At 50.2% G+C, this 70107-nt stretch overlaps 3 protein-coding genes across 5 annotated transcripts; all 3 read right to left on the bottom strand.

Annotated features, from left to right (window-relative positions):
- Positions 1 to 26293: 26293 nt before the first annotated feature.
- On the bottom strand, positions 26294 to 32711 carry CNGA2 (cyclic nucleotide gated channel subunit alpha 2). The gene is made up of 6 exons (XM_019711228.3): positions 32602 to 32711; positions 32294 to 32386; positions 31506 to 31676; positions 30272 to 30379; positions 28493 to 28599; positions 26294 to 28166 (listed from the first exon to the last, which is right to left on the bottom strand). The coding sequence occupies exons 1-6, from the start codon at positions 32709 to 32711 to the stop codon at positions 26761 to 26763; spliced, it is 1995 nt and encodes a 664-aa protein (XP_019566787.3). The 3' UTR covers positions 26294 to 26760.
- Positions 32712 to 41977: 9266 nt separating this feature from the next.
- On the bottom strand, positions 41978 to 47062 carry FATE1 (fetal and adult testis expressed 1). The gene is made up of 4 exons (XM_088794767.1): positions 46669 to 47062; positions 45554 to 45794; positions 43332 to 43410; positions 41978 to 42533 (listed from the first exon to the last, which is right to left on the bottom strand). The coding sequence occupies exons 1-4, from the start codon at positions 46859 to 46861 to the stop codon at positions 42402 to 42404; spliced, it is 645 nt and encodes a 214-aa protein (XP_088650893.1). The 5' UTR covers positions 46862 to 47062; the 3' UTR covers positions 41978 to 42401.
- An 11961-nt stretch (positions 47063 to 59023) lies between these two features.
- On the bottom strand, positions 59024 to 69523 carry PRRG3 (proline rich and Gla domain 3). Of its 3 annotated transcripts, none has more exons than XM_019711231.3 (4): positions 69400 to 69523; positions 65899 to 65936; positions 65073 to 65233; positions 59024 to 64688 (listed from the first exon to the last, which is right to left on the bottom strand). In XM_019711231.3, exons 2-4 carry the CDS (start codon positions 65903 to 65905, stop codon positions 64161 to 64163), a joined length of 696 nt encoding a protein of 231 aa, XP_019566790.1. In that variant the 5' UTR covers positions 65906 to 65936; positions 69400 to 69523; the 3' UTR covers positions 59024 to 64160. The 3 variants fall into 3 exon arrangements, with proteins under 3 accessions (XP_019566790.1, XP_074179553.1, XP_019566789.1); XM_074323452.2 differs by lacking the exon at positions 69400 to 69523 and adding an exon at positions 68856 to 69283; XM_019711230.3 differs by lacking the exon at positions 69400 to 69523 and adding an exon at positions 68588 to 68703.
- Between the last annotated feature and the right edge of the window lie 584 nt (positions 69524 to 70107).

Raw genomic sequence — 70107 nt, 5'->3', positions numbered from 1 at the left:
GCATAGAGATTCCTGCTTTCCCCACTCGTGTGTGTATGTGTGTGCGTGTGTGCGTGTGTGTGTGTGTGTGTGTGTGTGTGTGTATTGTTTTTTATTAGTTTCAGGTGCACAAAACAATGTAATACTTAGACATTTATCATTTATATTCCTCACACTGTGTCAACCCCTCCCCCATCCACTATCCCTCTGACATCACACAGAGACATTATATTTCCACCGTCTCTATTCCTAATGCTGTACTCCACTTCTTGTAAGTATATACATATATATTATATATATACACATATATATATACACATACAATACATATACACACACACATATATATACACACACACATGTACACATACAAACTTATAGCTGACATTCATTATTGTTCAGCTTCAGCTTCAGGTGTACAGTGCAGTGATCAGGCAACTACACCATCCCTGAGGTTGTCTCTCTAATGAGACGAGTGTCCATTGGATACTCTACAAAATCTTGACTACATTATTGATTACATTCCCCAAATTGACTTTTGTATCCCCGTGGCAATCTTGTCCCCACTCTTTTTGATTGCCTGGCATGGAGTCCAATCACATGAGGAAAGTCAGTTTGCTCTAGGGCAATTCTAACAGCACATGAAATCAGGTAGCAGCCACTCTCCCTCCAGCTGCACTTCCTGGTTGCCTGGACATGCTGTCCCGGCAGTCTTACTTTCCAACACTCCTGTTCTGGAAAGAATATGTATACATCTTCACCCACCTAGCCATGAGCATCCAAGTGGCCCAGGGACATGGGCAGGGAATGGCAGTTTTGAAGACCTGCTATGCCTTGGCTTTCAGAAGCAGAATGTGGGCCCTTCCGCACTCCTTGCCAGACTGCTAAAGGGCTTCCCTCCTGGGGGATGAGGAGGGAGGTGGCAGGGCTATAAGGGCCTCTCTGGCAGCAAAAAGAGAGAGGAAGGGAGGAAAGCCACAGTGAGAAGGCAGCTTTGTGACAGTCACGCCCATATGAGCAGAGAGCTGGAGGTGGAGTGGGCACACTGGGAGAGAAGGAGACAAAACCAAGAGCTAGAGCAGGGCAAAGAGCCCCTGTACTGGGACCCATCATGCTGCTGAAGGCCACTCAGCTTGTTTGGTTGGGCTTTACACATGGAAGTTGTTCACAGAACCCCACCCTGATCCAGACATGGGCCCTCTTCTCCCCAGCGATGGAAAAGGGGCTATATGTCTGTAAGGGCTCACCCTGGCCACGCCAAGCTCAGCAAGTGGGAGCCGAGCCTATTCCAACAGTTATGAAAGCAGCTGCTGCGATGCTGTCCCATGAAGACATCTGGGTTTCAAGGGCGAGCTTGACATCATCCCCCAGGCATCTGGGGTGGGATCGCAGCGCTCCCTCCATCCTGCGTTTGCCTTATGTGTGTACACATCTGTCTCGTTCACTGAACTGAGAGCTGTTGAAGCGAGCAATGGCATCTGATTCCTGTTTGCATCACACTCTCCTTACAGCCCACCCCCTAGGACCTGACTCTGAATAGATGACGGCTCAGTGTTTGCGAGGGAGCCCAGTAACCCAAGAAACCTTTGAAGATGAAGTGTGAAGTCACCACTGCAGATGTGGGTCAGGAGGTCAATAATTCTGGGACAGGCAGCCTCTCCCCTTGGGACACAGATGGACATGGGGTTGGGGCCGGGGCTGATGTGAGAGTTATATGCTTCTTAGTCTAAAGGACAGCTGGCTGGCTTCCTCCCTCCACGGGGATATGCGGGACCGGCTAAGGAAGCCCTGGGCTCTCCAAAATGCCATTTCCTTTCCTTCGCCCTCCTCCTCTTCTTCCTCCTCCGCCATCGTGGCATATGTATTGACTTTCTCCATTTACCGGCAATATATGCTCATTAAAGTACATTTGAAACATTTCAAATACAAGAAGTAGAAAATGCTATCCACATTCCACCTGCCCCCAAATTGTCACAGTTAATATTTTGAAGGATTTTCTTCCAATATTTACTCTAGTCTTTATGAGAAGTGAGAATTTATGTGTGTTTGCTTTCTCTCTACTGCTTAGTGACAACTGACAACCAGGTGAGGAGGAGAGAGCAGAATGAGGCCATGTAAATGTCAGGAGAATGGCATTTGAGTCCCCACTGTGCTACTTGTGTGCCCTGTGGTTTTGGGCATGCCCTGGCCCTCTCTGTAGGCATCAGAAACCTAGACTTCCTTCTGTCGAAGGTCCTGTGGGGCCAAAATGGGTCCCACGCATAGGGCGTCGATGAGCCTGTAGAGAGTGGTTGCCAGGAGATGAGCAGGGGACAAAGCCAGCTATTACCCACCCAAGTATGAGATCTCAGGGTGGGACTAGCCTTGCTAGCCACGCTGAGATGGAGGACCGTGGAATGGACAGTCACAGCCAGGAGCCTAAGGACTCCATCAGTTGCAAACCCAGCACAGATCTGAGGGTTAGAAACTCAAAGAAGCTGGAAGGAGAAATGAGCAGAAGCCCCAGGAAGAAAACGAACTCAAAGAAGGGGAAAAAGACATAGAAAGAATGAAACAATGACCTAGACATTGATTATCCTGCCATCTCTACCAGCCTTATCCTCATGTGAGTCCCACATAAGCTGGCAGATGGGAGTGAAGATGTTGCGACAAAGAGTCAAACTTTCTAAGAAAGAAGATGGTGTCAAATAAGGGTCTGGGCATTCATTCACTTATTTATTTAACAAGGATCTCCAAGGGCCTGCTGAGTGGTCAGCCCCGTGAAAGAGTGCCAAGCTCTTGACCTTCCCTGTCATGATGTACACGTACAAGATGAGCATATCAGGCACAGTTGAGCGTTGCCCAGTACTTTGTCCCAATTTAAATAAACTTTGAGCGAATTGGTGCGTAGGTTACTGACTCATGGTTTCCGAACAGTGTGGTTTCTCACAAACATCATTAACTGGATCAAAGAAAATATAGCTTGTGTTTTCATTTAGCCATAATACTTTATTATAACAATATAATAAGAGACTTTCAGAGTTGAGCTGGAATTAGAATGTCACTTATTGCAGAACCATTATTACTGATGTAAACAGGTAAGTATAAATATTTATTAGACTCGATGTTTCTAAAAAACACACACAGGTTTCTAAATGCAAGTGGGCAAAGAAAGCTAGGTCCCTAATCACCAATCTCCTACTGTTATCCACCAAGCAAATGATATAGCCAGGACTGAGGAGAATGTCCCATGGGGTTGCCTCGGGTAGGCTCCAGGCCTTCCAGAAGTTTTTCATCCAGTTATATTCCCAAGCAACCAGCCAACATTTGGTCTCAGTTCCACGGGACAGTCCTTGGGCAGCTGAGTGAATAACTTCAGGGATACCTGTGTTTGGCATCTCCGAGAGCCCTTTTCAGGTAAGAGGTATTTGCCATAGCTCCTTGCTCTCTTGCCTAATGGCAATCAGTGCAGGAGGAAGAAAAAGAAATATTGGGGCTTACCGTAAATGTCCTGGGGTCGTTCTTTTCTAAAGGCAGTCACCTCTCTCGGCTAACTTCCAAACTTTAAACATATGCCCTATATAAGGAGGACTCTGGTTTTCTAGAAGCAGCTGTGTGACTATTTCCCATATAGCTGCTGTGAAAGGCAGAACCTGATGGGCCCATGAGCCATCCCTCACCCAGTTTGTTTTGATTCAACTAATTCCAAGAAAAGCCAGTTGCATCTTCTGAATCTTTATCAGGGGCCATTCTCTCTTCCTTCCTCAACAGGAGATTTGGAATCTTTGGGGAAGACTCTGCAAACCCCAGCATGCTCCGCTGAACATAGGGAGCCCAGGAACGCCCTAGTGTTGGTGGTGGCACCAACAGCAGTAGGAAGAATGGAGGGCTGGATGTGGCCCTGCTTTCTACGTTCGGTAGGGGAACCTCTGTTTGTCCCAGAAGGTTCTCGGCCCTGTCCCTAGCCTGACACCCTGCCAGCCCCTTTGCCTGCTTGTTTGCTGTCTGCCTCCTTTTTAAATGCACACAGCTTGCTACAGAACCATAGAGCAGCATGAGCTTCTCATGGTGATTATAAAGGCATCTTTGTTATCACCTCCCTTTACTACCTATTTGGCCCTGATAAAGCCAGCCCCATCAGCGTGGACTGAGTCTCCCCTTGCCTCTATCTATAACTATCACTGTGCTTATGGCTTGGGCTGCAGATTACATATCTATCATGCTGATAAATGGCCTTTGCTGCAGGGGCAGAAACACAAAGTCACCTTAGAGCAGCCAGTGGCAGTTGATCCAACCATGGCAACCCAATACAGGCAGCTCAGCTCCTGGAGCAATCAGTTTTGCATCTTTGGCATTGTGCCCAAGTTCACCTGTGGCTCATCAGTCCCACAGGTAAGCTCGGATGGAAGGATGCCAGGGAAGCTTGCTGATGCCCCAGCTTGCCAGTGACTCCAGGAGAGCAAACATCTCAATTCTTTTCTTGTTATGCCCAGGCTAAATTGGAGCCTCCAACCCAAAGAGAGACAAGACTAGGCTTGCCAGGCAGTGGATTATGGATGCAAAGTCGAAGGTAAGGGGCTGTGGCTGCATCTATCCCAGACCAGTGAATGGAAGCAGTGGGAGCGCTATGGGGATGATGACCGAGAACAGGCTCCACATTCGCACATTCCTATAAGCATCCAAACCAAGGTAGATGAATTTGCCAGTTCAATTCTGAGGAGTGCTGAGGCTTACACTGTGGTTCCACAGCTCTGTCCCCAAAGACTCATCTGCTTCATGAGGGGCTTCAGGCTGCCTCCAAAATTCTTTCTGCTCTGAAAGAGAAGAGACAGATTCAGAGTTCTGAAGCCTCTGGGACTTCCTTCTTTTCTATACTAATTGGCATGTTCATCTCCAAGGCTTTTGTGTCATTGCAATCTGGCCATTCTCACCCTTGGTGAGTGACACTTCCTTGAGGGAGGGTTCCCTGGCGTCTCTGCTGCCTGTGGTGCCACCAAATGCCACTGCAGTTCTTATGACAGGCAAGTGGGAGATGCTGCAAACACTGCAGTGCGATGCTGCTAAGGTCACAGCTCAGTCCCAGGCACGGTGTGGAGCATGGCTCCTGTGTTGCTCCGCGCCCCATCCCAGGCTGGGCCAGCTCTCCTGCCGACACACGGCCCCCATCTCCAGTACAGTGGGCTGACAGCACAGGAACAGCACTTTCTGCCTTAGACCTCCCAATAGAGGTCTCACTGATGGATGGCTCATGGGTCATCTTGCTGCCACACAAAGTCCTCTGGCCCAGAAGCTCCTCGTTGACAGGGTTTCAGTCTTCTTTGGTTCTCAGGAAACGGTTATTGAATAAATGAATGATGAACAAATGAATGGCCAGGAGTGTAAGAGAAAGACTTGTCAGTCTCTGAGGGCTACAGCTCTCTTATCTAGCCTCCCACACTGGCCAGTGGACCCACTGCAGGATACCTTACACTTAGTCCTGAAGTCACCAAGGACAACTTCCTCAGATTTATAGGTAGAATGTCTTCATGAAGCAGCCCAATCTGTTACTGGGATCAGGGATCATACGTAGAAGACACTTGTTATTCTATGTTGACAAAACACAGCCTTCCATCAGCCAACTGTTTCCTTGATCTTGCAGTCAGATGGCTTATCTTTGGATTTCCTTCTGAGGCCCACAGGCAGGCAAGCCTGCTCTCTCTTCCTCACGACAGAGTGTTAGAGACCTCAAGAGGATGGCCATGTTCCCTCTGGTATCTACTCCTTTCTGTTCTGAACAGTCCTTTCACTTATTTCTCCTCTTTGCCCATCCTGGTAGTTTTCTTTTTTAAATAACAGATCGTACCCAACCCTATTCAAATTTGGGGCCCAGAACTAAGCTGAAGACTCTGGGCATGGTTTGCTCAGCAGGGATTCACTACTTCCCCTTCCCTGGACAGGGCAGCCAACAACTATGGCAGCTTGTTCGCTACCCACATCATACTCTGTACTCCTTTTGAGCTTTGTGGTGAACCAAACTGCGTAGTTTTCTTCTGAGCTTCTTCACAGCCAGAGATCTTTAATCAGGGCCATAAATTTTATTTTTAAAAACATGATGGCTTTCTAGGTGGCCCTCTAAAAATCATCTAGTTGAGTTTGCCCGGGGTGCTACAACTAGCAATAGCTATATCCTTCTCTCCAAGCCTCGTGTTATTGGTAAATTTGGCAAATCCTTCTCTCTTCAAATTTGGGACTGATCAAGATCAAGAACAGAGTTCTAAGATGTGTCACATCTGGTCTCTGTATTCCGTGTGGAACCCCAGCTCTGAATGTACACCCTTTTAATGTAGTTGCTCAAGTAGTTGTGAGTCCAACCAGTGGTATGAACATTCAACTTACATTTCTGAGAAAGTCTTAAGAGTCTTGCTTGGGTGGCTTAAAACCCTGAGATGCCTACATTGTCACAAGTGGAAGGCCACTTAGTGATCACCTGTCCCTTCTCTTTGTTGGACAGGTAAGACAGAAGCCCGCAGAGAAGAAGAGGTTGCCCAAAGCCACCACTGAGGAAGAACAGAATGAAGCTTTGTTCCGATGCAATCCACATCTTGTCCTCCTTACCCTGCTGCGGTTCCTCTTCACAAGGGGACAACGGACAGTCATATTGTTTCTATCACCAGAATGTGTGAAGCTTCCTTCTAATTGACATTGAAAATAAAAGCAGAGGCATGCCATCCCACAGTCCCTTCTCTAGTACAGCAGTGGAAAGCCAGAAAGCATCATTCTTTCTTTTCATTTGGCATTGAATGTCACCCAGCTCTCACATACCCTGTGTCAAGGCAAATCCCTGGGTGCTACAGCCGTGACTCTTCTCTCCTGCCCTGGAGACACAGGCTAGGGTGGGGTACACAATGATCATGGCTAAGTGGAGTCTACAAGTAGCTCCAGATGCCGAGACTGAGGCTAGACCATGAGGCAGGTGGGGGACAAATCTTTCTGCATAGTGCCCAGACTGCTACTAGTTATTTCAATCTCCTCTATGAGGGTGAGAAGCCTGTGTACGTACCTTCATGCATCCTTTTCCCAGATTGGGCTTGAAAAGAAGAAAAGCAATGGATATAAAAATGTTGCCAGTAAACTTCTTAACCAACTGACAAGTTGATTTTTCACTTGGCTTCCCTTGGTATTTTAGTTTAGGTTTTTTGTTTTTGTTTTTGTTTTCCCACTTAACTTCAAACTCCAGAGCTCATACATCCCCTTTCCCTGGAAGGAAGAAGTCATTTATCACAAACTGAGTAACCCGGCCCACTAGTTACACATATTTGTGCTTCTGACTGGGCTTCTGAGCCTTTCTCACTGGTATCTCTTCCTGGCTCCTCGGCTTTCATGGTCATGGACTGTGTCTCTTTAGCTCTCTGTGTCTTTTCTCGTCATCTTTGTTGTCTCTTTCTCTCTGTCTTGCTCTCAGATTGTATCTCTTTGCCTCTTTCTCTGTCTCTCTCTCATCTGCTCTGTCTTCACTCTGGCCTTAGGCACATATCCAAGGCCCTGAAATCTGGAGGTTATAGAGACTCTAATCTCCCCAGGAGTACCAATAGTTTACCTCCAAACTTAGAGCTGTGGCCGTTGCCCTCAGTTGTCTAACTTTGTACAGTGACTGTTAATGGAATAGCTGGTGTTGAAGATTTAGCACATGCTTTTATCAAAGTGAAAAAAAAGTGCTCTTAAGCTTTGGGAAATTTAGGGCAAGAAAGAAAGGGAACCATTGGGACTCCCTGGGACTTAGACTGGCTTGTGAAAATTCACCCTGAACACTTGGAAGTAGCTTATAATGAAAGATGCCTGGGTCCAGATGAGGGAGGCAGAGAATTCATTTGGGGCCATCCTTCCACGCATCTCACCACTTTCATAGCTTCCCACTGCCCAGCAGACAAAAACGAAGCTCTTTAGCCTAGAGCACAAGGTCTGATGTGCCATGCCCCTGCTGTCATCTTCATCTTCACCTCCCAAAATGCTTTGCATACACCTTCTTCTTCAGCCATTCCAAGATCTCCATCTTTCTCTCAAACCACCCTTCATTTCCATGGCTTCATGCCTTTGCTCATTTCATTTTCTCACCTATAATCCCTTTTCCTATACCACCCAACCCAACTATACCACCCAACTGACAATTTCCTGTAAATTTTTTTTAAAAAAAGCATGCTCATTTCCAAGCCCAAATCAAAATTTGCCTCAGTAATTCAGCCATTTAACAACTATTTATTGAGCATCTACTATGTGCTAGATACTCTTCTAACTACTGGAAGCATAGTTTTGAACAAGACGAATAAAGTCTCTGCCCTTATGAAGCTTAGTGAAAGAGACAGATATTAATCAGATAAGTGCACCAATGAAGGTATAATGACATCTGGATGAAGAGCTATGAAGGAAGGGCCCAGGATGCAATGAAAACCATGTAATGGAAAATTTTATCTAATATAGAAGGTTTGGAAAGACTTCCTTGCAGAGGTAGTATATAAACTGAAGCATAAATAGGAGGAATTAACTAGGTTTTAGCCAAAGAGATCAATATGTTCAAAGACCTTGAAGTAAGATGCTCATCTGTGTTTGAGGAAGAGTCAGGGAATCAGTGTAGCCCAAAAATAGTGGAGGATGAGGGGAGAGGCAGCAGATGAGGTGAGAGAGGTGAGCAGGGGCCAGATTAGGCAGGGCTTGGAGACTAGGGGGAAGAATTTGGATTTTATTCTTCATGATATGAAAAGCCAGTGGGATCTAGTCAAGATGAAGAAGTAGATAAACACTGTGTTTACCTCCTCCCATGAACATATCAAATCACAACTACTGATCAACCATCATTGAGAATCACCTGGAGTCTAGCTGAACTGAAGCCCTACAACTATGGACATACAGAAAAAGTCACCTTGAGATTGGTAGAAGGGGCAGAGACGCGAAATGGGCTGGTCCCACATCTGCATGTGACCATTAAAAATTGGGAGGGAAAAAAAAAATTGGGAGGGATATCTCAGCTGCGGAGAACTTGATCTGTTACAACCCGTTCAATGCTTCCATATCCATCCCTTCAATGTCTCCCCATCTGACTCCAGAACTACTTCCACTGTCTCCCAAACCCTCCTCTGTTTTGACTGTATGCTCCCAATTATGTTTGATGACCTCCCTTGAAATGCCTAGTGGTCTTAAATTTTTGCCTCTTCAAAGTAGTTCTGGTCATGCTGTCCCTTTACCTGTTCATCTGGGTGGAGAATGGCAGTGACAAGTGTTTGTGCTTGGGAGCACGAGTTGTCTGTTTTCTTTGAACACTGTGTGTTAGCCTATTATGGTGACAAGAGCCAAAGACAGAGACTCAGAAGGCATGGGTTCAAGTCCCACCACTCTGATAAACGTGTTGTGCATCTCTGGGAATCCCTACCTCTCTCTGAGCTTTGGTGTCCTCATCTATAACATGGGATTGCCTTCCTCAGGAGCTTCCTGTGAGTCCTGAAAGAAAACAAGGGACTCGAAATAAATTTGCAATGTTTGAAACACTAGCTCCTGTGAAGGAGTAGTTCTGCTCAGGATCCGAAAAGAAAGAGGGCTTCCCATTCTGCTGCCAACTCAGTGCTAATGCCATGAGCTTGTTTATATGGGAAATAAGAAAAGAAGACATTGAAAGAATAAAGGCTTTGAAATAGGTAAATCAATTTGCATAGAAGAAGAGTGAAGAGGAAGACTTGTCCTACCAGCTAGTAAGATAAATACAAAGTTATAGCAATTTAAAAAATAACAATAGGTACTGGTGCAGGAAGAACTGGCTAAATTCATACCTCACACCAAATATAAAATTGATCAAATATATGGTGATGGAAGGAGAACTGACTCTGGGTGGTGAACACACAATGGGATTTATAGATGATGTAATACAGAATTGTACACCTGAAATCTATGTAATTTTACTAACAATTGTCACCCCAATAAATTTAATATAAAAATTGGAAATATAAAATTGATTTCTGATGGAATAAAACCTAAATATAAAAGGTAAGAAAATAAAATTATTGAAAGAAAGTGTAGGAGAATACCTTTTGGTCTTAGAGCAGGCAAGGATCAGACCTAAAATACAACCTTCCAGCCATGCAAATTGCTAGATTTGATTAAACAAAATTAATAATCTCTGTTTAGAAATTCTAACATGGCGGGGGGGAGATAAGTAACTGAGAGGGGGGATGCATTTGTGATCATCTAAAAACCAAACCAACAAGATGAATGGATCTTGAGATTATCATGCTAAGTGAAATAAGTCAGATGGAAAAAGTCCAGAACCATATGATTTCACTCATGTGTGGGATATAAAACGGAAAGCAACAAATGAACAAACAAAAACTCATAGATACAGACAATAATTTAGTGGTTACCAGAGGGAAACGGAGATAGAGGGAGGTGGAAAAGGGTAAAAGGGGTCAAAAATATGGTGATAGAAGGAGAACTGACTCTGGGTGGTAAGCACACAATGCAATATACAGATGATGTGTTATAGATTTGTATACTTGAAATCTGTATAATTTTACTAACCAATATCACACCAATAAATTTAACAAAAAATTTTAAAAGACAAATCATTCAGCAAGAAGGCAGAAATCCAAATTTTAAAAACAGAGAAATAATTTGAATAGGCAATTTACATAATGGTCAATAAACATGTGAAAAGATGCCCAGGCTCACTAATAAAAATAATTAAGGATATGCAAATTGAAACAACAATAAGATTCACTCGGCCCCTCTGTAGTTTGGCATGCATTAGAAAGTTGGAAAACACTAAATGTCAACAGGATTAGGTGACACTGGAGGCTTCATGTCCCCCTGGTGGGAGTGTAAAGTACCCTACTGTTTGGAGAGCAAACCAGCAGTGCATGTGTACTCTCTGATCCACTTAGGTCATGTCTGGGGGCCTATCCCAATGCAGGCCCATTGGGACATGTCCAAGCAGGTCCACTGTGACACTGCATGGAAGTGGGCATAGGCCATTTTTCCAACCCCAGGAAAATGGATAGTGAAAACAGAAAACTAAGCAGAAGTTTGAAGTAACTTGACGTACGTGCAACATGGACTGCTCTCAATATTATAGTGCTGATTTTTTTAAAATAAGAAACAGAACAAGATTTATAGCACAATAACATTTATGCAAATTAAGAACACATACACAAAACAACACTATATTTTACAGGAACGCATACATATTCAGAGACTCATCTCAAATGCATTAGAGTGGGTGCCCATGGAATGCGGAAAGGATGTGGGCATCTGGAATAAAGGGGAGGAACGAAAATGAGAAAGGGGCCTTGCACAGCCCATTGGTGATTCTATAGCCAGCCCTGAAATCAGGGGTGAATTTAATTCAACTCTCTGCACTTGAGGTCTGCAAATACGCTTCAATCGTTTTTTAGAGGGAAATGATGGGGATTGACTGGTTGATGGGTATGAGGTTTCCTTGTAGGGTGATGAAAACGTTCTGAAACTAGATAAGGTGATGGTTGTACAACATTGTGAATGTACCAAGTGCTATTGAACTGTACACTTTAAAATGGTCAAAAAGGTGAATTTTATGTTATGTGAATTTTACCTCAATACAAACCAAAAAAAAAAAAAAAAAAAAAAAAAAGAAGAAGAAGGAAAAGAGGAACTGGCTCCTCAGAACGCAGCCTGGTCCCCTCACCTGTCCTCATAGCGCTGTCTCCTGCCCGCTGGCCCTTGAGGCCAGGTTCCCCACGGCAGCACAAGGTCCTCTTGAGCCTAGGCCCGGGCCTAGGCAGAGTAGGGGGTTCTGGTCCTGTTTACCTCACAGGCCCATTGGCAAGAGCCAGTGGGCTGATGTACAAGGAAGAGCTCAGCCCCCGACCAAGCGCCACACTGGTGTGAAGGATTATTGGCGATATTTATGATCAAGCCAAATTACTCCCTAGGCAATTTGCTCTCCCTTATTCCTTCCTGACATGGCAGCCTATTTGCATTTCTGTGACTTGAGACTTTAAGGAGGCACTATCACAACCCTTCCCCTCTTTCCCAAGGCTTGCCAAAAATGTTGTCATCCCTCCTGATGTCAAATTAAAACACCTGAGAGGTGTGCTGTGCAGGGGCGGGGAGGTAGGGCAGAGTTCAGAGCTCTGCACTCAGACACAGAATGGCTCCTCAAACAGGTTGCTTCATGCCAGAGCCCCAGGCGTACAGTGCGTGTGTGTGTGTGCACGCGCGTGTGCGTGCGCATGCAGGTTTGGGTCTATACACCACACTGTGTGCTCAGGGACCTTAATCCTCACCCTGCATGGAGATGTCCTCAGAGGACCCATCTCTGGCAAGGGTGGGACACTTCTAAGCTGCAGGACAAGCTAATAGGAGGCATCAAGACATTTCCTTTCCTTAAAGGGGATCCTGGAAGCTGTTTCTTTGCTTGGAGGCCCCTGTAATTATCTCGTCGGTGCCACTGGGTCTCAGGATGCTTAGGAAGGCACCACTCCCCAAGGCCTTGGTGTTCAAGTCCAGCACCTTTGCTCAGGGAAATCCAAGGCTGGGACTGGTAATGCTAACATTCTAACACATGTACCTTTTGTTCCTTTACAAGCCGGCTCACCACACACAGCCCACGTGTACCTTCCTGTGTGACAGAGAGTTTGGAATGGGTTTTTCTTGCAGCAGTGACAGCTTCCCTCCTCTCTGCCCATGTTGCTGCCAGCAGACACAGCATTAAAACGAAGGTCTGAATATACGTCTCCTCTGCTTTCAAATATTGTAAATAGACAACCTAACAGAGTTCAAATGCCTCCCCGTGGCTTTCAGGGGTCTCAGTGATCAGGCCTCTGCCTGTCTTTCCTGCTTTATCTATTGCTTCTCCCACACCCAGCCCTCCAGCTAAAGCATTTCCCCATTCTTCCGAACACACCAGGCCTTTCCTACCTTCGATTTTGTGCACATTGTTTCCCTTACTAGAAATGTCCGACCTTGCTTCTCTGCTTGGAAAACTCCTACTCATCTTTCAATACCTTCCCTAATGCTCCCAGACAGGGTTGATCACTGCTTCCCTTGGGCTTTACAGCAAATACTCATTGAGCCCCTGCTGGGTGCCAAGCACAGTGCCAGGCCTTGAGGGTACAAAAGGGATTAAGACAGAGGAGGTATTATACTCAGAGGGCTGCCAGTCTAGTGAGAGGAGAGAGACAGAGACAGAGATCGAGAGAGACAGAGAGAAAGAGAGAGAGAGAGAGAGAGAGAGAGAGAGAGAGAGAGAGAGAGAGAGAGAGAGATTGAGAGACTGAAGAAAGAAAGCAATAAAGGAGAACAATATGAGGGAGGCATGCTAGCCAGGAAACTAAGACGGGGTGATATGGGGTGGCTGAATGGCCCCTTTAGCGTGGGTGGCCAAGCATGATAACATTCAAGCTGAGAACTGAATGTCAAGAAGGAGCCAGTAATATAGAGATCAGGAGACAGAGGACACAGGCAGTGGGAACAGCAAGTGATTAAGCAAACATTAAAGCCTCTGCCATCAGTGAAACAATGATTAAATGCACACCACCTTGGGGGAAGTGCCCTGCTGCCCAGCTTGTAGCGGGGACCAAAGGAAAACAGCTGGCTGAAGGCAACCATCTCCCTTGAGCAGTTTTGAGGTTTATTTCCCCATCACATTGGCCTTTCCACACATCAAGTTGCTGCTGCTGGGCAAGAGCTCAGAGTGCCAGGTCCCTGGACCAACTCCATCAGGAAGTACCTCGATACAGCAGGCCAACAAGGTGTGGAGCCAACTGACCCGTTTTCCAGTCTCAGCTCTTCCACTTTTTCGCTGTTCATCTGTGGCCAATCACTTAAGCTTCCTGTGCTTTGGTTATTGCGTGTGCAAAATGGGGAACCCCAGCTTGTCGAGTTAATGAGAGACTTGAATGAAACCACGTATGAACAGTGCCTGGAGCAAAATGGGCTTTGATAAGCCAATATCACGACAGCTGAAAGGTCGATTAGTCCAGTCTCCTGTTTAATATGAGGACCCTGTGGCCCATGCTTGCCCAATGTCACCCTTGCTGGCCCCCAGTGTCCCCTGTACAAGAGACTTGAGACCATGTTTGTGCAGCCATCACCACTCCCGGTCCCTTGGGTACTCTGCAAGTCCCCAGAATGCTGTTGCCACTATCCTCTGGCGGGCCTTGGTGTAATGACAGAAACGCACCCAGTGGGTGAGCTGTATGCAGCATCTCCAAGAGCTGCCCGGGGCCTGGTGGGCTGTCTCTGTAAAGGTCAGAGTCCTCATTTGGAACGTAACTAGGGAGGATTGATGGCGTTTCCTGCTCTGATGCAGGACTCATGATAGGGTTGTGCTGATGTCCCTGCAATCTTCAGGAATTGCCACCCCTCACAACACCCCCACCCACCTCCTTTATGATGGGTAAACCCAATGGCTTCCCAAGGAGTCTTCCCCTGCTGCCCCACAGTCAGCTGGGAGCAGAGGGACAGGGTAGCAAACCGAGCAGAGGCAGAGAACAAGACAAGATGGCAATGAAGGGCCAAGACATGGGCCTTGGGGCTGAGAGACACAGGCCAGGGCAATGAGCAACTAAGGGTGCGGGTGATGGGCGTGGATGGCCAAGCCCTATGGGAAGAGGCTAGATGGAGGGTCATCCAGCGAAGGGAGGTTCGAAGAGGAAGACAAAAGTGTCATTCTACACAAGATCTGCTTGGAACTCAGCTCATGACCTTGCTCGCTCGTAGATGGCTCATCGTGGGAGGTGCCCAAAAGAAGCAACTGCCAAGGATGGCACACTGACTAGGAACCCACTGGTGCCTAAGAATATTCACAGATTCCCTTCCTCATTTTCCAGGCTGGTGTCAGCAGCCCACCGGGCATGCTAGCTCAGAGCTAGGACTCTACCTCAGCACGCCTGACTCCCAGGGCTTCTCACTGACTCTCCCAAATCCTTGCCTCCAGAGGCAGGGCTTAGGACAGCTGGGGATGTAAGGCTAGGGCTAGGGGGTGGGGTCCAGGCCCTTGGGCTCAGTAAAAAGTCTGTCATGGCAAAATCCTCACCAGCTCCAGAGACTGCTGCCAGGATTCTGCTGCTTGGGATGCTAAGAGGGATGTAGGGGAAAGGGCAGGCTAGGAGTTTGAGAAATGGAAAGAAGAAAGACTGAGAAGGAACTGGGAAGGAGAAGGGGTTGGGGGACAGCTTGAGGGAGAGAAGGGAGGTAAAGGGAGCTTGATGGTGAAGGGAAGAGCTGCAAGAAGGGAAAGAGGGATGGTGAGGGCAGAGAGAGAGAGGGAGGGAGGGGCGGGGGGGAGAGAGAGAGAGAGAGACAGAGAGAGAGAGACTCCAAAGCAGGTGCAAGGGCCAGATAGAGAATACAGAGCTGTGGAGAAGAGAGAGACGGGGGCGGAGGGGAGAGAATGGGAAAGGAGGGTGAAGACCTACTGAAAGAGTGACCAAAGGACAGCAAATGAGGGAAATGAGTCTTTGGAGAGGGAAGAGGGAGAGAGAAGGAAGGAAAGAGGGAAAACAATGAGGAGAGGAAAACAGTGAGGGGAAAAGAGTGACAAGTAATGAGTAGGGGAGCCTTTGGGGGAAATAAGGGGTGGGGAAAAGGGAGGGAAAGGGGGAGAGAGGGGAGGTGAAAAAGGAAAAGAACAGGAAAAAGGCAAAGAAAGGGCCAGAGGAGTGAAGACAGGTGAGAGAGCTACTGAGAGAGCGAGAGGAGGGGAAAGAGGAGGGGTCAGGAGAAACAGGAGAAAGTGGGGGGGGTGAGTGAGGAAGAGGAGCAACAGGGAAGAAGAGAAGAAACTATGAGAGGAAGGAAGGAGGAAGAGAGAAGAAAGAACAGCAAAGAAAGGAAGAACCAGAGAAAGGAAACCAAAAAGGGTTAAAGGCAGGCAGGGCCACTTCACAAGACCTCTGTGACCTGGGTACCATGAGGGATGACTAACCAAGCCTGTGAAGATCCATTTCAGGGAGGACATGACAAGGGCCTGCTGGCCAGGCTGCCACGAGACACGGAGACATTTCCCCGACAGAGTAAAGCCAGTACATCTGCATGACCTGCCAACATTGCTTCCACTCCGTGAGTGACATTTGCGCCAGCCTCCTCTGGGAGAGCCTTGCCACCCCGCAGAGCTGAGCACGAAGTGCAGGGTGTTGGGTGTTGGATGCTGGCCTGGTTTGAGAGACGGCTGAGCTTTTTCATCACTCTGTGGCCATGAGTTACCAGGAGAGTGGCCCAGAAGGCTCCCTGCTTGCCTCTGGCCCTCTCCTTTTCCTCCCTCCCTCCCTCCCTCCCTCCCTCCCTCCCTCCCTCCCTTCCTTCCTCCTTCCTTTCCTTCCTTCCTCCTTCCTTCCTTTCCTTCCTCCCTCCTTCCTTACTTCTTTATTTCTCCACTCAAATCTGGTCACAGCCTCACCTATCCTGTCCTTCATGGCCCTCAATGCCTCAGTGAGGCAGGTGGAGGTGTGGACCCAGCCCCAGGTCTAGTTTGAAGCCCCACAGTGGAAGCCAGGCAGAACCCAGATGTGTGTGTGGCAGCAACTCACAACTAGGCACTCGCTACAGACGCCACTTCTTTGTATAGCAGGGGGCGAGCTGCCTCCAGCTCAAAGTTGTGGTTTTGTGAGACTGCTAGTCCAAAGTACTAGGTCTCCCCGATTGTAAGGAGGACATGACAGATGTAGTTAGGGTCACTGGTTATGAAAAATATGCTCTTAAAATAACAGACAAATGTAAATCGGGTAGTGGATAGAATTTGTGTGTCATTCAAAAAATGATTCAATACACAGCAAGATTTGAAAATAAACTAAAATGAAGTTCCAGCCGTCTCCAACTCAAAGCCCTCAAATATCACCAATCAGCACTTGCTTCACCTGGCTGAGATGTTATCTCTGCATTTCAGTAAACAATCCACCAGAGACCTGAGTTTTAGTCCCAGGGTGGCCCAGGTAGTGACTGCTGTCACTTCGGGGCTCAGGAGCATCTTCTGGGTGGCCATCCCCATGGCAGCCAGTGCTTTGAACCACCCACCCCGCGGTCCTTTCTGCAGAGAGCATCTATCTGGACATACAATTAGCTCTCCACACATCAGTAGCCACAATCCCTGCCTTGCTTACTTTGTCTTTGGGCCAAAGAAAACTGTTTTCTGTTCTACATGGTCAGAACAGAAAAGGTAGAGCAAGACAGTGCCTGCAAAACAAGCTGCATTCCCAGGGCTCTTTTCAGCCAGAATTCTTTCCCAGACTATTTCCCCACCTATCCCTCAGTCTGTACCTCACACAGAACTGGTTTAGCTCCTGAAACACCTGCTGTGCTATGGCCACACTGGGCACACAGTTGTTTCCTAAAGGGCTATACTTTTATTTCATAGGTACAGTACACACAGACTCCAAGCATGTTTTTTACAAATGGAGAAATACACTGGTTTCCTCATTCTTTCAACACATATTTATTGGCATGTACTCCGGGCCAGGCAGTGAATGTGGACAAGGAGATTGAACCACAAGAGGTGACGTAATCAAATGGTGCTAGGGGGAATCTCTGGAGACCCTCAAATCAGGATGGCTTTGGAGAAGGTCAGTTTTAACTTTAAACCTGGGGAACTGGTCCCAGCCCCTGCAAAAGAGGGGCCAAGGAGGAGAGGACAAAAAGGCCATAGCTTCTGGACCTGGCATGAGGAGGCAGTGCTCCTGGGCCACTGTCGGGCACCCCAAATTATTCCATAGTTTTGAGGGGGGCTCCAACCCAGCCTCTCTTTCTAAGCACACTGCATATCCAAGTGTGCAGGGATGAAATCGATCTGCAGAGGTGACTCACAGGCAGACAGCCACCGCAGTCATGGGGCCCTGTCTGCATTCCCAATTTGCCTGCTCAGGTTGTCGCCTCCTTAATGTTATTTACCAAGCCCCATGCCCTGAATGCCTGTCTTTAGCCCCTGCTAGAGCCCTCCAGCCACTGTCCCTGTGTCTGTCACATCTTGTCACTACATCCCTGAATTCAACAGGTCTGGACAGCCTGTCTATGGACTTGCCAGCTCACTCTTGCAGCTCCAGGAACCCAGAAGGTGGCTTAGTGGTCCCAGCCCCACCCTCCCTCAGAGCAGGTTCCAGGGGGGAATGGTCCACAGCTATAACGTTCTTGCCCTTCCTCGGACAAGAAAGGAAAGGAGTTGAAACAGTAACTCTGTAGCGTGGCACTTTGCTGCCAGCAGTTGTGGTCAGGTCCTGGGCAGTGAGAAGAGGGGGTGAAGGGTGAGACTTGGGGCAGGCGCCTGGAGAGCTTCCTCCTGCCATGCCCTGTGGCTGCGGCTGCACTTCTCACTGCCCCCAAATCCCTTGTCGCCCGGAGGTCTAGCGGTGCTCCAGATTCCTGGAGTCCAGGTCCCGCAAAATGTCTCCCGAGACGTCAAGGGTGAACAGGGGCTAGGAAAGTGCGGCAGCTAGCTCTACTCGCGGCGCGAGAGCGCCCCCACCCTTTTCTGCGGCCAGAGATGGAACAGCAATTGGGAGAGAGGTCTTGAAACCTGAGACAGCTGTCCAGGCGGTGCCTCCCAGACCCCAGCCCAGGCCGTTGCTCACCTCCACCCCAGCCGCCTGCCCAGCCCACCTCGATCGGCCTCCAAAACCTGGGTCCCAAAGGCTGCATCGCCCCCTCCAGCACTGGACAGACCAGCTGTATCCTGGTGGGGATGGGCCAGTTCTCACCTCCCCGGAGCCCGAGTGCCCCAAAAGGCCAGAATGGAAGGGTCTCCAGAGACCTTACCTATTATACAAATAGGAAAACAGAGGCTGAGAATTCAAAGCAGACCCTTGTTCATGGGCAACGCTAAGAACTTCTGATCATCATCACCCTACACTGTCCCCATCCAACACTAGTCCTGAAGCCCCTGTAACCATCCGCCTTGCCCCCTAGACCTGCAAAGAGAGTCGTGGCTGTGCCCCAGGGATTCAGACCTTCAAGAACCAGAGGATCAATCCACACACCCCAGGGATACTCAGTCCTCCAACTGGCCTCTGATTCCACCACTCCAGGAGGAAGTTGGAAGGACCCGGATGTGGCAAAAGACCAGATTATGAAACTGAGTTGGCATTTAAATGACCTAACAAGAAATTGCCCGGTTTAATTTGCTTACTCGGTCCGATAAAGGAGAAAGAAGAAAACCTATCTCATTAAATACATGGATCTATAGAAACTGGTAACATGGAAATTCTGCCTGAAGTTAGTGGTTCGACAAACTTGAGTGACACAAGGGTTCAAGTTGAGGTAAAACAAACTCATTCTCCTCCTGCCCCCAGGAGGGCTACAAAGGGACCTGAGAAACTCTTTCTTTAAAATGAGTGGGAAACTGAGCCCAAAAGTGAAAGAAACTCAGATAAGTTCAACCAATGAGGCCAAGCTAATTCCAGAGTCTGTGGAGCCCAAGAAAGCATTGGGTTCATGCTCCACTCTAGCCACACACTGGAGCCCTTGGCCTTGTTCGTCAACATCCTGGCCCAATTGGCTCCTTGGACCTGGCACCCCAGCCCCTGCTTTCCCAGACAGCACCTCTGAATCTTTCAAGACCCCTGGCAAACATCAGGTTCTCGGAGACAAATCTGTCCATAAGGACAAATGAGCAACTTGCTCCCATCCCCTTAGAGCACTGCCCAGTTTTAGTCATGTGAGTACAACTAGGTGGAAAGTACTGGAAAAGAGCAGACCTCACTAATCCTGGAGGAGCCAAAAAAGGATGGTTTATGGAAATAAAGATAATGTCTTCTTTCCCAACTCCCCCACTGTGTTATGACCCAGGTTTTCAAGGGCAGAAATTTCCAAGTTCTCAGAAAACAGGGGTGAAACAGAAGCCAGCTTATGTTCCTAGGTTCCCAGGCCAGTATCCCTGTCAGACCTTCCACTGGTATGGCCCTGGTCCCAGCCACAGCACTGAGCCCCTTTGGAGTTGTGCTTAGCAAACCTTTTAGCTACAAATGCATCTCTATCACCTTCCCATTTGGAGCTAGCTGTAGTTGACTTGGTGTCAGGCTCTAAATCAGGGCCAGACTATCCTTCCAGGGAAATATCTGCCTTAGAGAGAAGCAAAATCACTTAGTATTTGGCAGCTCAGTCCACGCCAGGGAGAAAGTGACCTGCAACTGAACCCACAGCCAGGATGGCAAGCCATTCCTCCCACTGGGACCAGATGGCACCCCATGCATGCCTACTCTAGCTCCCTGTTGAGCTTGTGGAGCTCCGCCTTCAGCAGGGCCCTCTAGGGACTAAGTTCCCACCTACACACCCAGCCCCAAGTAGCCTTGGCTATGGGGAAGGCAGCGTGACTCCCACACAGACCTCTCCCCAAGGAGCAAGGAGACAAAAGACACAGATGAATCGTGGGAACAGGAACGATACACCTCCTTGTAAGAGATCAAAGAAAGTTTCCAGGAGGAAGTGGTATTAGGGCTGACTTTGAAAGATGACAAAGATATTGTAGGAAGAAATTTGAGGGAAGAAGTAGATACCAGCTACTCAGCTACTGCCTGTAGGACAGTTCAGGGTGGGTTATGAAATGCCAAGGCATCTTTTGAGGCCACAGCACTCTCAGGGCATATGAGGAGGGGCAGAGAGAGATGCGGCAGGGGACATGTGATCTAATCCATTAGAGAGAGGGGAGGGAGCCAGTCACTCAAAGAGTTCCAAGCGTTTGGCATTTCAATTTAAAAAATTGACATATAATGGGGAATGAGCAATAATGTCTACCTCCAGGTGTTGACGGTCAAATGGGGGAAACAGACAATAAATAAGGAAACAAACAAGATGATTACAAAGAGTGATAATACTATAAAGATAGTCAAAGAGGGTGATGAGATGTGGGTGATGGAGGAGAGGGAGGCTATTTTCGATGTAGATTTCTGTGAGGGCCCCTTCAGAGCTCTGAAGACCAGGCACCAGCCATGGCAAGGTCCAGAGGAAGAGGGATTAAGGCAGAGGGACAGTCAGTGCCAAGCCACCAAGACAGGAAGAAGATTGGTGGGTATGTGCAAGGAATGAAACCAAGACTGATAGGACCTGAGGTGGAGAGAAAGCAAGGGGAGAGAAAGAACGAGCGAGGTTAGAGACGCAGGCAGGGGCCGTAACAGACAGGACCTGGAGACCACGGTCAAAATTTGGGTTATATTGTAAGAATAATGGGAAACCACTGGGAGGTTTCAAGCAGGGAAGTGATGTGACAAGATTTTCAGTTTTCGAAAACCCGGATGGCTGGGTGGAGAGGATTGTAGAGAAGTGGGGTGGAAGCAAGGACATCTGTCTAGAAGGGACTGCAGTTGTCCAGAAGAGAGGTGGTCATAGCCCGGATGAACATGGGGTCAGTGGAGGTGGGAGGGGTGCATAGATTCTGATTTTACTTTGAAAGTTAAGCAGAGATTATTTCCTGGCTGATTGGATATGGTGGATAAAGGAGAGAGAGGAGCCAGGATTACTTCACAGATTTTGCCTGAGCAACTGGAAACACAGATATGCCATTACTGACATGGGAGAGATAGGAGGGAGCTGGGTTTGGGAGAAAATCAAAAGGGGAGTTACGATGGTGTTAATTCTGAAGTACCATGACGGTGTCATGAAGGCATTTGGATATTCACCATCATCTATGCACTACCTTCATGTGCCATTGGAACCGTTATTTACGAAATTATTTCCTTTACATCAGCTTATATCAGGTCACTTTTTTCTTACGCTCCATGCTAAGCAATAATATCCATAACACCAAGGGTTTTGTGGACTACTAGTATTTTTCTTTGGATACACATTAAAATAATGGCAACCACAGCTCCCAGGTCTCCTTGCAGTTCAGTTCTTACGATTCCTCCCTCCCCAACCTCCTGCAGAGTCTGGGCACCTGACACACACACTTCAACTGGGCTATTGGCTTTGATACCCAAAAACTTCTGAGGGCATTCAAAGGGATCATGGCGGGGCATTCAGGGAGAGAGACCTGGTCCTGCAGCTTGGTGAGGCCTTGGGGGCCGCCACCTAACTGCCTCAGTGGGCCCTGCTCAGCCCTCTGCTTGGTGGGGTAGGGGGTTCACAGAGCTGAGCCCACCACCCTTTCCTTAGGCTCCTGCGCCCTCTGGTGGCTGGGTTGCTTGTCTCTGTGCATTGGGGGCTTCAGCGTTCCTGTTTACAAGCTCCAGAGAAGAGGGGGATCCTCGCCTTGGCCTCCCCCCAAGGTGGGGGTGTGTCATGCAGGGTGTATTGTGGGGTCTCAGCTCCCGCTTCCTGCATAAGGATGCAGGATATGGTGAGGCCAAAAAGGAACACCCACGGAGCCCATAGGTAGGGGAGTCATACCACTATAGTCTTGCTGGCGGCTGGATTGGAGACACAGGAAGCAGGAGCCGCACGATCCACAACCTGCCGTCTGCTTTTCTGCCAACCAACCTCACTTGCCAACTGCAATCTGCCGTGCTAACTGCAATCCCTGCTTGCCAGGCACCATCCGCTACTAGCGTAGCCACGGCAGTTATATTAGTGGCCAATGGCTCACTGGTTACAGCTGACGGCCAACTAGCCACAGCTGATGGCCATCCAATCAGAGTTGATGGCCATTTACTACCTGAGCCAGCACCTTTCTATGTGAGGCTGAGAGCCTGGGAACTGCACTTCTGGCTCTGTCCCCACAGGAGACAAGAGGTCAGACTAACTTTAAGATCCAAACTGAGGGACACATAGATGCTGCTGAGGCTGGGACTCAGGCTGGGCCGAGGGAGGGGCAGCAGTCTGCACGCCAGGCAAGGGCCACCAAGGGTCAGATCCAAAAGGAAAGGAGAGTGGTGGGCGGGAGCAGGGGTTTTTGTTTTCTATAGAAGGTTACCAATGCAAAGAAAAGGAAATTGATGGCCATATACAAATAGGGCAATTTACCTTCGGTGGATATTTTCAAAGGAAAATGGAAAACACTCCAATTTCAACATTTTAAAATTAAGAGCAGGGAACATCAGATTGCGCTGAATAAATACAACACATGATGGAAAATGGACTTCAGTTCTTACATTACAGCCAGTCATGGGAGAGAAGCGGGGGTGGAGGCCAGCAACAGGCAGGAGAGAGTCACGCTCTGGCAGAAAGAGCAATCGAGCAGGGGGCTGGCAGGGGAGCAGCTGAGATAGGCACTGTCTGCCTAGGCTGATATCCAGGTGCTCAGACAAGCATCCACACCACGTCCACACAGGCGTCTACACGGGCACGTGCACACGTCATGCACACACACAGACAAATTCTGTCTCCTACACACACACCCCAAGCTACATGGATAGTCTTTCTGTCCCTCTTTCATCCTTTCTCAATAAGAAACTCTGTTTAGATGAGACGAGACCAATTGCTAAACAGACACTTGCAGTCCAGTGTGCGAGGGAGTGTTATATAGAAGGCTGTGGGGCGGCTCAGAGAAAGGGCCTGTGAACTGAGTCTCAGAGGAAGAGAATACAGGAAAGGGTGATCCAGGCAGAGCGAACAGCATGAGAAAAGGTCTCAAAGCTTAAAAGAACATAGACCTGTGAGGCACCGCAAAAAGTCATGGGTGATTGGACCCAAGGATGTCTGGGGAAAGGGAAGCTGGGGGGACTGGGAGAACTGAGCTTTGCAATCTGCATAGCAAAACCAGTGGGCTCTCTATGGACCCAGATGAGCTACCTGCTTTGCCCTGGGGAAAACCAGACCCAAGATGCAATGTCCACCCACTTGATGTGGGTTGGAACTCGGGTACCCCTTGGGGCTGGACTGAGGGTGAACCAGGCTCCAGGGAGAAACACTGCATATTTCTTACTGAAACCAAGGCAACTGTTTTTCAGTGCAGTCATCCCTCTGCCTCTGGGCCCAGTGCCATCCTCGGGCTGCAAAACTAACAGTCTACTCCAGGTTCCAGCACATGGTGAAAACTGAGTTCCTTAGCACAGTGTTAGCAAGGAGCATGTGGGCAAGCAGCTGGCTGGGTCTTCCGGGACTCCACCTCCTTTGGGCTTTGCCTCTCCTTCAGTGAAGGGGTTTAGAGCCTTTTCTTCCAACCCTACACCCAAAAGGAGAACATACACAGAACACTGTTCCATTCTGACTGCTGCCTTCCTACTGCTGCCACTCTCAGGGACCAGGGCCTGGGCATGGGTAATTACACATCCCTTCAAGTGAGTCTACCCTTGGCTAAGGTTTATTACTGTAAGCTAGGGAAGGGGCCAAGAAAATACATTAAATTTAAAAGAAGTCTAGAAGAATGAATTCCAGTAAAAATGAATGGTGACACCAAAACCCAGTAAAGAAAAGTAAAGATAGATAAATTGGACAACACCAACATCAAAAAGTTTTGTACATCAAAGGACACAATCAACAGAGTGACAAGGCAACCTATGGAATGGGGAAAAATTGCAAATCATGTGTCTGATAAGGGGTTAATATCCAGACTATATAAAGAACTCCTACAACTTAACAACAGCAACTAAAACAACCCAATTAAAAAGCGAGCAAAAGACGAAGTAAACACTTTCCAAAGCAGACATACAAATGGCCTGAACAAGCATATGAAGAGATGCGCAACATCACTAATCATCAGGGAAATGAACATCAAAACTGCAATGAAATACCATCTCACACCCATACGGATGGCTACTGTTTAAAAAAAAAGAAAGAAAACACGTGTTGATGAGGATGTGGGGAAATTGGAACCCTGTGCACTATACGTGAATGTAAGCAGTTTCTATGGAAAGCAGTATGGTGGTTCCTCAAAAAATTAAAAATAGAATTACGATATGATACAGCAATTCCGCTTCTGGATATATACTCAAAACAAGAAAGAGCAGAAAATTGAACAGATATTTGTATAGTCATGTGCGTAGCAGTATTATTGACAGTAGCCAAAAGGTGGAAACAACCCAAGTGTCCAATGATGGGTAAATGAATGAACAAAATGCAGTTAATACAATGGAATATTATTCAGCCCTAAAATGGAAGGCACATGCTACAACATGGATGAATTTTGAGAACGATACACTAAGTGAAATAAGCCAGCCACAAAATGATAAATAGTGTATGATACCACTTATATGAGACATTTAGAGTAGTCAAATTCATAGAGACAGAAAGTAGATTGGTGGGTACCAGGGGCTGAGGGGAGGGGAAATAGAGAGTTATTTGATGGGTACAAAATTTTAGTTGGGGACGATGAAAAACTTCTGGAGACTTGTTTCACAACAATGTGTATGTACTTTATATGACCAAACTGTACACTTAAAAATAGTCAAGATGGTCAATTTTATGTGTATTGTACCACAATTAATGGAGGTGGAGAACTGGTATGCACAAAGGCACCTGAGTCTGCACCTAGATCTTCTTGCCCACTAATCAGCTCCTGTCCTTCGAGTTCCTGATCATCCAGTGGTGCCCACTCAAATACTGCTCCTCCAGGAAATCCTCCCCAACTCCTCAGATGTAGCTAGTGTTTCTGTCAAGACACGGCTGCTGGCGAATGGAAGCATAGGGGTTTTGGAGTGTTTGCTTGCTTCCCCAGTGAATAAACATTCTCCTCTGTGCCAGACATGTTGCCAAGGCTACAGACAGAGCAGTGAGGGAGATTGTCTTGGCCCTGCCCTCAGAGCCTACAGTCTTGGAGGGAAAACCAGATCCATCAAAACCAACCACATAGTGTGATATGAGCCACCGAACACTGTGAATGCCTAGAGAGGGGGTGATTGACTGCCTCATGAGGGAATGGGTGCAGTCAAGGAGGCCCTGTCCAAAAAGATGGTGCCTGAGCTGAGTCCTGAAGGACCAATAGGGCTTAGGCAGGCAGCGGAAGACAGCAGAGGGTATTCCAGGCAGCTGAGTCCTGGATAAAGGGAAAGGAGAAGTATGGGGGAAAGAGAGGGGTTGAGGGAGGAAGGGAGAGAATGTGATAGCAGAGTTGAGCAATAACCACTAACAGTTCAAAGGAATTTATTAACTTGTAAGTGCCTCTACAGATATTAACTTGAAGAGTCTCCCACCCACCACCAGCCTTCAGGGCCTCTTCAGAAATGTGCTGCAGTCAAGAGCTCCTGACCACCTCCTTCTCCCAGTGGCACTGCCGGTTACCTTTCTCCTCACCCCCTGCCCTGCGGTGGACCAAAAGCCAGGTTCATCATCATATCCCTGGTCCAGAGACGACTGCAGAGATTTCACCTCTGGTTGGCAGAAAGACAGCTCAACAGAGTAGGAGTTGTGGTGCCTGGCAGTGAGAGGCCTCCCTGAGTGAGCACCCTCTTTCTTGCCCCCCTCCCCACCCTTTCCCTGCCTTGGGAAACAGACACTGGGTACCTGTGCCAAGTGTCTGCAGCCAATGTTTGAATTACATACATGTGCATGGAAATGGGGATATTTAGAACATATACTAGAAAAGCAAGGGTCAGAACCAAACGGGAAGTTGCTAAGTGCAAAGACGCCTGGAGAGAGAAGAGTAATGAGGCAGAACGCACGCCATCCCATCTGCAGATGGGCTTCTTCAGAGTAGACTGTTGTCTAGGCTCCCAGTTCCAGGACAGACCCCTTGAAGACAATTCAGCTGCTCCTCTCTTCCTTCCTCAGACTTGCACAGGCTAAAGCTCCTGAAAGCCCATCCAACACGGTCTGCGCTCTGCACAAGCTTAGCTATTAGCTGCATTAGAAGAGGGCTCCTGGGTGATTGAGCCAGACCCTGGGGACAGAGAGGCTTTGGGGAGAATTCAAGGTGACAAGGGGATAATGTATTCAAATGTGAAGACATACTCAGCTCTTCTAGCTCCTGGGATCAAGGCCAAGGTTGGAGAGGCAGTTGGGCCCAAGCCCTTATGGCTTCTCGGCAACAACTGGCTCAGGGCTGTTCATCTCATCGGAAAGGTAATCGTCCTCATTGTTCTGCTTCATCTTGGTTTCCAGAACCGTGATACGTTGCTTGAGCTTCTGCTGGGCCCCTGTGTACTCGGCCAGCAGGCGGCCAAAGCGAGTATACAAGGTCTCCATGTTGGTCTCCAGCTGCTCTAGCTTCTCCTGCACACCCACCTCCATGCTGGCTGCCACCTCATTCTCATCCAGCAGCCCTTCCTTCATTAGGATCTCCCGGCCCCTCTCCTCCAAGACCTTCTTGGCGTCAGGGTACTCAGTCACAGCTTCCATGAGATCATCCTTGGACAAGCAGAAGAGATCTGAGTAGCCCAGGCTGCGGATATTGGCTGTGCGTCGATTGCCCATTTTGCTACCCTTAATGTTAAGGATACTGATCTCTCCAAAACAACTCCCAGCTGAGAGCAGGGCATACTGAGTGACCCCATCATCAGCCACCACTGCCAACTTGCCCTCATTGATTATGTACATCTCCTTGCCAATATCTCCCTTGCGGCAAATGTAATCCCCAGGGCTGAAGACCTGAGGACGGAGCTTCAATACAAGCTCCACCAGCAGGCCAGCCTCACAATCGTGGAAGATTCGCACTTTCTTGAGTGTGGACAGGTGAACGTTGATGGCTATCTCAGCCCTCAGCTTGGCTGGCAGGTTTTTGAGAACTTCCCGCTCATCCACAGTCTTCTTATTGGTCCACAGGTAGTCAAACCACTTAATGACCTTGGCTTCCATCTCCTTGCTGACCTTGCGGAACTGCATGTAATGTTTGACAGCATCAATTTTAGCCTGGAACTCAGCCCGGGTGGCATTCATGTTGGAGATCATGGAGCCCACATTTCCCACAATGGTGGCAAAGATGAGGACACCAATCAGGAAGTCGAAGATGACAAACAGGTACTCCTCATCCTTTACAGGGGGTGGCGTCTCCCCAATGGTGGTGAGGGTCAGTGTAGACCAGTAAAGGCAGTAGATGTATTCCCTAGCCAGGTAGCCATACTCAGGGTCAGTGATGTTGGGGTAAACCCAGGTGTCAACCCCAAAGCCAATGGACTTGGAGATGGCATAGTAGATGCAGGCATTCCAGTGGATGATGATCAAGATGTAGAGAACCAGATTACTGATGCGGAAGATATTGGGGTAACTGGTGCGTGTCTCAGTACGGTCAAAGAATTCAAACATGCGGGCAAAGTGCAGCAGGCGGTTAAAGCGCAGCTCAGGGATGTGGATGCCCACAGCAAAATAGACCAGGTCTGTGGGGATGATAGAAGCCACATCCAGCTTGAACTGCAAGGTGTGGATGTAGTTGTCCCGCAACTTCTTGGTATCTTTGACCAGCAGCCCCTGCTCTAGGAAACCTAGTAGAGATGCAAGCCAACATACCACCTCAGCCCTCAGGGCTGTTCCTCCCAATAGGCAAATGCATTTAACCCTCCTTCTCAAGGAGGGACATAGGAAACTCATGTAGCAGGGCTGGCCAGAAGGACCCTAAGAGATCACCCCCAATCTGAACCTCACTAAGCATGGGAGAACCATGGCATTCAAAAAGGGGCAGGCACCAACCCGAGTCCCAGCCAGGCAGTTGAGTCTAACCCTGTGTCAAAAGGACTTCCTGAAAACGTGGACTCAGTCCTTTGGACATAGGGGTCATACTCCTGCTTCTGCATCTCAGGTGCTCACTTACCTGTGCGCAATCGGATGACGATGTCCGCGATGTAGACCACGTCTGAGTAGTAGTCCAGCACCAACCACACTATGTAGTAGTCTTTCTGTAGGTCACTGAAGCAGGCTCTATAGAAAGACAGGGCTGGACTTTACCCTTAAAGCCAGCCAAGGTCCCCCAGAGGCTCCAAACTGAGTGCCCACTGTGTGGGGGGCTTGGGATGGCTACCAGGGGGACCTGATGAGACATAGTCAGCCTGGTGCCATGGGAGACACTTATTGACAAGCAACTTCTACTCCAACCCTTATTAGACCTCACTACATAGACATCACCACTGATCGTTACTTGTCTGTCTCATCCACTGGACTGTGAGCTCCCAGAAGACACATCTCTTAGTCATTATTGCATACTCTCTGCCCTAGCCCAGAGCACCAGGATTCATGTGTTCAACCATTGTTAGTTGAATGAAAACTAAGCTGTTGGAAGAATGAGCTATAATACAATGATGAATAGCCTCCATGCTCATCTCTTCAACATACACCTATTGAGAACCCAACATGGAGCACTGGCCAATCCAAGTGAGAGAGAGGGTGCTAGCCTGGCTTAGGCTAGAGGCAGTGGGAATGGGGAGAAGTTGGAGACTGCAGCAGAGTTTTAGGAGGAACTTGTAAGATTTGATGACTGAATGTGTAGAGGCCTAGGGAGAGGGCAGAGTAGAGGATAGAACCCAGGATTATGCCCCAGTGAGTGCCCTGGGTCAAAGAGGGGAGCAGTTAATTCTGACTGGTCACATTTAGAATAAAACCCTAGCTCCCGTCCCTGGCACACAGACTCTGCAGAACTGGCCTGTGCCTACCTGTCTGACTCCCTCTCACCACCCACATCTCAGCTAAAAGGTATCACCTCCTCAGAGAGATCTATCCTGACTATCCTTTCTCTAGTAGCTCCCTGCTTTTAGTTCCTGGAATCATCTTGGGCACTTGTGTCGTTAATGTTTACTATCAGCACCCCCCCACCAGCCTGAGAACTCTGGGAGAACAGAGAGCATGCGTGTCTCTTTCAGCGCATCATTCCCAGCATGGAGCACAGAGCTTAGCACCCAATAGTTGCTCATTGAAATCCTGACTGAATGAATGACTGGAGTAGGGGATGCGTCGGGTGGAAAATGCTGTCAGGGAAAGTTCGCGTAGTGTGGCTTTGGAACTGAGACTGCAAGGTTGAAAATGGGGAGAGGAAATTTTCTCTTGAGGAAACACCATGTTCAAAAGTAGTGAGTGCTGGGGTTGGGGTGTGTCTAGAAGGTGGAACTAGAGGGAAGGCCATGCTGAGGGCCTGAAATTCATCCTGTGGGCAAGGGGGGGGGGCATTGAAGGGTTTGTGAGGAGGCAGTGACATAATCAAATCCCAGTTTCCACCAACTCGTTGCAAGTGTGGAAGATGTATTGGAGTGGGTGAGACTGCTTGCCAGGAACGGGTCTGGTGCTGTTGTAGTTATGCCAGGGAGAGAGGATGAAGGCCTTGCCTAGGACAGTACTGGTGTGGCCAGAGAAGTAGGAACAGATTACAGACACCAGGAAAAGGACAACAGGATAGACATGAAGCTTTGGTAGCATATTAAATTGGGGGTGAGGGTCGGGGGGTGGGGTTAATAGGGCAGAAGGAGGTGCCATTAGCAAGGGGGAATCCGGAAGGAGGGCTAATTTGGGGTGAGCTCTGTGTCCACAGCAGGACCGGTATGCTCTCCACCCCAGGGCCTGTGGACTGCTTTGGCCACCCGTTTCCAGCCCACTCGCTGCTCACCTGGCCACCAGCAGGCACCAGTTGTAGAGGACGGGCATGGCGACGACAAATAGCCAGCGGTAATACCAGTCCCCAGCCGGGTCCAAGACAAATAGTTCAAATTTCTTCCTGAGGAGACAGACAGGGGCCAGGCTTGAGGAGCAGGTCCCCAGTGTGGCAAAACCTCCCATTCCCAGAGGCCAGGGGTCCCTAAAAAGCAATGCTCAAGAGGATGTGCAGGGTGAGGGCGAGGTTGGCTTAGGGCCCACTTCTCCGGGAGCCACAAGCTAGAACTGGGCATCTAATGAGAGTTCAGATGGGCAAGGGACACCCCTTTTCCTGTTCTAACCCCCATGCCCTCGGGAGGCCCCTTGCCTAGAGAGCAGGACAAGGGGCAGTGTTTTTATTGGGGTGTGCCTCAGAGCCTCGGGAAGCCTCGGAGAGACTTCCAAGTATGATCATGAAGGCTCGGGACCTGTTCCCACATCTCTCCCAGAAAGAGAGAGGAACTCCAAGCAAGTGAGCGCCACATGCTTCCTGCTCACTCCACCCCAGCCCTTTTTGCTCCCTGGCCTCCAGCCCCCAAATCACTTTCCCAGATGCTGCATCCTGATTCGGCAAGAGCTCTTTCCTACACAGGCCAGAGGTGGGGAATGTCAGTTTGGCCAGACAGCTGCAGTCGCCCACTCCTTCCTTCTAGAACAGACCCTTCAGCTCTGCCTTCTCTGCCCTCCCCATCCCCTCGTGCTCACTTGTTCCTGGGCCTTGCCTGCCAGCCAGCCTTCAGCATGACCTCTTCAAAAGCCTACCTCTGTGCCTAAATTGGCACTGGTATGGCCACACTGTCAACAGCACTCCCTAACTGTGCCCTCCTCTGCATTTACTGACTGGTGGAACAGCAGCTGCATCCAAGCCCTTCCCTTGCCCACTTTTAGGTGCACTTGACACTTGTTTCATGAGCAACAAGGGGACATCTGGCAAGGGGCAGCTTAGGTGAGAAAAGCCACGAGGGACTCCTATGGCAAGCGGGCCACTGGCTGTTGGTCAGGCTGTGGGCGAGGACAGTGGAAATATTCTAGAGTTAAAACCATAGCAGGTCTCCCCTGTCGATCCCTTTCCCTGCCATGTCAGGACTTGGTTTAGACTCTAAACTTTAGAGCCTAGTCTGCCCCTGGTGGTGGCATAATAAACCCCACTGAGCCATCTGCTTGCATGCTTGGGAGCCCTTCCAGTCCCACAGGCTGGATAGCTATACTTGGTGCCCTTGCCCTCGCCGTCCTTTTCGCCTTTGCCATCCCCTTGCTGTGTCGTCACAGTCTGGAGCTCAGGCCCACGAAAACGCTCGAGGAATGAATCAGGTCTAGGGTCCTCCTCGCGGAAATTCTTGCTGGCCCACTCTCTGATGACCCCCACCAGGCGAACAATCCTAGAGGTGAGAAGAGAGATCATGAACCAGAGAGAACCAAGTCTTCAGAACCTGCACCCAGGAATTCAGTGTCTGGTGAGGGAGCTGGGAAACTAAGAGCCGGGATCAGGGCTGATGCTGAGGACAGCGAGCTGGGGCTCAGACATGACTCTGAATGCAGCTGAAGGGGAAAGGGAAGACTTCCTGTAGGAGACGCTGTCTCAGTTGATTGTGAAGAACAAATAGGTCTCCAGGGCAAGATGGAAGAGGTGCTAAGAGAAGACAGGCCAGGAGGAAGGTTGGCCGAGGCTTCCTGATTTCCCTATAAAACCTACAACTCTGGGCTGTGGACCTCAGGGCCCTCCATGTCGGCCCCTCTGCTGGGAAGGATCACCCTGCCACCCCCCCCTCCAATGCTAAGACAGGCAAGTCTAAAGGGAAACTTCCAATGGTCACTCCAAACGTGTTCACAGGAGCCTCCTCAGGAAGAAAAAGTTGAGCTAGGATAGCAGTGACACTGCTTCCCGGAGGTCTTGGTGGAAAGTCCCAGTGGGACTGAGAAGAGGAGAGCCGTGTTAGCCACGTTGGCAGTCCCCCTGGGTGGGAAGAGGTAGCAGCAGGGCCCTGGTGGAACTCACCTTCGAAAACCACCTCTCCCCCTCTGGGGGGCATCCATTTCTGCCAGCCTCTGCAGTTCTGAGGAGGTGTCATCTTCGGGTGCAGACTGTGGCCTGCAGAGGGAGGAGCAGAGTTGATCGAGAGTTCTCTGGGCATGCTTTATCTCTTATCAGCACTCCCAGTTCCTGGGAGGGGCCTAGACACCCCAGGGTCCCTTTAGAGAGTGTCCTTGACTCAAAAATCATTTGCTCTGTGACAATGAGGCAGAGCTGGGAGGAAGTAGCAGCCTCCAGGCCATCCTGAAATGACCCAGCCTCAGCAGACTCACCTGCTACTGGTCCCTCGGTCATCTTTGCCATTGGCCTTGATGGCAGGAGGTGCATGATGGTTGTGATTATTGGCTGGGGAGCTCTTCACGCCATTAGATTTTTCTGTCATCGTCCATGTACAACTGGGACCCTCACCTGACAGGAGAGGGTAAAGAGGAAAGTCACAGAGGACCCTAGCACCCATATAAGGCAGGAGAGCTGCAGGTGAACATGAGAAGAGAGCCAGGGCCCACCTGGCAAACACCAGCACCATTGGGTACTGCTACGGCAGTGCAGAACAGGGGACCCCGCATTGCCTAAGTGCCAGGCTCCAAGCACCAAGATCATAACGCCCTCCCACCCTTATAGGGAATTTAAAAGGCTAACAATGCTAAATTGCAAAATGGGTTTCTTTTTCATTTAATTCAGTGAATTTTTTGATATATGAACTATCACAGCTAATACAAAAAAAAAACCAAACAAAAAAAACAACCTGTTTAAGCCATCTTCTGGTGTCCTGCTTTGCAGATGTCTGGCACATACTTAGGCTACTGAGTACCTCCAAACCAGCTGCTGCCCCCAAACTCCTGCCCCATCGGAGGAGATGTATCTCCTTGGCCCAAAGCAGCTGACATCACCCCCCTCCCACCCCAGTTCTCTGGTTCTCCTCGCCCAAGACCACCCTAGAGCTCATGCTCCTTGGGTAGGAGTCCCATCTCTCATTGACTTCTTCAACCAGGGACACCGTGTCTGGGTTCCTTCCTTTCAGCTCCAATCACATTCTGTCCAGCATCCCCCTCCTACCCCCCCCCACCCAGTAATGTTGCTGAAGCTGAGGAACAGAGAAGAGCTCCAATGGGCTCCATAGGCAGTGGTCCATGTCAGGACTCTCTCCTTTGGGCTATGGGGAGCCTTGGAAGAGCTGAGCAGGAACATGACAAGGACAACATTATATTCTAGAAAGATCCTGATGGCTGCTAGATGGAGACTGGATTATAGGGGAAGCGAGAGCTGAAGCGAGATAACAGGAAGAAGACTGGAGAAGATGGTGCCACTGAAGCCCGAGACAGGGCAGAGTGGAGAGCTACTTAGAAAGGAGAATGAACAGGACTCAGAGAAGGATTGGGTATGGGGAGCAAGGGAGAGCAAGTGGGAGGGATCATGCAGGAAGAGAACACAGAGTAACGGTCCAGGGCAGAGCCCTGGAGAGCCCCAACATGTAAGAATCTAGTAGAGGAGGACGTGTCCACAAAATAGACCGAGAAGAAGCAGCTTGAGAGGGAAAAATCCAGAAGAAAGAGAGACAGGAGATGGTGTTTCTCAGTCTCTTGCCAGGGAGTCAGGGAGGCTGGGGCAGGAGACACTCAGAGCAGCGGTTCCCCGCTGAGGCTGGTTGGTACGCCCTACCATATTTGGTCAGCAGTGGTCAGAACATCCGCCAGATTGTCTGTGACCTGCCCCCCTTGAACAAGAAGCTTGTTCCAGCTTCTGGAGCTGTCACCATGGTGATAGGAGGCGCATTGGCCTCTGTGGTGGGTGGTAATAACAAGCAGCCTCAGAACTGCTCACCTGGTGCTCTCAGGGGACTACAGTACCGGGATGCTAATGAGCAGACCTGAGGGAGAAGAACCTGCTTGGGCCCTAGAGGCAGCAGCCCATGGAGACCAAAACTTCCAAGCAACACAAACAAAGCTGAGGCTACTCACATTGATCAGGGTTTCAGGGCTAGCCTCCTGGAAGCCTGGAGATTAAGAGAGGACATAACACAGTGAATGAAGGGCAGGGCGAGAGGAGGGGCAGTGAAAGGCAAGTCCATTTCAGGGATGGAGGTGTAGGGAGGCTGGGCCCAGGGTGGGGAGTGAGCTGTGCTGACAAGAATAGGGCAGAGGAGACCAAGGACAGCTTAGGCTTCCACTATATCAATTAGTTGATTTTAAAGGATTATGCAATACTTCTACTTCTGGACAAGATGGAGTAACAGGGACCAGATATACCCTCCAGAATGAAATAACCAAACTCAGGGAAAATGTATGAAACCACAGTTTTCAAGACATTAGACATTAGGCTACCATGGGCAGTGATCCCTAAGAGACAGGAGATAAATGAGGTGATCCCTACAATTGCTGTGGATTACTCTCTTGTGAGTTTCCAGGCCATGGCATGGAGAGAAGGGACCCAGGTGCAACCTGACAGATTTACCTAGGTTGAGAAGACAGAGAAGAGAAGGAGACCAAGGCAGCTAGAGTTTGCAGAACAGAGTACTGGAGAAGAGAGAGCTGCATACTAGCTCCAGTGGGTCTTCCCAGAGGGCTCATGAAACCCCCCAGGTGACTAGGTGTCTATGGCGACAGAGTCCCAGAGAGTAGTTTCCAGGCTCTCGGCTTCACATGGAAAGGTGCTGGCTCGGGTAGTAGGTGGCCGTCAGCTGTGACTAGTTGGCCATCAGCTGTTACGGGTTAGGCATTAGCCACTGATATAACTGCCGTGGCTACATTGGTGGATTGGTTGGCAGAGAAGCAGACGGCAGATGGCGGGTCGTGTGGCTCCTGCTTCCTGTGTCTCTAACCCAGCCGCCAGTGAGAATACAGTGGTATAACTCCCCTATTTATGGCTCTGTGGGTGTTCCTTTTTGGCCTCACCATATCTGGTGCAGGGAGTGGGACCAGAGGCCCCATATGACAGTGTCCCATCCTGGCCTCAGATTCAAGTTAATAGCAGGCAAAGTTTTTCCACTGTGATTGGGAAGGGAACTCATCCATGACTAACAGCCTAGAGAGGCAGGCTCCAAGTCTCAGCCAGAAACTAGTGTCCCAGATATTCAATTCTGGCTACTGCAGTGGAAAAAGTCTTGGGCAGCAGACAGAGGATGGTGCCAAGGGGAGCGTCATGCACATCATTAATGGCAGGGCATGCGGTAGGCAGGCAGGGCAGGCCAAGGAGAGCCAATGGGAAGCTAGAATTTGAGGGTGAGGGGCAACTTCTTCATTGAACAGCTACCACCAGCTAAGCCCTTGACCTAAGTTAACTCACTGAAACCTCACAACAATCTGACAAGGTTGATACTATTGTTATCCCCATTGCACAGATTCACAGGCAAGTAATCTGGCTGCAAAAGCACACTCAGCCACAGGGCCAGCCTGGCCAGTGAACAGAGCCAGAGACTTGGGCAATATCAAGAGGAGAGTTAGGTCAGAACTGCACCAGGCCCAACAGGCTCTTGGGGCTGACTTTTGAGTGTAGAGCTGAAGTTGCAATGACCCTTTGTGCCCCAGGCCTGGGGGGATAAATGGGAAGGAGCGTCGGTCATGGCAAAGGAGAGTTGTAGGAGCTGAGGGTAGGCAGCCCCCAGCTGGAGGCGGAGAGAGTGCCTGTCATTCACCAGGCAGGCAGTGGGTCCTTGGTGCTGATTCGCCTTTGGCTATCATCAGCCACCCTGAGGTCAGGTTCCAGCCAGCACCTTCATGAAATAGATGCTTGAGAACTATTTTTTTTTAGTGAATAAAATCTCCAGTAAAGCACAGAGAAGGCAGGGTTTTGCCCAAGAGGCCTGGCAGGCCTGCGTGGATGATCACTACTTTGACAAAGTTACCTAGTGCGACACAAAGGAGTGTCTAGTACAAACTCCATTACATCAGAAAGTTGCCATGGTTGGGCCACTTTTGCCAAGAGAAGCTTCATTTCTTTACAAATATAGGGCTGGAGTAGTAACTATATATGACATCAGGCACACTCAATCCATACCCCAGGACAGGCTGGACTCGGGAAAGAGTAGGTCATCCCCCAGCCCCTGCTGTCCTCACTGAGAAGCACCTCTTATGAGCTCCACATCCCCAGGTATCCAGGCGCCATCTCTGTTTCCTGGGGGCAGTCACTGGGCCCCTGGACTCCACATATCCCAAACTCACATGACCTTCTCACCCCAGCCCCAGTTCCTGTCTTCCTGATGCCTTCTCTCGAGAAACACACATCTCTCCCCACATGTGATCAATCTAGAAACCTAAGAGTCATCTTTGATAGCCCCAACTCAGCCCCGAATCCTATTGGTTCCTCTGCTGAAATCTCTCCAGTACCTTCTCCCTGTCCATCCTGACTCCTGCTGCCCTAGGCCTGGACTCAACCCTTGTCACAACCTTTTGACTCATTACTTCTCAGCCTTCAGATCCCCTGCCATTCCTCTTCTCTACCTTCCACAGCAGGATGAGTACAGGTAGTCCACACCCGGGTCTGTCTGTCACTCCTGATTCTAAAACCCATGGCCATATGCCCTCCCCCTAGAAATCAACTTTCCCAGGCAGGAACTTGTCTGTTTTCTTCAGCCATTAATCTGCAGAGCCTAGCCCAGTGGTAAGCGCGTATGCATTTGGAAAGTGAATGAATGAATGGATGGATTTCCTAAACTTGCTCTGCACTTTCCCAAATCCACACCATGTTTCATGTCCACTTTCTCTCACTTTGTTTGTATCACAGACCTATCATGACCTGACACTGATTTACTTGCTTATTGTCTCTCCCCCACGAGATGATCACAGTCACGTGAGCAGGGACCAGGTGGAACTTGATCCCTGCTGGGTCCTAGGACTGAGGAGAGCGTCAGGTACTGGTTGAATGGATAGAGGTAGTATCATCACCATGTTAAATTCCAAGCTCTACTTGGGCATTCAAACCCCTTGCGGATCTCACCAGACCCATCTTTGCAACCTCATCTCCTGTGGGGTCATCATGGCGGAGCCTGATGGGGTGTGGCCATGGCTAGTTTTAGCAGTTCTGATGCCGACATGGCACCTGAGGGCCAACCAGGGACACATCCTGTCAGCCCCCATTGGGGTTCAACTCGAAGCACACGTGTACAGTCCAAGCACTCAGTGTCCCTTCCTCTGGAGAAGGCAGACACCACGCTGGAAGCCTCCATTTGACAAGTGGCACTAAGGACTCTGCCCATGTTCTGCCAACAGCAGGGCCCGATGCTGGCAGGAGGTCTGGAGAATAGGCCACCCCAGCACTAGCTGTCTCCTATGGCCGCAGTCTGACATGGATGGAGTCGACACTTGCTGGCGACACTTGCTGGTTTGGGCTCAAGCTGAGATGGAAGGCAAGCTCAGCTGGAGGGACAAAATGGGGAGCCTGTTTCTGTCCCAGGCTTGCTGCCTGGCACTAGAATCTTCCCTCAGCCAGAAGCCGCAAAGGCTTCACTGCAGATGCATTTGCCCAGATGGCCGAGGGGCAGGCTCCCAAAGCCTAAGAGGCTCACAGCAGGGTCTTTCCCTCAAGGTTCTTCTGAGGACACCAGGATGCAGCTTGAAGGGTTGAGAGCAAAGGCCACAATCCTACCAGGCTTTCTGGGAGAAGCATACATAATAACCCTCCACCCCTACCTCTGTTACTCCTCATATGCAGAGAGCCATGGAGCTCTAAGTGGCACACTCCCCACGCTCTGAGGCTGGGATGCCCAGAAATGCCCTAGGCCAGGCAGACAGTGACGGTGGGTGCAGGTGGTAAGGCCCACAGGCTCCTTCTTCTCTCCTACCAAACCCTGCCTGGCCAGGTAGCCCCTTGACCCCTCTGCTCCAAGCCTTCTCTAGCCACCCTCCTTGGGGCACTCCTAGGAGAAAACAAAGGTTCAGCGGCCTTGGGGCAAGCCTCACGTAGCACTCAGGGCCTTCATACTCCTAGAGCCCCGAGGATTTCATTTGGGTGCTTTGACAAGGGACAAAGTTTCCCACACAGCCACTTTCCCTCAGGCATACAAGGGCCCATGTCAAGCCCGGCTCTGGGACGTGCACACTCTCATGAGCTCCAGCCCCAACCCCGTGGAGGCCACTGGCCTATGGCCATAGGAAGGTGCCAGCCCTTGGTCAGTGGCTACCTCGGCCCAGTGCCAGCCCCTTTCCTCACCAATCAGACGGCTTCAGAGGCAGGATGTTCCTGGCCAGTCAGCATCCGTTGGTCACTCTGCAAAGCCTCCAATCAAAGACAAGCCCTTGGGGATGCATCAGCACGTGAAGCCAGCAGAGACCTCCTGGTGCTCTTGTCCCCAGGTCAGTAGGGTCTCTGAACCCCCACGCAGCTGGTAGCCTCCCAGTCAGAGAACTGCCCCACCTTGCCCGATGCCAGCAGGGGAGGCTGGCGGTGGCCCGGAGGAGCTCATGCCCACAGCTGAGGCAGGCTTGAGGCCCTGGCCCAGGGTGGCACCTGCCCACTGGAGAAGACTCCTGCCTGCTGGCTGGACGTCTGACCCTCTCACTGGGGCCCCGTTTGTCAGCAGGTGAGGAGTGGCTGCTGGGCTACCCAGCTGTGGAAGCTGCTTGTCTGTTTAGACTGAAGCACCAGCCCCTCCCAAGCTCCCTGAGGAGCCCTCCGTTACACGGAACATGCATCGCTCAGGGCTTTTTGTCTGGGGACTCAAAGCTACCAGCTCACTGCCCTCACACACCTGCCTCCCAGCCTTAGTCACAGCCACAGTTAGACTACCTGGCTAGAGGGCCAGCTAGGGAGAAACCTCGGAGAGAGAAGAGGTACCTGGACTGAGGCAGGGTTGAGGGGAATTCCATTCCTTCCCCTCCAGAACTCCCTGGACTTGGCCTCCAAGAGGGGCTGGGGTTGGGGAAGGGAAAGTGGGCAAGAGCCCTCGGATGGTGAGTCATTGGCTCCTTTTGACGAAGCCAGGATTTCAGGCTGCTCCCAGGTACAACAAAACCCCTCCATGTACCCTCACCTCCCCCACCCACATGCCCACCTTCTTCTGCCCGCCTCCCCACAGCTGCTGGGAAGCCAACGTGAGACAGAAAACCTGGAATACTGAGTTTCGACGTCTGCCGGGGCCAGTGCGGCAGGTAGCATAAACAGAGCCTTACAGTTTTCCTCACCTGCACACGGGGCTTGGGGCACTGGCTCCTCTCTCAGAGGGCTACATGGGGCGGCTGACATGTGACCCTGTGCACCAAGCCTGGGGCACGTCCAGGTGCACATATCTGCACGTGACAGCGAGAGTTGGCAAGGATGCACCCCAAGCCAAGCACAGGAGTTAGCTCTGGGGTGGGGGGGGCTTGATATTGAGAGACAAGGGGCTTTGTTAGCTACACCTGTAATGTTGGCATTTTTCAGGAGGAAGATATCATCAAGCAGGATTTGTGTAATTCAATATTTTTAAAATGCAACGTGCTGGCACATAGTCGGGGCACCAGAGAACGTAGTGGTCAGAATGGGCTGACTTATGTAGAGGGATTTTCCAGAGAGGGCATGCCCTAAAAGTCAGGCCTGTATGACCAAACAAAGCCAGCTGTCCCTTCAGGAAGCAATCAGGCCAGAATTGGTCTCTGGGGAGCCTGGTCGGAGGCCTTATGGCCAGCCATTTACTTCTGCTGGGTGCCACAGATCTGGAAGGCAATGGAAGCTAGCCCCTGCCCTCTGGCAGCTCATGATCCAGTGGGGGGACTGGATGTGTACCCCTCTAATACCAAACCTAGGCAAACCATCGGAATTTTCATGGAGGAGCAATAAACAACATGCTACAGAAGATCCCTTTCCCTCACGTCCAACTATAAATGAGTGCCGCCCTCCCCCTGCACTTATCCATGGGGAAGTTCCAGGCTTCTTGGGAGAGGGTTGGCCTCATGCTGGAGGGCTTGGGCAAGGCCATGGATCTTGGCAAGGAAATAGCATCAAGGAGGCAGATGTCCCAGACAGATAATAGCTAGAGGGTCAGTCAGGAGGTGCCAGCCCCCACACTAGGACCCCTCACAGAACCCTGCAGAGGGTCCACTGCCTGTCTCCCAGGCTGACATGGAGGCCAGCATGGGGCAGCTCTGGCTCCCACTTCCCTCTGGAGGCCCCTGGAGATGGAGCAAGCAGGCCACGCTAGGAATAGCCAAGCATTCACACCTCAGGGTGAGTGGAGGGACAGTCAGGGCCCAATGAAGGGCTCTGCTGTCACTCCCCCTGCCCAGGCGGTGTTTCTCCAAGGGGCCGCCACACTGTTTGTTTGCATCTCGGCTAAATTGCTCCCAAGGGTGAACCTTTGTTTCACAACATATTTTCAAGCAGACTTTTTCTGCAAACAGGTTTGTGTCTGCTCACGCACAGTCATGTCCCAAAGGCAGGTCTTGCCCTGCCCCCAAGCAGTCTCCTCTTCCTCTTAGCTTTCTGGCTGGAACAGAAGAATGGAGCAGCGTTAGGAGGGCCACTTGAGGACAGGCCTCCTGCCATCCTTAGCTCCAGGCCACTCCAGTCTGCGTGGCTTGCCTTCGATGTCATCAAAGGCAGGGGGTGGGGGTGGGGGTGGGGGCTGATGGCAGGAAGCCATGCATGCTGCCCCTCACTGAACCTGAATGGTGAGCTGCTCTCTTTAATTAGTCCCTGCACCTTGGGCCTGTCCTGAGACTACGGGGAGTGGGGGTGTGACCAGCAAGGAGGTCCCCCAACTTTCCTCCTAGCCCTCTAGTGATTCCTGGGGTGCCAGGGCCCATTTGAAGGGAGCAGAGAGGCTCCAGGTTCTTCTCAGACTTCTTGGCTCTCAGAAGTATTGCAGGCCCCAGAGAATCAGAGGTGGAGGAACCCCCTCATTGTACGGGAGCCACAGAGGACCAGGGAGGAGTGCGGCAGGGGCAGAGCAGGCTTGAAGACTCAAGTTTCTCCGTCTCCTTCCCTCCACCCTCCTTCTCTCACGCTCCCTCACCACCCCCTTGCCCCACGATCATGTTTATTTTATATCTCATGACTAACACACTCTCTCATCTTTATAGATGAAGAAGTCATAACAACTTTGGGGGATTAGAGATGGTCTGGTTAGCCACTAAAGCCAAAGAGAATGTTCTGGACCCCTGCCCCCCAAGAGACATGAATGTATCCCTTGGTCCCAGGGAAAGGGGCACCAAAGGCTTCCTGCAGCCCAGCGTATCTATCCCTACTGCTCTACCTAGCAATCCGCCCTGTCTGAGGTGAGCTTCACAGAGCTGCGGACATGGGGTTCAAAGCCCCACTGTGTGACCTCCCATCCAGCCTCCAGAGATGAGTCAGAGCCTCATCCCCAGCAAGCCTGTAGGAGGGACTCAGGAGAACACGTCCCAGACTCAGCCCTGACCCGGTCTTGCTGGACAACCCCGGAGCCATGTTTGCCTTCTCTGGTTCTCTGGGACTCAATTTCTTCCTGGGGAAATGGAAAGTTTTCTGGTCCCTTCCAGGAGATTTCCTCTGATTGAGTCCCTGCTACGCCTGGCCAGGACAAGCTGCTGCAGAAGCACTTCTTGGCAGGTACTCGCTGTTCTGAGTCCAACAGGAAGGACCTTACAAGCCCTGCCCCTAAGGAGGCCCCTGCTTGGGCTGGGGACAGTGCGAGAGAGGGTGAGAAGGGGAACCAGGGCCCCACATGAGCCCTGGATACAAGAAGCTCAGCCACCAGGGTTTGCTGCTATCACTAAACTTTTATTGAGCATTTTCTCTACGCAGAGCCCTGTACACAATGTAGAAGAAAGTTGAGAACATGTAGCCAAGCCCCTGCCACATAGGATGGAACAGAAGGGACAAGAGGGTCACCGTGGAGCCCTGATGGGCAGGCAGGAAGTGTCTGCCACTGGTGTTACTGGGGAGACCAGATGCCTCCCTCCTCGCCCTCCAAAGGGGCTGCATCTCAGCCCAGTCAGACCTTCCAAAGGGCATACCTGCTTTACCTCCCAGCAGTTAGGGTCTCCCCCAGAGTTGGAAAATGGCCTTGCCACTGCTGGGAGCTGCTGGGAAACTGAAGGAGGATGGGCAGAGGTGGCCCAGGGAGAGAAGGGAAGAAGGGGAAGGAAGAGAGGGCTCTGGTGGCAGCGTGCCGTGTGAAGCATTAGTGGCGCAGCCACTGCCACAGGTTGAGTGCACAGGCTGACACCAGCACGGTAAAGAACACAACTCCTTTGTAGCGCCAGGCGGTGACCTGGTTCTCCAGGGCACACAGACGCTCCGTTATCATGTGCATCTGCAGAGAGACCAAGAGAAGGCTGGTGAGCAAGGCTGTTCTGGGGAAGCCCGCACCCTGCCAGTAGGAAATGTATGAAGTTCGAACAGGAAGAGCCTTTGCTGCATTTTGGGAGGCCAAAGTGCCTCCTGGTAAGAAGCAGGCAGAGCACTGAGACCAGGGGGCTGGGGTGTGGGGTGGGCCAGGCTGCCTGTGTTGGCAGGCTCAGCTGCCTTGCCCCCTTCTCAGTGTGCATCAAGTTGTCTGGAAGAAGCCAGCCCTTCCCAGCTGTGCAGAGTGAGCGGGAACGAACATTTCAATGCTGGGGTGTACTGGCATGGGGGAAGCAGCAGCACGGGAGTGAGGGCCCCAGGATGGGGTGACACACAGGGGGCCAGAGAGGGCCACCAGGCCAATGGCCCTCCCCACCCATGCCCAAGGCTGCTGTGCTCTCTGCCTGAGAAGATCTGGGGTTGGTCTGAGACGCCTCTCTCAGACCTCTGAGCTCCATACCCTCTGCAGACTTCTCCATATTCCTACATTCCTTCTATGTCCTTCTTTTCTCTTCTCCTATTTCCTTTCCACGTCTCCCGAAAGACAGGCTAAGACTGAGCAGCAAGATGGGACTCCAGAGCCACAGGGACTTGTAGGAAGGGGAGGGGAGCCTGACCTCACCTCTGCTGCTAGCGGGTAAGGTGACTGAAATGCCTGCACAACCTCCAGGCGGGCAGCCCCATCACTGTCAAGGCCCACCCACACCAAGACACCATGATTCTGCTTCCACGCTCCAAGTGGGTCCCTGGCACAGTAGACACTCGCCTGCCTTCTCATGACTTCCATTTCCAGTCCAGTGAGCTCTTCCAGGCCAATCTCTGCAATCAAATCTGCCTCCGGGTTGCTGGAAAATAAGAAAAGACAGTGGGTCGGAGCAGCTGGTTGTCTCAGGCCAAGCCTGGCAGGAAGCACAGGAAAGCCAGGAGGGCAAGTGGGTATGGACAGGAGATTCCTTGGACAGTGTCTGTCAGGCTCCAGTCATTCCCTTCCTTGGTAAGTAGGTCCTGGGGCCTGAGGGCTGCAAGCCAGCCCAGCCCAGCTGCAGAACACTCGGAGGGCTCAAATGGGAAGGGGCCAGGAGGCTCAAGGGCTGTGGTGAGGAGGGAGCAGGTCCCCAACTCTCCAAGCATAGCCAACTGCTCCCAAGTTCTGCCTAGACAGTCTGCTTACCAGCCCCGCTGGCCCACCCTGGTCCCTGCCTAAAGAGCTCTTCCTTTCCTGTCGCACAGTTTCTGGGATCCATCTTACCACTCATACTGGACTTTCGTGCCTTGGAAGCTGCCAGGATCCTCCGGGCATTGGACATCCTCATGACTTGGTTCACTCGACATTATGGGTATCTGCAGCTGGGTCCCCTAAGGAAAGGGACAGTCAGTCACAGTAGCCTGCTCAGCCCCAGCTGAGGGGCTGCCCCACGCTTTGTCCAGGACCAAAGGCCCACCTCTGCCCCCCAGGAGTCACATGGTTTCCAGTGCAAGATGAGATATTTCACAAAAGGCTTCTTTAACACAGACCTACCACATTCCAGGGACCATTCATCCCTTTACCAATATCAAGTCATTAAATCTCATCATGACCCTTTGTTTGAAACATGTATTACTATCACCCCATTTTAAAAGATGGGAAAACGGAGACACAGAGAGGTCAAATAACTTGCCCAAGTCACACAACGGGTAAGTAGCAGATGGTTTCACTAGTGAATTCTATCAAACCTTCAAAGAGGATCTAATACCTGTCCTGCTCAAACTCTTCCAAAAAATTGAAGAAGAAACAATGCTCCCTAACTCATTTTATGAGGCCAGTATTATCCTGATAACAAAACCTGTGGTTCTTTCAAAGGCAGTAACAGTTCCATTATTTTTTTTATCTAAAAAAGTAATTGATAAATAAATAGAACTGGTAAATAATTAAATTTCCTAATTTTAAATGTCTAAATTTATATCTAAGGTTAATATAATGACTGTGGTTTTTTTTTTTAAGTGTACTCCTCTGGTCTTAACAGGTAACTTTAATTAATCCAGAGGTTAATCTATCACCACCACCACCACCACCTCAGTCTTAGGGGCATGAGTGGCTTGCTGGAGTCTGACTTGCTGGAGAAGATTGATTTGGCTTCATCATTTGGACACAAGAAGCCAATTCAATATTTCTGGCTTATTTTCATTCTCAGGAGGTCATTGACCTGGGAACCCTTTTTCTCTTTATTTATTGGGAGTGGAAGGAATCATTTCAGCATTTATCTTGACCCATTCCCTAGAACAGTCAGGTCCCCCATTCACCAACCTTGTTGCCTTTTCCCAGTAACCTTTGCAAGAGTGTAACAACCATTCTTCTAAAATTTGCCCTCAGCCACGCTGAATGTAGCTAACATAATCTGCCATAATCTGATTCAGAGTTACTGGACTCATGTGATTCCTTAGAACAGACAGGTCCTCCTCCTCTCCAAATTATCTGACTTTTCCCAGTATCCTTTGCAACAATATGACCACCATTTTTTTCTAGAACATTCCTTCACTCATGATGAATGTAGCTTAAAGGATTGGCTACAAAATGGTTAGATTCAATTGACTGGATTTCCTAACAGCCAGAAAGCATAGGAACCTCATTTGCCTTACTCTTGTTCCAGCCCTGAAATATATAATTTTTTATTTAAATATGTTTATATTTCTCTATTATATATTTATATGTAGAAATATATTTATATGTAATATATCAAATATAGATATATAGAGAAATATAGATATATTTAGCTATATAGACATAACAATATATATACTGATTTATTTTTTAATAAAGGAAAATGTCATTTCACACACACTAGAGCTTTGCAGAGTAAAGTATATATGTACTCCCCAAGCAATATGCACTTCAGGCATTCTGAACTCCCAAGGTTGAACTCCCAGCCTACCAAAGTATGACTCTGACCTCTTGCTGGATGTCCTTACCCTCATTTGCCTTTTTCCTCCTCCCCCAAGTCAACATCTCACCCTGCTCCACCTGACATTGTCAGGCTGTAACCCCTATAGTGGTACTCCCAACCGCAACCCAACCACCACATAGCAAAGGCCCCATAAAGTACCACTTTCTTGGGCCAGGTGCCAGTCATATTCCAAATCATCTGGCTTGCAGCGGAGCCAGCAGCCTTTGAATTCAAATTCTGTCGTCGCTGAGAGGCCCCCAGGGACGAGTATGCACGCTCTAATATTTCTGGGAAGAAAAACAAAGGCCCTAGGAATACCCAAAGAGGCTTCCTGGGCACAGGACACACCAGAAAGATGTTGGGTCCCCAAACTTCTTAGGAGTCACTCAACATCCATTCACTGCAGTCCACTGGCTAATCCCAGGCCTCAGTTTCTTCATCTGTTCAAAAGTATAGCAAGTAATTACTGAGGGCCAAGCTCTGGGCTAAGAAAGTTACTGGACAGAGCAATGACCAAGAGGCAAAATTGGAGCAATCAAGAAACTGACTGTCTGTGTGTATACCAGTGTAGATTCAGATCAAGAGACACATGCTTCCAAAATGATAAAAGCAGGGCACATGACAGAAGGAAGGGGCTACTTCTAGAAAAGTCAGAAACAACATTGAGGTAGAGACCTGAACGAGGAAGAATCCAGCCATGGAAAATATAGGGAAAGGGTATTCCTGGCAGAAGGAACAGCTAGCACAAGGGCTGTGAGGAAGAACCAGTCTTGAGGTGTTATAAGGACAAACACTAATGCAGTGTGGAGTGGGTCACAGCATGAAATATGTTGAGTAGGTGACCTTGATCACATTTTATAGATCATGGTAAGAAGTTTGGATTTCACTCTAAAGGGCAGGAGAAGGCATTGGAGGGTTAGGAGACAGATTGATCTGATTGATCTTATAAACTGAGCCCTCTGAATGTTTTGCAATAAACAGACACAGTGGTGGCTTGGACGAAGGGGAAAGCAAGGGACCACACATGTTGGTCCCATCCTCCTCCTCCGTCATGGGCTGCAAAATGCTCACATCAATCCCTTTCCCCGAACTCCCTGTCACTCAAGCCAGAAATACATATATATGCACGCCAAGACGCAATCACACATAGCCACACATCCATGCAAACAGAAACATGCATACATATGACTGCCCAGCCACACACATGTCTCCAACACACACACACAAGTGCAGACACCCAAGGGTAGGGACTTTTCAGGGGATCCTCACCATCTATCATCAGGTGCTCTTGACGTTGCCCATGGCTTTCAGGAGCCAGCTCTTCGGCCATGGATATTTCCATCTCCTGCGTGATGTTAGAGGGGCTTTCTGCCATTGCAACTACTTGTTCACTTGTAAGCTACGGCCAAGGATGCACACGAAGCAGGACAGAGAAGAAGTACTTGGAGAATCAGCTCTTCCAGGGGTAGGGACTCAGGGAAGATATATCCTGACATGGGGGTGGAGCCATACTCCCAATTGGGTGCAAACCTTGGACCAGCACCTTCTGTTCCTGCTGTATCTTGTTGGCTACATTCACGGCCTTCTCCTCTGCTACTCTGTAAGCAACATAGGAGAAGAGATAAGGCTCAAAACTTTGTCCTGTGAGAACTGCCCTGGCTCTCGGATCACCTGATTTGGCCCTATGGGGGTGGGGGGCGGGCAGGTGGGGTCCACCCTCCATCATTTCTAGAGAGAGGTAGGGACTGGCACACGACCCAAGTCAGTCAGTAGCCAAAGCAGAGTTAGATCCCAAGCCTGTCGTAGCTTCTGCAAATCCAACTCTGGCTAATAACCCCTGCCACGGGATCCCTCCAAAGGTGTCCTCTGCAGAGTATATCCTGTCTCTCCCAGTCCTGAGTTCCCCCACGGGAGAGATAGCCTTTGGATGCCCTGGGTCAGCCTGGGCAGGAACCATGAGAACCAAAGGAGGGAAATGCCAGAGAGGAAGGACCTGCCTCCAGCCGCTAGAGTCCCCAGTGTTCCCAGGCCCTGTACTCCCTCATGTAAGTCCGAATTCTCTCTTAGCTTCCCCGCGGGTTAGACCACTGTGAGGTTCATATGGACACTTGGCTAACCTATAGACTTCAATTATTCAATGAAACACTAGTCTGAGTATTTCTATGAAGGTGTTTTATAGCTGTGGTTAACATCTACAATCAGTGGACTTTAAGTTAAGAAGAATACTAACCCTGGATGTGGGTGGGCCTCATCCAATCAGTTGGAAGGCCTTAAGAGCAAACACTAGGGTTTCCCATAGAAGAAATTCTACATTGAGACTGCAGTATCGACCCCTGCCTAAGATTCCATCCAGCCTGCTGGCCTGCCTTGCAAATGTTGGCCTTGTTTAGCCCTACAATGGCATGAGCCAATTCCTTAAAGTCAGTCTCTATACACATCATATGTATATACTTGTACATACATACATCCATCCTGTCGGTTCCTTTTCTCTGGGGAACCCTGACTGATATGACCACCAAAGGTTGTATCAGTCAGCGGTTGTTATCCCTCAGCTCTTGGGACAGGCCCGAGGGGCGGGGGAGGGGGGGAGGAGGAGAAGAAGGATATTTGTAAAAGGAACCAAGCACAGCTGGGGCCCGGGGAGGAAAAGACAAAGGGGGGGAGGGAAGGAGGAAAGGGGGAAGGAAAGGGCAAGGGAGAGGAAAGGGAGGGGGCCGGACTTGCTTAGAGAGGGTGGTATGATCTAGTCTGCCTGGCCCCCTCCCTGACCCCACCTGTCCCACTCTGGGACCAAGCTCTCTGGAACAGAGCTGATATAAGCCCTGCCTGCATTCCCAAGGATCCCTGGAGAAGCCCTTCCCAGCTCCAACGGAGCAGCTGCTATGAAATCTGAGCTTTCTGCAGGGCATCTTAGGGGCAGAGAAGTGTGCTCTGTGGGACTCAGGAGTTTGGGAAGCAGGAGCCATGGGTTTCTGCCAGGCCAGGGTTGCCGGATTGAGGAAATAAAAATACAGGACACCAAATGAATTTGAATTTCAAATAAACAAATAATTTTTTAGTGTAAGTATGCTCCAAGCAATATTTGGGACATACCTACAATAAAAATTATTTGTGGTTAACCTGACATTCACATTTAACTGGGTATCCTGTATTTTATCTGCCAACCCTATGCCCTGCCCATCCTTGCCATGATCTCAACATTTGACCTGGAGCAAGTCTTTCCTTTCTTTGGGCCTCAGTCTCCCCATTCGACAGACGATGGAGCTAAGAAACCTCTCCCCACAGGGTGGCTGGATTGGAACAGCACTCAAGTCAGCAGAGCTTAACTGTGTGGGCAGGCGCAGGCAAGACCTGGCACTATTAACCTCAGATCAGATTACCCTCTAACTGCCAACTTGCCTTGACCAGTTGGGGCTCCCTGGGCACTGTGGCACCAGGCCAGGTGTATGCAGAGGCACTGCCCCCTGGTGGCAAAGGAACCCACCACCTAAAGTCAAGCAAAGTGGGTGGGGAAACTTCCTTCACAATGTCTAAGCCCCCAACGCCACCCAGAAACCCTGGCAATTCACCTTGGGCACCAAGGATGGCTGGGAGGTGGGAGGCAGAATTTGCTGTGGGACTTTGAATTTGTCCCTTAGCATGTCTCTCTAGCATGCTAACCTTTTCTCTCTATCATAATTTCCTTCTGAAATTGCCCCATACTCATTCCAAACACTCCCAAAAGCCCCCACTGTCTGGTATGCCAGCCTCAGGGGCCTGAAGGGCTAGAGTACCCCAGGTACAGAGAGCTCTGTCAAGCCTTAGGGGGACCTGGAGGATGGCTCAGGGCCAAGTGTAAGTGATGGGCTGCAGAGACCTAGACCCCCGTGGAAGGCTCCCAAAGCACAGGGCCAGGGGACCCGAAGCTCTTCCCGCCCCGGCTGTTAGACAGCTGCCTCTGGGAAGGGGAGGGAGGGACCCAGAGAACATCTGGCTTAGATGTGTATTTATATGTTTGCAGTGTTTTACACAAATGAGATCATACATTTGAGGTACGTGATGTTCTGCAACTTACTTTTTTAAGTGAACTGTGTGCCTTGGGGATGTCCATGTCAGAACAAATCTACCTCACGTCTCTTAAACACAGCACAGTATTCTGCTGCACAGCTGTTTAGGGGCCTGCTCATGGACATTTTGGGTGTCTAGAGCTTTGCCCTTATTTTTTAATTTTTATTTTATTTTATTTTTTACCATTTAACCTGTTTCAATGTTTCTTCACAAATGGTGAACAATTCTAAAGTACAGACCAGGAATAATCATACTGTTGTGGTCAATATTATAAATATGGAATTGTAAATTTAAAACAGTTCCTGGTTTAAAAAACAAATCTGGTAGACAATGCAGCTCTGTGGGGTCTCTGCCTCTAGTAGGGCCGGTCTCTGCCTTTGTCCGTTTTACAGGGTTCTCCGTGCCTGCCTCTTCTTCCTTCCATCTGTTCAAAAGGTCCGGGGGACGGACCCCCAGCGCCACCTCGTCTTCCTCTACCAAAGCCACCTCGGTCCATGCCACAAAAGCCACCACAGCCACCTCTGAACATTCCACTGGGACCACCTTGGTCGATGAAGGCACCTCTTCCTCCCCGCATGCCACCAGGCCACCTCTGCCTGGGGGGACTGGGGAGGAGGATGGGAGGACACCTTCGGGCTTCAGTGCCTTGCACTGGTTGCATTCTGTTCTCCAGGCAAAGTTACAGCTTTTCACTTTTCTTTCTTGTTTTCTTTCTTTCTTTCTTTCTTTCTTTCTTTCTTTCTTTCTTTCTTTCTTTCTTTCTTTCTTTCTTTTATTACTTTCAAGTGTACAAAACAATGTAATAGTTAGACATTTACACCCCTCATAAAGTGATAACCCCCTCCCCCAATCTACTACCCCTCTGACATCGTATATAGCTGTTAAATTTCCACTGACTCTATTCCCTATGCTGTACTCCACTTCCTGTGACTATGTGTGTGTGTGTGTGTGTGTGTGTGTGTGTATATATATATATATATATATATATATATATATATGTTCAATTATAGTTGACATTCAGTATTATTCTGCTTCAGTTTCAGGTGTACAGTGCAGTGGTCAGGCATCTGCACCATCCATGACGTGGTCTCCCTAAGAAGACAAGTGTCCACCTGACCCCCCTACAAAATCTTTACAATGTTATTGATTATATTCCCCAAACTGTATTCCATATATTGTTATTACTAATTTGTACTTTCTAATCCCTTTACCTTCTCCCCCATCCGCACCCCTCTCCCACCTAGCAACGCTCAGTTTTTTTTCCCCTATACCTCTGAGTCTACTTCTGTTTTGTTTGTTTGTTTATTCTGTTCTTTAGGTTCCACATATAAGTGGTATTTGTCTTTCTCTGTCTGATTTGTTTCACTTAGCATAATGTTCTCTAGGTCCATCCATGTCGTTGCAAATGGTAGGATTTCATTCTTCTTTATGGCAGAGTAATACTCCGTTGTATAAATGTGCCACAGAAAAATGCAGAAATAGATGCAACTTTTCCCTTTTGTACACAATGTAGCAGTGACCATTGCTGGCCTTGTCTGTTTGCACACGTGGGTAAATGTTTTGGTAGAGCAGGTGCCTAACAGTGGAATTGTGGGGTCCTAGAATATGTGTGCTGACAATTTTGACCAATATGGACTGATATTGTCAATGTCCCGTCTGAAGAGGCTACACTAAGGGGACCTCACCAACGGGAAGAAAGTGCTGATTTCTTCACAGCCTTATCAATAGAAGATACTGTATTAGGAAACTTTTTAAAAGGCATCATTATGTTGAATGAAAAATGATATCTATCACATTTTGCTTTAATTTATATTGCTTTAATTATTAATCAACCTGAGAAATTTTTCGTATGTTTATTGATCTTCTGTGTTTCTTTCCTGTGAACTGTCTGCTGGAGGGCTTGGATCTTTATTAAAATAAGAGCTGTTTTATTAGCAAAAAGGAATGGGGGTGAAAGCTCTCCCTCCCTTCAAGCTAACTGTCTCCAAAGAAAACCTATCATTGTTTTCCCTAAAAGTGATTGTAAGCACAGAGCCTCCGCTGGGGACCAAACAAACACAGTTAATTGCATCCAAGTTTGTGCTGAAATCTAGAGGGTATCCAGCCCCCCACAGAACAGGTGTCCAACTCAGGCTGTTGCCTGCTTGTCTGCCCTTGTCATGTGTCTGTCTGTCTCTCTGCCTGCTAGACCACCTGCCTCCACGAGTGTCTCCCCACCACTGGTCTCATCCAGCTGTTCAGCCAGCCGTGCACTCTACTCAGGTCCCCACCAGCCGGCTTAAGGTCTGATGTCCTATCTGCTACCTGCTCCCACTTCCCTTGCAAGCAGCAGTGGGAGGCGGCAGAATACCCAGACCCAGGGTCAGTACACTTGGGAGTAACTTCTAGCTCAGATGCTGGGCCATCTTAGGCAACTTGTTTCCCTTGCTCTGAGGCTCAGTTTCCCATCTTCAAATGGAAAATTGGGCTAAAACCCAGTTTTAAACTGTGTTTCTTGGTTTCAAGGAGGTGTATTGGGGCTACCTGGGCTTCAGGGCCGATGCCAGCTTCTCTTCCCCCAGAGCAGTCCTGCCCTTTCTCACTGTCGTAAACTCGGGTCCTATGGAAGAGGCCATTCAAAGTCAACGAGCACGACTGTCTGCTGTCTCCTAGCTCTGCTCAGAGCCCAGTCTCAGGCAGCTACAATCCCAAGCCCAAGCGAGAAAGCCTGATTTTGGCTGCAAACCCAGATCTTCCAGGCATCTGGTAGCTTCCTCTCCACTTGCTAATAAAACTTACGAACCTGTAAACAATTCTCCTTCCTGCTCCTGGAAGCAGCTGGTACTGAGGTCATGACTGGAGCCCCAGGCCCTCCCCTAGACAAAGGGGAAGGGATAGGGGGACTAGCAGAGACTCACAGCTGTCCTTCCATTCCTTAAAGAGACAGGAAAAACAGAGGAACAAACTGCACAGACTGTAGCTGGCCCAGGGAAGGAGGGTCACCTCGTGAGCAGAGAAATAAATAAATGTCAGGAACACTTGGGGTAGCCCTTAGGACCCAGCCCCCATGGGGACAGGGCCAGCAACAAGAGGCTACAAGGAACACCTCAATTTCCAAATGTGGGTTCTTCTCATTCAGTATGGCTATGTTGAATCAAGACTGGGTGCCAGGCACTGGAGGTAGGGACAAGGTCCCTGTCCTCAGGAAACTCATGCTGTAGAGGGCAGACAGAAACAGTCGGACAGGCAGAAAGTCCATGCGGAGCAGAGACAATAGCAGGGATTGTCTCTGTGGGGGTCCTGCCTTGAATCTTGCCATACTCTGCCTCCTTGGGAGTGCGATGGGGTGGGGACAGAGTCCCAGAGAGCAGTTTCCAGGTTCTCAATCTCACGTGGAAAGGTGCTGGCTTGAGTAGTAGATGGCCATCAGCTGTGACTAGTTGGCCATCAGCTGTGACTAGTTAGACATTGGCCACTGATAGAACTGCCATGGCTGAACTAGCAAGAGCGGATTGCAGCTAGCAAGTTGGGTTGCTCAGTTGGTTGGTTGGTTGGATGGCAGAGAAGCAGATGGCGGATTGTGCATCGTGTGGAGCCTGCTTCCTGTATCTACAACACAGACGCCACCGAGAATATAGTGGTATGAACCCCCCGTCCATGGCTCCGTGGGTGTTCCTTTTTGGCCTTGCCATGTCCTGTGTTCTTATGCAGGGAGCGGGACCAGAGTCCCCGCATGGCAGATGGCTTCCTAGAGCTCTGTGAACCTACAAGAAAGGGCCTGACCCTTGTGCCTGGCACCTGCAGCCTCTGCCTGCACACCTTCTGGGCAGCTCACTACCTCTCGAGAAGGCTCAGTTTGGTAGAAAAGTCTTCCTCAAGTTGGGTAGAAACGCTGGTCACGCCCCCTGAACTCTGGTCCAGTCTGCCGGGAGCAGCTCCAGCAGAGGTGTGTTAAAGACACTGACAGAGCCACAGCCTGGGCTGACAAACCTGCAGGCAGGACCATGGTGGCTGAAATGCTATGTGCCTCTGGGTTCCTTCAGATCAGCCCCTAAAAGTTCCCCCAGTAGGGGGCGGGCTGCCTGAACAACTCCGGTGGAAGTGCAATGAGTTTAGGGTAATGGTTGCTGGGTAATTGTTACTGATGGGTAAGTCAGGACCGCCCTGTGTGTGGAGCTAAGAGCAGCCCTGAAAAGCCACGAGGGGCTGCTCGCCTCCTACCTTGTAGTGTAGCCCTGCTGCTCCTTCTTCCTCTCCTGGTCCCTCTGCTGCCCTAAGAATCCCTTCCCCCAAAAGCTGGAAGCAAATTTGGAAACCAGAGGGGTTTAGTCACCTGTCTGTCAGTCACCCTTGTCCCATGTACAGGGAACCCTTGGAGCGGGTGGGGACGGCCCTCTTGGCGGGGTGGGGAGGGCGGTGTTGGACCAAGCGACTTCCAAGAGCCCTTGGTCTTGCCTGCTGGGTGACTCCTCAAGTTGAAGGGCATCTGCTTTCAATTGGTTCCATGTCCAGTGGCTGAAATGTGATGTGAATGCAGAATTCAGGGGCATCAGAGACCAAAGGAAAATGGCCAACAATAACAAAGAGGTGGAAAAAGTGGTGCGGAGTCTCAAGACACTAACCAGCTCAAAAGCACGAGCAGCAGCCAGCCCTCTGGGCTGGAGAAACGCGAGAGGAGAAACCCAAGATGAGAAACAAGTCTGAGAAGCTGCATGCTTTTTTTTTTTTTTTTCAGGTGTTGGAGCGCTGTGCTCTTAACGCGGAGGTCGCCAGTGCGATTCCCACATGGGTCATTGAGCTGCGCCCTCTACAGCTAACATTGTAAACAATGGCTCTCCCTGGAGCTGGGCTGCTGTGTGCTGCCGTGGGCTACCATGTGCTGCCAGGAGCAGCGGGTGGCCATCGTGAGTGGCTGGCAGCCGGGGAGAGCTGCCGTGAGCTGCTGTGAGCAGCCGACCGAGGACTGGTGACCAACTGCTTCAGCCGGGGGGGAGCGCAAGGCTCACAATACCAGCCTGGGCCAGGGAGCCGTGTCCTACACAACTAGACTGAGAAACAATGGCTTTAACCGTAGTGGGGGGGAGGTGGAAGAAAGGGGCTAATGACAAGCCCTCCCATCTATAAAGCAGACACTCTTCCCAGTATCCTCCATTTTATAGATGGACAAGCTGGGGCTCAGAGAGGGCTGGGATGTGACTCAGTTCACTTAGCATTGGCAAGGTGAGCTGCAAACCAGTGTCTGCAGTCTGGCAATCCAGGGTCTTTGCTAGAACACCGGTAGGTCCCAATGAGGAACTAGCTCAAGAGAGTTTCAGCAAACATCCTCCAGACCTATCCCACTCTGACCTGCCTTTACTCTCGCAAGACAGAGCCAGCAGTCAGGTCATCGCACAAACAATGCAGAGCACCAGTCCCCTGGCCCTGCCATGGGATTTGAGTCCTAACTCCTCACTTAGTAGTGGGGTGACTGGAGGCAATGTGCCTCAGTGATGCTGCCTGGAAAAGGCAGGTGGGGACTGATGGAATGTGAAGCACTCAGCCCCTAGCACAGCCAGTACTTCAAGTCCAAGCTGCTAGGATTTTCCCATGGTCCACAAGGCCTTCCTGCTTCTCTGTTACAAAAGATGAGCTGTCCATGCCACTAGCAAGGCCGGTGGCCCTGTGCTCAGGCTCCCACCACAGCTCTAGCAGTGGCCTATCTCTGCATTCCCCTGGGCCTTCAGTTCCCTCCCTGGCCCTGGCCAGGATGTTTTTCTCCAGTATGGAAATGCTGTCACGTCTTTCCCAGCGTATCTTCCCCAGCACCTTGTTGGCTGCTCTCACCTCTGTCTGTCTCCCCTGCATTTAGTGCACTGCCTGCCTGACTCATGGTAGGAGCTCATTAAATAGCTGCTGAATTAAAATGACCTGAGCATTAAAAAAATAAAAACCAAAAACGAAACAGTCTCCCTTAGTGTCTTGTCTCACTCACGCTGCTGTCCTCTTTCGGATCCTTGAAAGTGTCACCCCACCATGCACACTGTCTCTACTCTTACCTCCCAGACATTCCTCTCCTCCTTTGAGTCTGCCTTCCTCATCCACCATTCAACTGAAACCACCCCAGGCCAAGGTCACCAATGACCTCTTGGTAGCTCGAGCCAATGAACCCACTTCACTCTTCATCTTATTTGACTTCTTGGAAGCACTTCATATCATTGTCTTCTGTCTTTCTAGAAACATGTTCCTCCCTCGGTTTCCAGGACTCCACACTGCCATAGTGTTTCCCCTGCCTATCTGGCCTCTCTCCTGGCTCATGAAATCCACACCCAAGACTTCATGTATCATCTTTATGGTAACTTAAGCAACTCTGATATTTCTTGCTTCAGTCTAGTTCTCTCTCCTTAGTTCCCCTCCACACCACACACTGAACATGCTCCCCTGAAACTGTTCCTGTTCCAGTGTGATCCTTCCTGGTGAATGGTCCCACCATCTACCCCACTGTCTGAGTCCCCAAACCTCACAGTCATCTGGGACTCCTCTCCATGTATCCCAGTGTGATTAGTCATTATGCGCGGTTCTGTCCCATCTGTGATCACTAATTTTATGTGTCAACCTGACTGGACCACGGGGTTCCCAGATATTTAGTCAAACGTTATTTTTCGATGTGTCTGTGAGGGTGCTTCCAGAAGAGATCAACATTTGAATGGATAGACTAAGTAAAGCAGATGGCCCTCTCCAATATGGGTGGGTGGGCATCATACACTCCATTAAGGGCCTGAATAGAATAAAAAGGCAGAAGATGGAGTTCTCTCTCTCTCTCTCTGTATCTCTCTCTGTCTCTGTCTCTCTCTCTCTCTCTCTCTCTCTCTCTCTCTCTCTCTCGCTCTCGCTCTCGCTCTCGCTCTCGCTCTCGCTCTCTCTTTCTCTCTGCCTGACTACTTAAGCTGGGACATTGGTCTTCTCCTGTCTTTAAACTTGAACTTACACCATTGGTTCTCTGCTTCTCAGGCCTTTGGACTCTGATTGGAATTATACCACTGGCTTTCCTGGGTCTCCAGCTTGCAGAGGGCAGATTGTGAAACTTCTCATCCTCCATAATTGCAACTGCATGAACCGATTCCTTATAATAAACAAAGCCCTAGATAGATAGATACAGATATATAGGTATATCTCTATACAGTTGACCCATGAACAATGTGGGATTAGGGGTGCTGACCTCTGCACAGTTGAAAATCCACATATAACTTTTGACTCCCCAAACACTTAACTACAGTCCCTCGGTATACATGGGGGATTGGTTACAGGACCATTTGCAGATATCAAAATCCTCAGATGCTCAAGTCCCTCATATAAAATGGCATATGTAGAACTATTCATACAGTTGGCTCTCACACAGATCCCCAGCCACAGATCGAAAATAGTGTTTTTGATTTGAGGTTGGTTGAATCTGCAGATGTGAAACCTGGGGATACGGACGGCTGACTGTATGTATATTTATTGAAAAACTTCTGTGTATAAGTGGACCCACGCAATTTAAACCTGTGTTGTTCAAGGGTCACAAGGGTCAATTGTATATAGATATAGCTATATATCTCTAGCTCTATATGTATATATATATCTCTCATTGTGAATATATACACATATATATCTCCCATTGATTCTGCATCTCTGGAGAACCCTAATACAACCTCCTAAATATATAATTCAGTGTTGGAGCAAAACTCTTCTCAGTAATTGACTTCTGTCTCCTCTGTCACCATCCTAGCCAATCCCATCACCATCTCTCACCTGCATGACTGCAATAGCCTCCTACCTTGTCTCTCTGATCCTGTTGTGGCCACTTCAGTCCATTCTCCACATAGTAGGTAGAGAGATTGTTTTAAATATAATAGACCTGGTCATGTAGTCTTGCTCTTAAAGCGCTCTTCAGTGCCCCCCACCCCCGTCCCACCCATTTTCACTAGAATAAAGACTACAGCTCTGAGTGTAGCCTAGGGTGACTCTGCATGGACTTCCCCCTACCTTTCCAATCTCATCTTGCACAAATCTTTTCCCTTATGCTGTTCTGGCTTCTTCTGTTTCCTTAAAAACATGATGGCCTTGCTGGATTCTAGGCTTCTTCACATGCTGTTCCTCTCACTGGTTTAATTGTCTTCCATGCTCTTTGCCTAACTGATTTCTACTCATCCTTCAAGCTTTAAGTCAGGCACGGCTTCCTCAGGGAGGCATTCTCTGGCAGCCCCCACGCTAAGCACAGCTCATGGATCAGCTCTACTCTCTTTCTGTCTCTTCGATCCAGGCAGTCTCAGGCCAACCGCTGTAAACAGGTGGCAGTGAGCAAAGGGTAAGAAGGGGGGTGTCCCACCTTCCCAAGCCACATTCCTGAAGCACAGTGTCTGCCCTTTTTACCTGATTCCCTGTGTCTGCTCCAGCAGGGACTGGGAGACACTGGGGTAGGACCCTGTCTCCTCACCATCACTCCTATAAGTCCCTGCCACTTACCATTTACGCTCACCCTCTGCAAGCAATCCAACTGCCTTGGCCCTGAAACCCATGGTCTTATGGTACAAAGGGCAAATAAGAAAGGGAGGCTCAATTTCTTGGATGGTACCCAAGGGGGACTTTGGAAGCTTGGGGCCTCTCTCATGTACTACCTTCCTTGCATGGGCTACCCTGGGACCCTAAGTCACTGCCTAGAATGCTTCTTCCTGACAAAAAAGAGCCTAAAAGTCCCAAACCCCTCTGTGTGCTAGAGTCTGCTTGCAGACTCTTCGATTGACTTCCTAGCATTCCCAGAAAGTTGGCATCACTCAAAAAGCCAGCCTGGGATAAGAATGGAACCCAAGTCTTCTGGCTGTCATTACTGGCATTAGCCTCTACATTCAATCCTCAAAGGAGGCCCTGAATTTCATTGCCATTGTCTCAACACTGCCATGGCTTTTCCTATTAAAAGTGGGTTATTTTCATTACTGGGGATTGGCACAACTCGCGCCGGCGACTTCCCATGGCTATATCTCTCTCCACACCAACAGCTGGAAGTGTGTGTTTGGAGCTAAGCCCGCACTTCCCCCAAGGGAGAGGCTAGGGCATCGTTACCCTCTGAACAGTCTCTGACTCTTGCCAGCCTTAGAATTCGGGAAGCTGAGCCAGGGCAAAGCCTGAGTATCATGCCCCACCTACATAGGGCACCGGAAAACACTCCCCCCAGCCCCTCCCCCAGCTCTTAAATAAAACAGGGCATCCTTCTAGCAAGGGACACCTCTGTTAGTAGCCAGGGATCAGGTGACAGGGAAGTTGCTCAAGTGATTTTTGACAGATCTTACCTTATCCCAGGGGGATGGGTCTAGAGATCATCTTACACTCATGTCACATACAAACTTTAGGACTCAGGACATCTCTGCTTCCTGCTTCCAAACTGGTTTGGGCTGTTTCCTTATCTACAGTCTGGCTGTTGGAAAAACAAGTTTGGCCCACAACCATCCATGCCCCATGGTAGTTTGGGGATCCAAAATAGATGAGGACAGGACAGGAATGAATGCCATTTCTTTATTATTATTCATTGTCTTGTACAGAAAGAGACGAAATTTAACAACTAAACTCAACAATTACAGAGAGAGAGAGAGAGACTGAGAGAGAGATCAGAAGCAAGTTTGTTTGTTGCTCCAGGCTCCAATGAAATCCTGATGTGTCATTGAATGCACAGATTTCCCAGCTGACATGGGTCAACACATGAGTATGAGCAGTTCAAAGTGGTACCAAAATTAATCCATTTCACAGTAATCATGTCTATAAGCTCAGTTGCACATAGAGTTTCCACTGTCACGAATTCACGATCACAGAGTGAAATAGCAGGTGTGTTCAGGCCTGGGAAAGTGGCATCCATAAGAGAAGACAGATTTGGAGGCAAAAGCAGCTGTGGGATTCATCCCAATCTTGAATATCTGAGTTAATACTCTGGCTGGGGGCGGGAGAAGGGCAGGCACTGTTCAAGGAGCAGATACCTCAGTACAATGGGACAACTGTTGAGGCATTGAGCCTGAGGGGGTGTGCTGTTTGCATATCTTTGTCAGAGAAATTCTTGCTAGAGAGAGACTCACCGCCCACAGCCTGTGAAAGGAGACGCTCCCTACTTTTGAATATTTGGGGGCGAATGATAGGCCAGTCTGACAGCGAAACATCTGCTTGACAGAATATTTAGCAAGATACAGTTACATTACTTTAAATTTCAGCCTAGTTCATAAAGTATGTAATTCCTAGGGTAAAGGAGTAGAATGCAAAGCTGCAATACTTAACATCCCCGCGATGGAGAGAGAACGAGATCGTCCAGTACACAAAGAGCCGCATGTGAGAATTGCTAAACCCCCAAAGCTGAAGGCACGGTGCCGGGATCCTTAAGATCTGGAGCTTTTTGTTTGGAAAAGGTACTCATTTTATACTAGGTCCCTCTTACACATATGACCCTGAAAATTGACTAAAGGGAAGGTTATTTTAAATATTTCTATGGAACAAGAATCACAGATACCATGAATTGAGTTGTGATTTTCTCTAAGTTCTGAATTAGTCGGCTTCAAGATAATGGGCTTTTGCCACGGTTGCAGGCAGTCTGATTACAGTACTTTTGAATTAGTTAATTACACTAATTAGTACGAGGAGACTTCAGTGGGGAGGATGTGCTTGTTTCTGAATCAGCGCAATCCTGAAATGGAGCTTCATTACTTGTCAAGCTGAAAAGCACCCTACACCAGCAGCTCTGCTGCGCAGCTCTCCATCTCGCCCTTGAACGTGAGGGTACACACATAAGACATAGCACACGCACACACTCCTAGAAAGACAGAGCGCAGGTGAGTCAGTGTCTCTCTCGATGATCTCTCTCTCTCTCTCTCTCTCTCTCTCTCTCTCTCTCTCTCTCTCTCTCTCTCTCTCTCTCTCTCAGAACAATCTAGAGGCAGTGTTGTTTTCTTCTTCTCGTGAGATGCCATTTGGTTGTTCAAAGATCAAATCCCAGCCAGAGAGGGACCATCTGGCTCCAAGTCCTGAACAGACACTTTGCCGTCCTGAATTCCTCGTGTTCAGACTACAAAAAAGACAATGTCCAACAAATCGGGCAGATTCCTATTTTCCAAAGCAGCACCCTAAGGAATTCACACTAATGGCAGTGGGATTGGCAAGTAGAAGAGGAGGCCCCTCGCCTCTGGTCAGACTGCTCGGTGTCGCATTTCCGTTTGGTCACCCAGGGCGCAATGCTGGTGCCAGGCATGCTAGGCGCCTGTGTGCTCCACTCTTTCTCTTGTGCTTTAGTTTTGAAAACCCCGGATGGTGGGGAGCACTGGGTGGGGGAACAAGATTGCGATTCTTGTTTTAAAAATTCTTAAAAAGTTTTTGGTTGAAAACAAGTATGACAGTCACAGTTCAAGAAATGTTTTAAAGCCTTTTCTTGTTTAAAAAATGAAAACTAGCTAAATAACTAGCCCTGCCATTTCCAAAGTCAATAGTCACACATCTTTCCACCAAAAATAAAAATAAAAAGGCTTGGGAGTGCTTCAGATTTCCTTCAGCTGCTGACGCCCACAGAACAGGAGCCAAGGCCAAGGGCACGGCGCTAAATGGGTGTGTGAGTGGGGGTCCCAGTGGGCAGAGGCCCACAGGATGGAGCTGCTTTCAAAGTGCTTTGTGAAAGGGAGGCAGAAGGTGGCAACTTTGGGGGGGTCCAACAGCGTATCTCGGCTTTCCTGGCCCAGGGCCTTGTCATCAGGCTGCTCCGGACTGGGAGGGGACATTCCTCCCGTCAGACCGGAACCCTCTTGATACAAATATAGCCACACACCAGCTATTGTTTCAGATAAGCATGTGAGAAAAGGCAACATGCACACGTGTATTGGCACACACACGCGGGCGCGCACACACACACACACACACACACATCCAAAAATAACAAAAATGTTACTTACTGCAGCGTTAGCATTGTATCAAATCAACAAATCAACGTCCATACAAAGACAGAGTTTGAAAGATATGTACAGGGCATTCATAAAAGCCAAATGTGCACCGCGAGGAGTAATGACCATTATAGACTGCACAGTCTTTTTCTACAATATACTGCAAAAAACGTCCCAGAGACCACGGTGGCAACCCCACCCAGAAGATTGCTGCAAAGCACCTGAACTAGAGAACACAGGGCATTAAGGAAGACCGCTGAGTGAGCACTCCCTGCACGCCTGTGCTCAGCGCCTGAAGGACACTTGCCACCCTCCCCAGGGCCAGGTCCCTGCTTCCAGCTCTCTCTGGTCTCCACCCAGCTGCAAACTACCTGGCAGCTGGGTGGGGAAGGGATTGACAGATGCCAAAGGCAGCAGGAATTCCTCGGCTCTGGTTGGTGGGGCTCATGCCTGGCTCTCTGCTCAGTGGGGAGGAGACACATAGGGGTGTCTTCTCCCAGGTCCCACACAGGCACCTGCCCAAAGAAATGCTGGGAGAGCAGGGGCTGGCCCCAGAGCTTCAGGCTGCCCCAGGCCCTCCAACTCAGCCAAATTGTATTGGCCGCAGCCTTCATAATGAAAAAAGCAGGGGCTTTCTAGGCCACAAATGCCTTCGAGGAGAAGGGTAGGAGTGCAGTGCCACAGGCCCAGAGGGATGAAAAGAGGAAGGAAAGGTGGACTGCCACCTGGTCAGCACCTCTAGCATCAGGGAACTCTCAGGGGAGGGGGGACTGGACAGAAAGGGTCAACTGGCAGGAGACTGACTCCCCAGATTGAAACTCAACATCACAGTCATATGAAGCCTCCACGAAGACTGGTCCCCAATAACCTACACATTTCTAGAAGAATCTTCCTAAGGGCAAACCTCACTGCACAGGCATTAGCTCAGTCAGCCTCTAAATAGGCCTGTGAGGTAGGGGGAAAGATGGAAAACCCCAGCCACAGGGTCGAGCTATCCAAGCCGGTGACTTCCCTGGATAAGAACACAAGCCTCCTGACTTGAAGCAAGTCTCAGGGCAAGCTCCCGGGACTGGAGGGGCCTCCAGAAGTCATCTGTGGCCTCAAGGCAGGGCTGCATTCTAACATCAAGGCCCAATACCTGCCTTAGAGAGCTGTTTAGACAGAAAGAAGCTTGTCTTCTCAGTGGGTTTTGAACTGCTGAGGTTGCCAAGAGACCCTGGCTGTGCACTCTTTTGGGCTCCACAAAATGTTGCTACATTTTTTTAAAGCACCACAGAGGAAAAATGGTTGGGCGCCAAGGCCAAGAGGATGGAGAAGGAAGGGTGGGGGAGGTGGTGTCAACAGTGTCTTTTTGTGTGGTCACTGACAGCAAGGGACAGGTTATCTCTGCCCCACTGCTGTCTGAAGCCTCACTGAAATGGAAAGATGGACAACTCCTGGGCCACAGAAAGGGGTTACTAAAAATAGACCAGCACCTGGCAATGACAGGGCAAATCCCCGATGGACCTTCTACCCCAGGTCATGGGCTACCCCATCTCCCTCGCAAAGAAATTTCAAAAAAGGGACACTTCAGGGTCTTCTCCCCAGGTGGGCACCATCATTAAGGGGAAATCAGCCATCTGAAGTTCAAGTTCAACTCAATGCACCTACTCACGAAGAAGGAAGTATCTTAAAAGTTCAACGCCAGAGAGCCCAGTGCTGAGGGGGTCAAGTTCATGGGTTTAATCATGCCATGGGCTGATCAAGCTCACCAGGAGAAAACTTCAGCTGTCTGCCCCAGCCTGTACCCCAACCATTCAGAGGCTATGGGCTCCATAGGCAGGGTCAGCCATATCGGTTTTCCCGGGGCTGTGATTGGGCTCATGCCAATGAGTAGCACTTTTAGCACAGCCAGTCCATGTGTCTGGAGAGCCAAGACCTGGGGGAGGCCAAGCACAGTAGAACCAGAGCTCCCCTTCAGGGTGGCAAAGTTCATGTGGGCCCCTTGCTCAATCTGGAGGTGGCAGCTCTGCCAGCCAGGCCCCCGCTCCTCATCTTTCACACACCCTGTCCCCCTTCCAGGTTGTTCTAGATGTTCCTTTAAACCTGGTCAGGAGGGTGGGCTGGGTGTTGGGGGAGGCAAGTGTCTCAGATCTGTGTGACTGATTTCCTTTGGTCCCTTATAAGTGGCCCAGGTAATAGTGTTTTGTGTCATTGTGTTCATTATTTATTTGTTTGTTATTACTCTTTTTGTTTTTTGTTCAGTCCTTGTCCCTGTTCTCCAAAGGTGAGCCAGGGACAGAAAGCACAAGACTGTTGAGGGGAAAGGAAGGGTGCTGAGGGTGGGCCTGTCTCCCTCGTCTCTGTGGCCTAGGTTTCCAGACACAGACAGGTGTCCAGCTGGCTGAGTGGCCCCGGGGCCTGAGTCTATGGACATTCTGGCCACAGTCAACTCGTGGGGGGATTCCTTTGGCATTAAGGGAAGCCAGTCCCTGACAGGATGACAGGATGGTGGGCATGGTGGCTTCTGGAAAAGCTGGGCTCTCTAGCCTATGGCTCTCCCCAGGGGCATGCGTGTTCCCTACCCCCCTCCACCTGTCTCTGACAACTGTCTTCCTACAAATCCATGGTTAGGAAATTATTTGGCAACAAGGAGGCTAAGGCTGTTTTGTGGTGGCACAGTCTTTAAAAAGTTAAAAAGAAAACAGGAGACCCCTGAAAGAGGCTTTCACAGCAGACAGGACACGAGTCCCATTACTTGTCTGAGCCAGGGTTGGCAGCCACTATCTCCTCATACTTTGGGGGCGGGTCACTGTAAGAGACACTGGCCTCCTCACTGCTGCTCTCCTGGGGCGCAGTCACCTCCTCATATGATGGGGGAGGGGTGGCACTGGACAGTCTGGACAGAGAGAGCTCCGGAAGGTAGAGGGTGCTCTCGAGGCGGACCGTGGTTCTGGCCCCCCGACTGGGCCCCAGCACCACCTGGGGATTGCTCCCGGCCTCCCGGTGCCCAGAAGACTCCCCCTGGCTATGCACAGTGCCCCGGTACACCATGACCCGGGGCAGGCTGTGCCCGGCGCGACTGGCTAGGTACCGGTTCTGAGCATATGAGGGGTGATGACGGGTGGCTTTCTGCAGCTGGCACCTCCAGATGATGAACAGGGCAATGACAATCAGCAATGCCACCCCCAGAAGAGGCACCACCACATACATGGCATCCGAGCTCTGCGCGGGGTCTCGGACTGAGTAGACTGCATTTGGGTACCCCTTCCAGAACTCCATCTGTAGAAGAAGAAGGACCATTTACACATACACTTACATGCAATTGCTCATGCCCCAGATGGACTCCAGAGACCTTCCGCAAGCCTGCTCCCCACCCCGCCCGATCTGACTGGCCTTTGAGAGCTATCAGAGAGGCTCTGGAATGTACCAAGGACAAAGGACCAAATGTACCAAGCGAGGAGTCTCCCAGAGTGAGGCAGATGGGACTCTAAGGACATGTTCTTCTTGTTCTAAGGACACGTCTGTTTTTCTACAGCCCAATGGCCCTGCTCTGGACGGCGCTGGCTTTCCTTCCTGGCTTCTGATTCATCTGAGGCACCTGGGCCTGCTCTTCTTAATCCTGAGGTTACCACTCCCATAACCCAGCCCCAGGGCAGTACGTGCCGTTTTCTCTTTGTCCTCAAACACCTCCTTGACCTCTTCGTAGCTGCAGATCTCCTCCATGCACTCCCGCTCGATGGTACCTTGGCGCAGCTCCTCCAAGAACTCATTGGCACGAGGGAACCGTTTCAGGACGGAATGGGCATTCTTGGCCTCCAGAAACACTGCCGAGAGAGCTGCACTGAGGCCTGGAATGGGGAGGTGCCCAGAGGCTCCTTCAAACCAGACTCAGCCCAGGCACAGAAGCACAAAGATGGAGGGAAGCAAAACAAAGCCAAAGCCAGTGGGCTAGCCACCACCCCGGACAAAGCTGGCTCTCTGTAACGGGGATGGAAGGGCTGACTTTCTGTGATGCCATGATGTATATGCCTTAAATATCAAGGACCCAACAAGACTCAGGCCTCTGGTGCTATGGAGGAAAATGAGAAGTGCATGTTGCATAGGAACGATGGACATGAAGGATTTTCAGGATTGTAGTCATCAGCAAAAAAAACACCCAGTATCTCCTGCCTTACCTCAAAATGACAAAATCGGAGCCCTTATCATGAGAATTTATTCTCCTTTGAGGCTGACGCTGGTGACCAATACCGAATAGCCTCATAAGACTCTATCAAGGTGGCATCCCCCCACCTGAATAACCACCAGTGCCATCAGATGGCCTGGCATCAATGGTCTTGCCCAAGACAGTCTAGGGCAAATCCAAGCAGGGGTAGATCAGACACCCCGGGGAGAGGAAAACTTGGAAGGACTTGAAAGGTGGACATGCACCTTTCCCCTGAGCCCTTACACATGGCCCTTCACCATTCGGCCTGGGCCCGGAAAAGCTCACCTGCCATGGTGCTCCCTCAGATCCAGCGTCTCACTTGCCTGGCAAAGGAGAAAAGCACAGACACAGTGAGATCACGTCCCCAAACCTACAGGGCACCCTCTTGGCCCTGAAATGTGACCCCCACTCCTCACTAGCCTGGTCAAAGGTCAAAGCAGTGCCTTACGAGGCGCAGCACCCTCTGCGCAGCCCTACTGTTCCCCATTCTGCCCTGAGCTCTCCTCCAGAGCTCCCTGAGGCCCTGCAGAGCCCGAAGCAAATTTTCTAGCCCTCTCCTCCAAGAACATTGAGAGTCTAGAAGACCTAGACCGTGACTTTTTTCTTTTATAAAGAAAAAACTCCTGTAGGCCGAGGCTACTCTTTCCTCGCTTCCCTCATAGGAATCTGCGCACTTTTGAGTTGGCGAGGAGCTCAGAGAGACGAGGACTTAGGCAAAGTCCAGCAAATTAACAGCGACAGAGACAGAATCCATTTGGGGAACTAATTTTGCTCACGATGGCAAGTCCCAGATACTTCTAATGACAAGCACATTCCTTGCAAACAGGCAGCATGACTTTAAGAAGCTGGCACTGGCAAAGCTTAACGTGGTGACCACAACCATCTCAAAAGTCATGGCCCAAACCCAGATGTTCTGCTGCATTCGTCTTCACCAGACAGAGTGGCAAGGATCTCCTGCAACCACTCACCTCTCCTCTCTTTGCATTAAAGAACACTGCCGCAGAGTCCCAAGACATGATTGACGTGAGCAAAACTGAAACACTAACTCAATGCAAGTGTTGCTGCTAATGTGAACTATCGCCTGGAGGCTTTGCTCCTGCTCAGGAATTATGCAGCCAGTATGTAAACCCCCAGCCACTGCACACTGCTCTCCTAAACACGCACTCCCACTCGTGCACATATTCCAGAGCACTGCCCCAGCTGTCCACACCCAGGAGCAATCACCCCACTGCTCCCCGACCCAAGTAGAAGCTCTGGTTTCATGACTAACTGGATGCCCGACCCATGAATGGTGTAATCTGTTGTGCTACCCTTTTTCCCAGCTGCCAGGAACTTCAGCGGTAAAACTGACCATCAAGCACAAACGTCCTGGCCGCCCATATGTTAAGCACATATGCTTCCCCCTTGCGACGTGATATATACACTTTTCTATTTATGTTTTCAGAGTCTTAAGTGTATTTAAAATATATCTTCTAATCCTTTTGGAAAACAGAATATAAATCATAAATAAAATTCAAAGTAAAGGAAAAACAGTAAATCTAACATCCATCTATGGAAACACCAGGTCAAGGGGGCTTTTCTCTTTTGAACCCCACAACAATCCCACCCAAAACTAGCAACTTGTGAATCTGTCAACAGATAGGACTGCCATTGTGAGAAAAGTTCACCCTCATTGTTTATGAGAGTGAAGATGGAATATTGTATCTAAATTCTGCTTCCATTGCGGATCTCTGAGGTTCCCCCAGAGCCAGCGCCAGTCATGTGATCAGGGTGTGGGTTGCAATGCCTAACAGCAAGGTTTTTGATTGAAGAAAAATGGAGCCCTTGTGTCAGGGTTTGAAGAGCATGAGTAAAGCCTTTACTAATAAGTGAAGATAGAAAAATATGTTTCATTGCTTATCAAAGAGAACTGCAGTGTATTTTTTTAATTTTATGTGGGAAAATTACATAACAGCTTACACATAGCCACCTCCTGTCCCAGACACACCTGACTTTGGTGGCTGCACACCCACACATCTCATAGCCCCAAATGTGAGCTATCCTGACACCTGCAAAAGTCATTAGTTCATTTTTAAGCTTCAAACATGCTAGGAACTCCCTCAAACAGCTCACAAGACATGGCCCCACTCCATTAACAATTCTGTAGGCAACGTCACTGCTGCCGCTGCCATGAGGCCTCCTCCCCCTCCTTCCTCCAAATGTAGCGCCTGCTTCTTCCCCTATAAATACACCATCCATAGGCTGTTACTATGGCAACAGTGAGGAAGCATGCGGGCTCCACGACAGAGAATGCTGCAGCAGTCACGCACTGTATATGTCCCTCCTGCCCCTGGTGGATACTGTAAGGCTGACTGTAGGCCCAAGGAATTTTTAACCCACTCCCCACAGGAACACAGCTGAATCCTGAAGGCCTGGAAAGGAAGGAAGGCCACCACAAAGACCTTCCTTAACCCCACCCCAGGCTGGAGCTTCCGAATCACAGCACTCTGGGACATGGTTCCCAAAGTCCCTGGCATGGGGACTGGCGGCCATCAGACCTGGTGTCCCAAGACGTGGCCTCCAAACCACTTCTCCAAATCCAAGCTCAAGCTCTTTTTATTTCCCTCACTCAGAACTGATCGCTAGGAAAGCTTCTGTGATCTCCAAATCTCATGACTCATCGACCCACCCAGTGACACGGAACTCCACAATTATGCTCCAACTCCAACTCTGGACCCTCCTTGTCCCCTTGCACTCATACCAGCCCTGGAAGTGCCTATCCTCGCCCTCCATTGCCCACCACCAGAGCCCTGCCCAGGAACTCCGGCTTCTGGCCCAGCAACACTCTTTTCCCGGGTTTACTCAAGACCCTCAACGCCTTGGCCCAGCGGAACCTCCAGATCCCGCCCCCCAGCAGTGCCCCGCGCCCAGCTCAGTGGTCCTAGACACTGAACCGTGCCCTCGGGGCTGGGGCGCCCAACCCCAACGGCCTCACCGTTCTCCGGGCCCAGGAGGCGGCAGCCCTGTTTGCGCAAGCAGCCCGCCACCTCGCTGCTGCGCCTCTTCCAGCAGGGCCCCTGTCCCCGCCCACCTGCTCCCCGTCGGCCAAGCCCCCCGGCCCAGCGCAGCCGTCTCCTCCTCCCGCCCTCCCCGCCCCGCTGCCCTCCCGCCGCCCCGGGCGCCCCGGTGCCTTCCCAGCTGGGGCCGAAGTGCGCCTGGAGCTCCCGCCCTTCGCAGTCGGGCGCCCAGGCCTTGCCCATTACCTCGGTACCCCCCTGCCCTGCTCTCCTCTGGGGGCTCCGCCGCTGCCCGCCCCCCTACACCCTGCAGTGCCAGGTCTGGCCTCGCGCCCCGCGCCTGGCGCGCCACCCTAAAGCGCCACGACCACCGTGCCCCAATCGCCAGGCCGCGATCGTCGCACCACACCCCGCACCGGGCTGCCAGGCCAAGGAGAGGAGAAGGGGTGGGGGAGACGAGAGCGGGCCAAGGGGGTAGGGAGGGCGGGCCGGCAAGCTGGGCCGGAGGGGCGGCGGCGCGCACCGAGCACCGCGCGCCCGCGCCCCACTCCGCCGGCGCCGCCCCTGCCCCCTCCCGTGCCGCTGGGGGGGCGGGGCCTGGCCGGCGGGCCCGGGAAGTGCCAGGGACCCTTAGCCAAAGGCGCGGGTCCCGTCGTGTCCCCGGGCGCAGGCCCTCGGAAGCCCAGTCGCTGTGGCGGGTTCGGGTGGCCGCACCCAAGGCTGGTGCGCCAGGCGTCCCCGCACAGCCCAACCCCCCTTCTCCCCCCCACTATTCCTTACCCCTGCTCACCTGTCATTGCGACCGGCCCTTCCCCGAACGCCAGCTAAGAAAAGAGGGGCGCGGGCCAGCAGCCTGGGTCCGCCGTGCCAGGGTTCCAGCCGGCCCGCAGAAGAAAGGCCGGGTCGAGGCCGCGTTCCGCCAATGACTGGGTGACCTTGGCTTCGTCACTTACCTGCCCCCGCCCTGGGACAGTAGGCTTCTCTCCTGTCAAATCTGGGAAATGGGGAGAATCCTGTCTCTCTCGCGGGGCTGCAGCGAAATAAAGGTGGAAATGGGCTTGGGAAACTCTTCAGGTGCCGAAAGGGGAGAGGAAGGAATCTCCTGGGTCTCCAAGGGGAGCGCTGGGTGGGTGGGTGGGGCACTCAGGAAGCAGCGCTGTGGGAAGTTCAGCATGACAGGACAAGACGCTGGTAGCAGAGAGATGACACCAGTCTAGGGAGAGCCACACAAGAGGTGGACAGTTCTAAGGGAGCTCAGGGTCTCGTCTGCCAAAGCCTCCAAGGAGGGGCCCAGTGCGCCCGTGCTGGGTTTTCAGGGCTCTTTTTGCTCTCTGCACCTTTGGAGCCCAGCCCTGGAGTTGGCTCCCCCCAGCCTCTCAATTTGGTGCTTTGGGGCAGATTCCAGGTAGAGAAACAGCAACCTGTCCTACCACAGGGTGACAGGGAAAATAGGGAAGGAAGACCTCCATCATCCCATGCCTCTTCCAGTTCAGCTCCC

Source organism: Rhinolophus sinicus, chromosome 18 (genome assembly GCF_057876585.1).
Source record: "Rhinolophus sinicus isolate RSI-liver-muscle chromosome 18, RSI-T2T, whole genome shotgun sequence".
Taxonomy (NCBI): Eukaryota; Metazoa; Chordata; class Mammalia; order Chiroptera; family Rhinolophidae; genus Rhinolophus; species Rhinolophus sinicus.
Note: the sequence above shows the minus strand (reverse complement) of the source record. Positions and strands in the feature narration are given on the sequence as shown.

Bases quoted from the DNA above. Each gene is read 5' to 3' on its own strand.
- CNGA2 (XM_019711228.3), bottom strand. From the start codon at position 32,711: ATGACAGAAAAATCTAATGGCGTGAAGAGCTCCCCAGCCAATAATCAC. The intron at 32,387-32,601 runs GTGAGTCTGCTG...CTCCCTCTGCAG, and splicing joins GACCGAGGGACCAGTAGCAG to GCCACAGTCTGCACCCGAAG. The intron at 31,677-32,293 runs GTGAGTTCCACC...TCTCACCTCTAG, and splicing joins GGGAGAGGTGGTTTTCGAAG to GATTGTTCGCCTGGTGGGGG.
- FATE1 (XM_088794767.1), bottom strand. From the start codon at position 46,861: ATGGCAGAAAGCCCCTCTAACATCACGCAGGAGATGGAAATATCCATG. The intron at 45,795-46,668 runs GTATGCATGTTT...GGGTATTCCTAG, and splicing joins GTGTGGCTGGGCAGTCATAT to GGCCTTTGTTTTTCTTCCCA. The intron at 42,534-43,331 runs GCGAGTGTCTAC...GTCTCTCTGCAG, and splicing joins TGGAAGTCATGAGAAGGCAG to ATGCACATGATAACGGAGCG.
- PRRG3 (XM_019711231.3), bottom strand. The intron at 64,689-65,072 runs GCACGTACTGCC...CTTCTTCTACAG, and splicing joins TTGAGGACAAAGAGAAAACG to ATGGAGTTCTGGAAGGGGTA.